The 72,089-nt window shown below is 43.1% G+C and overlaps 1 protein-coding gene across 1 annotated transcript; it reads left to right on the top strand.

The window, feature by feature from the left end:
* The first annotated feature begins 20,178 nt into the window (after positions 1-20,178).
* On the top strand, positions 20,179-57,929 carry LOC147605755 (chloroplastic import inner membrane translocase subunit HP30-2-like). The gene is made up of 6 exons (XM_086793135.1): positions 20,179-20,596; positions 55,721-55,839; positions 55,931-56,057; positions 56,218-56,363; positions 56,625-56,687; positions 57,527-57,929. Exons 1-6 carry the CDS (start codon positions 20,282-20,284, stop codon positions 57,555-57,557), a joined length of 801 nt encoding a protein of 266 aa, XP_086649261.1. The 5' UTR covers positions 20,179-20,281; the 3' UTR covers positions 57,558-57,929.
* Positions 57,930-72,089: the final 14,160 nt, after the last annotated feature.

The following is a 72,089-nucleotide window of genomic DNA, read 5'->3' as shown; positions in this document are numbered from 1 at the left end:
TGCAATTGAGTCTTGCTCTTGCTAATCTCTCTCCCTAATGTATGCTAGTGAGTGTGTGTGAGTGAAGTGAGGTGAGAGGAGGGACGAGTACCCGTACTGCAACGCGGCGGTGTGACAACGCTTGCAAGAGCCGCGGTGGAATTGCTTCTCAAAGAGTTGTAAAGCTTGGTGACCTCAAGGGTTACCTACTCGGCCATTGGAAATATCCTTATGGACAGTTGCGGTTCACCATGTAATCTCTTTCTGGATGTGTTTCAGGGTTAGGGTGAGCCATAATGATTACCCATTGGTAGCTACATGTAACAACTTCGTAGGCCGGTGTCAATGGTATGTCATCAAACAGGTCGAGTTTATCGACACTGTCATCCAGGATGGCCGCTTGCCTGCAGGACCCAACACTAACTACAAAGGTTGAGCACTATTGGGTGTAATGGCAAGAAGAAAATGTCGGATGGGTTAGTACATACTAGATCCCCTCTAAGGATTCCCATTACTAAGGTGGGATCTACATCTCTTATGTACTCTGATGTATAAGTGTTAGGTCTCCTAAACTAGATCCCTCTCTAAGGATTCCCATTACTAAGGTGAGATATACATCTCTTCCATATTTTGATGTATAAGTGTTAGGTCGTCGATTAGGTTAATTTTTTATTGAAGAAGAGAGAGGGTTAGTGTAGATAAAAACAAAGTGAGAGTCTGAGGAGCGGCTCGAGGAGTCACTGGTGGCAACAATAAACCTATCTTTGAAGCTCGCTCGATGAGTTGTCATAGTTCATCAAGTTGATCATCCTTTGAGGTCGTTGCTATAGTGTGAGCCTTCACTCTAGTTCCTAGATCCTAGAGTTGTTATCGTTAAGGAGTGTTGAGATGGCTACCTCACAGACCTCCCCAGCAACCTCGTTAGCTCCGTATATTGTCTTTCGACTTCATCTTTGGCTATGCTATGGGCTACGATTTGAGCTTGAGCCTCATTGACTTGGTAAGCACTCTTATGCAAAGACTTGGGTGTTGTGGAGTTGTTGGTTCTCATGTTCAAGCACTTGTTGGTGGCTCATCAACATTTGATCCATCTCTTGTGTCTTGGTGCTAATAACTTGGTGCTAATAACTTGGTGCTAATAACTTGTTCAAGCACTTGTTGGTGGCTCATCAACATTTGATCCATCTCTTGTGTCTTGGTGCTAATAACTTGGTGCTGATAACCTCATTGAGGTCTCTGAGCTTCTCTTCATGTGCCTTGTTCATAAGTTCTCTTTCTGCCCGTAGGCTACCCACTTTTGCTATGAGGCAACAAGTGCTTCCTTAAGCTCTTGGATGTGCTGAGTGTACCCTTCTTCTTTAGCCTGGAATGGGGCATGGGCTTCCCTTAACTGTTGTGTGTTGTACCTCTTTTTCCTTGGTGTGCACCACTTTCTTTTGGAATTGTTCCTTTGCTTGATCAACTTGCACTTTCAACTCATTGTTTTCTTTGGTTGTTCTGACTTGGCTTAGTAGCCAATTGTGCCCTTCCAATGTTTGAAGCCTTGCTTCCTATTCTTCGGCTGCCTTCAAACCCTTAATGATTACCTCCTTATGTGTGGCATCAGTGGGATCTTGAAGAGATTTCACCTATTCTGCTTTGTCTCTGAATTGCTTCCACAATTCTTTGTGTTTGTCATGCAGTAGATGAGTTGTGAGAAGGTGACATCACCACACTCTTTGTTCCTGTGACCAAATCGAGGAGCTTGAAGAGGCCATGCCATCTGCTTCATGAAATTGGAGTTGGAGCAAACTATCAAGACCTTCCATGGTTTCTTCGAGAAAGGTATCTGCATCTTTAGGTATATGTAAACGATCTACTAGGAAGGAGCTTGTGATTGAAGTGCGTTCAAAGTCCAATATCCTTTGCTTGTTGTGGCTGGGGCTTTCCTCTGTCCTCTTGTGTTTGTTTGATTCTTGTTCCTCTTGAGAGCAACCTCTGGATGTGTGGATGTGGTCTCTTCATTCTTTGTAGGTTACCCCTCATCTTTTTAGGCTTCCTTGACTTCTTATCTTCTTTGACCCCTTTGGCAATGCCTTGTATAAGCTCCTTTGTCTCTTTAAGGACAACTTGTCCTTGTTGCAACTCTTCTAGTATGTTTGCTGGATCCATTTCTCCTTTGGCTTATGATATTTATGCTTCCTGAGTGTCTTTGGGTATGGGGATATTACCTACATGGCTTAGAACTTTTGTGAGGAAGTAAGAGTTGCATACTTTAGACTAGTGAGACTGGAGATAATTCTCCATTTCCCTGTGGATGTACCATGTCCAATCGTCGGATTTCTCCTCATGTACTGTGGAAATTATGTGGAGAGGAATCCTGTTGTACTTGTCCACTGATTTCACTTACATAAGCATTGACATCGCTCGACATGCTCTTTTCATCTACTTCCTTGTATATGTTCTCATACTCAGACCCATTGGAATTAAAGGAGACCCTCTTGAGCATGTCTTCCATGGGCATCTGATCCAGTGAGTGCACATGTGACTGAATGGGAGGGGGCAACTGTAGTGCATCTCTAATTATGGCTTCACTAATGAGAATTTGATCTTCTTCAGATCCATCTGGCTTTGTGAAGGTCCCTATTCTTGTTGTAGGTCTTAATATATTCTACACGTAATGATGGGTTAATTGTCCAAGGAAGTACCTCTGCCATCTTTCCTAGCCCCACCTTCTCTAGCTTATAATGCACATCAATGCCTTCGAGAATCCTTAGGCACTCTGGGCTGTTGAAGATGATTGTACCTTGATTGGTCTGGATATCTATCTGGAGCATTGTCCCTTGTAAATCATGTGCATATGGCCCTAGATATGTCAACTTTGTGCTTTCTTTCTTTTGACGGTCGTCGATGATCCTATTGTGCGCTAGCTTGGCTGACGGTCGGGTTTCCTTCACACTCCAGGTCAGAGGCCTCGGAGGATGCCATCTGTAGCATTTTGAAAATAGCATGTCTCAGGAGCTTGCAGCACATGTGTGAGCCCCCCTTTCCTCGTGTGTGTGTGTGTGTGTGTGTGTGTGTGTGTGTGTGTGTGTGTGTGTGTGTGTGTGATTTTCTAAGTGATGTAGGATGATGGAAAGTGTGTTAATGCGGTGAGAAATCAACAATAGGGGAAGTCCGTGAATTGTCAGTGCACGAACTTGCTACTTCATGAACTAGTAGGGTGTGAATTGTTATAGCGTGAACTGGTAGTGCGTGAAATGTTAGTTCATGAACTGGCATGTGCATGTGAGTGCACATCTACATTACCTTGCTCCACAACTTGGCTCAACTTGATGTCTTTGGTACATTACAAATACCTTCCCGACCAAGGGATTATTTTTTATTGAGATGTAAACATTCAAAAATCCCGTTGTTTGCATAACAGATAGATGCACACTGCAAGCCTGTGCATTAGCTACCTCTAGGGGGGTAGAGCTAGCCATGTCTCATAGGAAATCAAGTTATGACTTAACCTCGTATCAATCAATGCGATGCATATCGTGTGACTACCCTTTGTAGAGACATTTACACACTGAGTCGTGTAGGTTCAATACTTAGATCATCCTTGTCAACCAAGGTGAGTGAAGCTATGTTCACATCATGTAGCGTTCTCCCTTGGAGTCTCTGTTTTGCTTGGGCTACCCTCGCCTTGGCTTCCTCTTGAGCTTGTCTGATTTTTTCCCTGACAAGCTCTTTCTTTTGTATTAGAAGATGCTCTTGTGCGAGCATTTCCTGGGTCAGAGATCCATAATATTTTTTGAGTTTACTTCCATTGATATATCCCTCCATTTCTACCCCGTCTCGATGGTTTCAATTTAAACTGACCCTTTGTGATTTTGGACACTCTAAAAGGCCCTAACCCTCTGTATTTCAATTTCCTTTTCTTGGTGCTTCCCACACCATACATGAGGGGTGATTTCAGACACTCTAAAAGGCCCTAACCCTCGGTATTTCAGTTTCTTTTTCTTGGTGTTTCAATTCAAACTGACCCTTGAGGGGTGATTTCGGACACTCTAAAAGGCCCTACCCCTCTGCATTTCAGTTTCTTTTTCTTGGTGCTTGCCACACCATACATGAGGACGAGGTCCCACATTTCCAGTTCTTTGTGTTTCAAGTTATGGTCAAACCAGTGTTTCCTCCGTAGTTTTTCGACCATAAGCCCATGCGATGCAATTAGTCGGGTTTCATCGAGTTTTTCTAAGTCAACCAACTTCTCAGCTCTAACGCATTTTCTGTAAGCCTTTCTTGTATTGCAATATGCTGGCTTGGAACTAGGAATTCTATAAACATTATCACATTAATGTTATAAGCTAGGCGAAAGGGAGCGTATCCCATTACTACCTTATACAATGTACGATAGGGCCATAGTGCTACAGTCAACTTGTGTTTCTTATCTGTGCGTTCTAATCTGTGCAGCTGGCTTCTAAAGTCTTAATCAAGATAGCATATAAAATCTTGTTTATGCTCTCTGCTTAGCCATTTGCCTGTGGTGGTGGGTAATAAGGTGATGATTTTCGATGGACTACAAGGCATCTTGTGAGTAACTGTTCAATCACCTCGTTAATGAAATGTGAACTCTGGTCACTTACTAATTCCAATGGGTAGCCAAATCTAGAAATGATCTGTTCATATATAAGAACTTGGCCATAGTTTGAGCATCAACTCTTTTAGAGGCTCTCGCCTCCGCCCACTTGGCCACGATCACATAACAGGCTTGGACAGATGCGTTGTTGGACTAATAGGTCCAACAATATCAATATCCCATTTCTCAAAGGGTTGTCTCACAATTACAGGGGTGAGTGGCATCATGTCATTCTGTTGTGAAATAGCAAACCACTGACATTACTCACATCTATCTATGGTGTCTCCGAATAACGTAGGCCATCATAACCCTTCTAGAAGTACTTTGCGAGCTATAACTTCTCTAGCAAAATGTCCTTCGGCTCGGCTATCGGTGCTTCTTCTAAAATTGTGAGACGAAGTTGTCTTCTCGCACACATCTCCTGAGGATATCGTCTTTGCCCAGCTTATATAGTTCTCTCGCAATCAATTGATATGGTGTGACCAGCTTAATAGCTGACGCATCTTATCTTTGATCAAAGGTTGATCTTGTGGGAAACTTTGAGCTAGGTATTCTGATATTTCCTTGCTCCACTTAGGTACCATATCACTTTTGAAAAGCCATGCACGCGGGAGGTCATCGTTAATGCCAATTGTAGGTTCTCCGTTTGGAATTATAGACATATGGTCTACCAAAACATGTTACGTTCCTTTTCTCACCCCATGACCGTAAAGTCGAATTCCAAGAGTAAAAGCAACCAGCATGTGATTCTCCCCATGGTGCAAGGCTTATTCACTATATATAATAAGGCCTAGTGATCAAAAAGAATAAAAACTTGACGCTCAATTGTGGTGTAGTTTATCTCTACATCATTAAGTTGAGGACTAGCAAAGCAAACCGGGTAATCCAATTTGAACTTCCCAGTTGGGTGGTCTCATAATTGGTGCACTAGCCAGTGCCTTCTTCAGCTTATCTTATGCATTTTGAGTCCTTTCAAAGATGATGAGTAGTCTATATAATAGCCTGGTAATTTCAACATAGAATATGATAAATCGTCCGTAGTGCCCAACACATCCAATAAATCGTTGTACACCCTTGTAGTTTGTTGGTGGGGATAATTCCAAGATCAACTTCACTTTACTCTCATCTGTGGAAATACCATTCTTAGACACAATGTGCCCTAAGATTACATCATGCTTGACCCAGAATTGACACTTTAAGGATTTAAGGATATATAATATAATTGATATCTCTCAAACACCTTCCTTAAGCAAGCCAAGTGGTCAGTCCAGCGCGAGTGTGCACATAGATCGTCAATGAATACCTCCAGCCACTTTTGCAAGTAGTCCTTGAAGGCCATGCACATTAGTCGTTGAAGGCCATGCACATTAGTCGTTGGAAGGTTGCTGGGGCGTTAGTGAGGCCAAAAGGCATAAACTTATAAGCATAGGTCCCCCACGGCCGTCTTGTGTTGGTCTTCTAGTGCTATGGACACCTGGTTGTAGCAGCCTGAAAACCCAGCTGCTGCAGGCTTCCTCACTTGCTACCCATTCTAATAGATGTTCCGTATATGGCAGTGGGTAATGGTCTTTCCTCGTGGCTGCATTGACCTTTTTGAGATCAACACAGACTCTTAACTTTCCATTATTCTTTGGCACAATCACAATTGGTGAAATCCAATCTGTGTGCTCAATCTCATAGATGAAATCCACAATGTGATGAGTTTATCGATTTCCTCCTTTACAATCACTGCATATTTAGGATTCACTCTAATACGGTTTTTGCCTGGATGGTCTCATTCCTTCCATGATCGGGATAGTGTGTTGAACCACCTCGGGTGGTACAACCTTCATTTCCATGTATTTCCAAGCAAAACAATCCTTGAACTCTTTGAGGAGAGCAATAAGTTCTTCCTCCTCACCAGCAGTTAAGTCTTTTTAGCAATGTACATGTTTGGTATCCTCCCCTGGCTCTGCGATGTCTACCTCCTTAACTTTTGCTAGACCATTGTAGGATGTGGATTGTCCATTTTCAACATCTTTTGTCCTAGCCATCACCTTCTTTGCCTAGAAGACTAGGGCCATTATTATCCTTCCTCCACCAATTTTTGTAACTTGGAAGGGAATAGGGTGGTGGAGGTTAAGCACAAAGGGGCATGAACACTAATGGGATGGGTGACCTCCCAAGAGTAGCCCCCAATTCCCAATAAGGAAAGGCAATAAGCATTTGTACGAGGGCTACTGTCACCTGGATCAAATTGGTTCCACCCATAAATATTAAAAAACCAAAGCATGTGACAAGATTGCAAGAGGAGCTTGGATTGGGAGCCCTCAACATAAGGGGGTAAAGCTTTCGAGGAGCTTTTGAGGATTAGTAAGCACCCCATAACATTAGTTTCTTTACTTAGCTTAGGGTTGACTTGGGGTTTAAGAGCACCAATAACTTAGCTTCTCTCATTTTTCTTATGAAAATTTTACATGCTTCAAGCTTACATTAAGATCCGAAATAAGCTAAAGATTTATGAGAAAGCTACATTCCTCACTTGGATTGAACCACCAACATTTGGAAATTGTAGTCTGTGACAAGCTCGTAAAGAGAAGCCTAGATCGAGAGCTCTCAACAAAACAGAGTTAAGCTTTTGAGATCAGTAATAAGAACCCTATAAAGTTGGTTTATTTTCCTTCTCTTTGCTTGGCTTGAAGTTCGAGAATGCAAATACTACATTCTTCTCAATTTTTACATGCTTAAGCTTAAATTGAGCCTTGTAGATTCATATTTGTCTCTATTGTGGCATGATTTTATTGATTTGCAAGGTTAATGGACTTTAGGAAGTCTTTAGCTCTCATGTTTATGAGAGAGTTATTGCTATGGCTTAGGATTAAAACACTATGTTGAAGCATACAGAGGTTTTCTTAAGTAGTATAGTAAATCCTCTTACTTGAACCATTTATCTTGAATAGAGTAAAGCTTGGGAAATAAAAGGGAACTAAGTTTAAATGTGGGAAACAAAATTCCTTTTCCATATGTAGACGCAAGGTGAGTTTAAAGCAAAGAATGTCTTATGACTTCATTTTAGGTAGCATTGCATGAGGCATAGGCTTCAGCCAAAGCCTTATTTTGTTTTCTTCACCTTGCCTTAGAGAGTTAGGCGTATCAAGCTCTTGAGGCGTGGTTTTCTCCTCTTGTTTTCCTACCAAGGTTATCTTACTCAATTCCTCACCCCAATTCTTAGAGAACTCCTCGTGCACCTTAGTGACTTTGAGATGTCCGTGGGTTATTGCGTAATAGGGCATTTTGTTGAGCAATATATCTCTTTTGTTTGCACCACTTCCTAAGGCATTGGGTGCTATTGTGACCTTGTGGTCCTGACACTTTTGTGTTGAAGGATTCGTCCTCTATTTCCTCTTCTCTTGATTGCACATCTACCATGTGCACTAAGGTGGTGGGAATGATTCCCGATTCGGTTCCTCTAGGGGGCAACACATCTATAGTGGCAAGTACATGCATCCAATTTTCAGTAACGTTCAAAGGTGGAAGCGACGCGTACATTTCGACCTCTTCCCGTGAATTCTCCCTAACTAGTTGGCAAACTTGCAAGGATGTGGTTCATTTTGTGGTGACCAAATCATCTCCAAACAATTGCCCTTCCATGGGGTGTGCCTTCCACATATGGAGATCGATTTTCAGAATTTGTGAATCCCTTTGAATATACACTTGGTCTAATGCCCAATCCCTTTTAATATACACTTGAATATACACTTGGTCTAATGCCCAATCCCTTTTAATATACACTTGGTCTAATGCCCAATCGTGCACCACCTTGGCTTCCCTCATGAAGGGTCTACCTAAGATAATATGGTAAGAATTTAGCTGGCATAGAAAGTCCATTTTTACAACAAATGTATGATGGTAAAGGAACGAAAAGACCTTAAGCCGAACGTTTTTCAATAGCCCCATAGGTCTTGAGGATGTTCCATCTGCCATCTTGACGATTAAATTTCCCAACATCTCTTGGTGATGATGCTCACACCCGCACCTCCATCCAGGATAGCAAGTTCTTGGTACTCGTTATGGCGGATTGGGATTGTGGCATTTGTGTCATCACTCTCATAATATTGGGCCAATTGGTTAATAGATATTTTGATGAATCTGGGTGCTCCCCCTTCCTCAAGCACTAGGTTCTTTTCAGCTAGAGGTGATTGATTTTCTTTTGTAGTGGTCATAGGGTTCAGTCTTCCTTCTACCTACTCCTTTACATCTACCCACAATGCTGTTGTGTTGCATAGCAATGGTCCAAGTAGTATTTTGACAGTTGTGGACAATATTACATTGAGAGACTACCTATGTTTCTAGGTTCTCTGGCAGAGCAAGTGAGGGCTCCTTCCATGTGTTTGTCTCATATTCAATCCAAGGGAATGAATGGATTGACAATTCTTGATCTGCCTCCTCAAACATTCTTGCCATTAGGTTACTATGAGTCCCTTCTTCGGACTCTTCCAGAATTGGAGTAGGCACATCCAACTTCCTTTCTTTAAATAGTTCATTTCGTGGATACACTTTATCCCTAGCCTTATTAGCTCTCAATTTGGCTTCATGGCTGCGTTGACATTCCTCATCAACAAAGGCCTTAGCTTCCTCAAGCTTCCTTATTTCTTCTTCAGCATTTGGATATTCTCCAACACCCTTGGGGGTTGCTGGTCTCTCTTTTGGCTACTCATCTAGTTTCGACACTTGGTCATCTTCTTCCTTTGATTGGGTGGATCCAGTGTCAATGGTATCTTCCTTCAATCCATCCTGAATTATGAACATGGTATCACCCTTGCCCACCTTTTTCACTCTTCTCCTTCTTCCCATCTTAGAGGTTGTATTACCTCCTGGGGTTTTCCCTTTGTCCACTTATTTCTCTCGTACGCATGTCACTACATTCAATGGCGTGATGTTTCCAAGATGCACACTTATAGTCCTGATGGTGGCATGATCAAATGATCAACACCACACTTAACACATGAAAGTGTTGGCATGGCATTGGCCTGCACTGCGATTGGTTAGGTTTGGCTAGCATTAGCCATATTCTTTAGAGAACACTCTGCTACAAAATGAGGTCCATTACAATGCAAACACTGTATAGGTCCCCTTCTCATAGTTGAGTTTCTATATTTTCCTTCATTGTACCATGATTTGAAACACTGGTAGTGGCGTGCTGTTTTATAAGACATAGTACTCTGGTGTGATCTCCGTGGTTCCTCATAGTAGTCGTTATTGACTTCTACCTCGCGCATGACTTCTTCCTCTTCTAAGGGCTCCTCAATCAACACCTAGTTGATCTTGGCCTGTGGAGGCTGTTTTATAAGACATAGTACTCTGGTGTGATCTTCGTGGTTCCTCATAGTAGTCGTTATTGACTTCTACCTCGTGCATGACTTCTTCCTCTTCCAAGGGCTCCTCAATCAACACCTGGTTGATCTTGGCCTGTGGAGGCTGTGGTGGTAGAACACAGGTGGCGGCAATGGCAACATGTCCTGCATTGTAAACATCCCCTTGGTAAGTAGGACGTATTCGACTACCTTGTAGCTGCACTCGTTTGCATTGGAGGTGCTGGGCACTCTGGGTTGTTATGGTAGTTGTGTTAGAGGTTGGATCCTCGGATATCTGCACATGGCAGTGTCATGGTTCCCTGAGCACAATAGAGTAATGGCCTTGGTCTTAGGTGAGGGCATTCAGTGCTCGTGTGATTTTGTCTATGGATAGAGCACCAAATCAACTCTCTTCGGGGGTAGAGATGGGCATTCCGTAATGCTTCTCTCCCATCCCTGACCTTGAACTTCTCCAAGATGGCATTACTAAGTTCCTCGACTGTCATGTTACCAACTTGCTTACTCTTGGATCCTGTGTCCTGATGACTAGATACTCGTGATGCTGCCACCACCGAAGCTGCCTTGGCTTCTTCTGGTTGTTGCGGTAGCTCAAAGTTATCCTCATATTCAATCGCCAACTTACAGCATGTATCTAGATTGGTCGGTCGGGTTAACACGAGATAATCATGCATCTTATGACCTCAGACTCCTCTCCGGAAGCATGGAAATAACTTATCCATTAATAGCCTTTTCCTCACTTTGCATCTTGAGTTCAAAAGTTTGAGCCGAGAAACATAATCTCGCATGGACTCATTGTCTTTTTGTTTAATGTTGTGGAGCTTTGCCACTCCACCTATCACCACTTTGAGCAAAGCTCAATATGAACACATTCTTAAGCCAAGTGAAATCGACTTTATCGTCAGGCTTTAGGGTTCAATACCATTGGTGGGCTTTCCCTTCTAGGGTCAAAGAAAAAGCATGTATCATGGTTACATCACTCACCAGCCCACATGTTTCACAGGTTGACTCAAAGACCTCTATGTGTTGGATAGGGTCCCCATATCCTGAGAAATTTTTCACCAGCTTCGAAATGATGTGTGGCTTCATCTGAGATGGTCTGGATTCAAGGGCAGTGCCTAGTTCCCTAACCATGCCTCTGCCCATTTCTGCAGCCATATTCAACAGATCCACCCTTGTGACCGCATTTAGATTTGTGTTAGGGTCCACAATTGGCCTTTGAGAAGCTACCCCCTACCTAGACCTCGTCCTCTTCTCGCATTGGTTCTTCTATTAAACTTGGGTCTATGGATAGGTCCGGGTAAATCCTCATCACCTGGCTCATTGTTAGTAGTCTCAACCTGCCTTTGTTGGATTAAACGTTCCATGCTCTGCAAGAATGTGGGATCATTGATCATTTCTTGTAAATCCTCTCTTGTGTAGAGTTGATCCTCTCCTCTTGCAGATGCCCTAGGTAGATTGTCCACCTCTTCTTGTGTTTCAAGGCTTTCATCAGCCTTTGGTTCCTCATTGATGGATTCTAGGGCTAGTATCCCTCCTTCTGTCATCCCCATCCAAGCATGTTATTAGTGGCATTTCTAGGTGTTTCTATATCCTTGCCACGTGGTTGAAATAGATTTAAATTATCCATTTCTGTAAGATCCCTGTTCCCACCGAGCAACGGATTCAGGATACTGGCAGCGGAAGTAGCACTTCTCGCGCGGGACAGGGGTCCCACATTTGGGGCCTCACCCACGGATATCCGGATAAGAGACTAATCCATCGATTGTTCCAAAATCGAACCTGGAAAAACTCCCTTTACCGGAAAGCACGGGCGATTCCACTAGGATAACTTTTTACTCTAACGTAGTCAAGATCATTTCTGATCGAGCTGATCCAATTGCATCTATAAGATACTTGGTCAGATCAAGGAAGAAACTTGCACTTGGATCATTGGGATCAACGCTTTTTTCCCCATTCAAGAGGCACAGCCGTTGATTCCTATCCATAGAACAGTTTACTGTCCGGGATTTATTTTATCTATCGTAAAAACAAAAGTTTGAGTCTCGATTAACGGATCCATCAGTCCAGCCTAACCCCATCCAGTCCCATGGGTTAGCCAACCGCCCAACCACTGTAGTGATGGGATCCAATTAAGAATTTGGTTAGGTTTTGTCCTGGGTACCAAGGAAAAGAGTTCCAAGGCCCCCTAGCCGGATGTTCATGCAAAATAAAACTAGTCACACCACTCACACACCCAATATGAAATTGCCTTTTCACAGATTCAACCAGTTTAAAACAATCCTTTAATAAAACCATAGTATTACTGATCACCATCTTCCAATTTATCCAGTTGATTCTTAATTTTCCCATCATTCCTTCATCAGAGTATCTATGGCATCATTGGTAACTAGGATGCTCACCACCTGTCCACTCAGGGGCCGTTTCCTAATCCCTAGCCCATAATACTCGGCAATATAATCACTTATCAAGATGGACTCTCGTTGAAGATCAGCAAGATCAACCAACAGATCCATATAAAGAGCCATGGACTCATCCATTGAAGACCAGCAAGGTCAATCAACCAGATCCATGCCCGATTTTAGAAAACAACTCCAACTCTTGTTCCAATATCTTCCTCGACGCACGCGTGGGTATCCTAGGCGACCTAGAGCCCGAGCACCGTATGGTCAGCACCCTCTAGGATCCTTCGTAGGTGACCTAGCGCTTCACTCATAGGCCGCTTCCTTGGCCCCCTCATCCACCGTACCGGAAGCTCACCATTTTAATCGCACCGAGGCTGGTCAAGACCTCGGCCGACCTTGCTACGCGAGACGTCCTTCATTGACTCTCCGTCATCAGCAGTTGCAACTTTATCATCACGACCTTAATCACAAGACGGTCAAAATGCTCCCCCAGCATTCTTGACATAAAACAGTCATTTACAAACAGCATTTACAAACAGTTTACAATACAATTTCTATTTTAACTTTCATTTTTCCACATTACCCCTCATCAATCTACATTACTTATTCCATATTCCATGTATATGTATACTCATCCCATCACATCATTTTCCACATTTACCCCTCATCAATCTACATTACTTATTCCATATTCCATGTATATGTATACTCATCCCATCACATCATTTTCCATCTCATCACTTCAGATTTCTTTACATCACATATCATATATTCACATCCATACATCCATATCTACATCCATACATCTATTTTCACATCCACATCTACATGCACATTCATGCATCCACATCCATACATCCGCATCTACATGTACATTCACATCCATACATCCACATCTATATGCGTACATTCACATCCATACATCCGCATCTACATGTACATTCACATCTACATGCATACATCCACATCTCTATGTATACATCTACATGTACATTCACATCTACATGCATACATCCACATCTCTATGTATACATCTACATCCACATTCACATTCACCTCCATACATCTACAGCTACATGCATACATCCACATCCACATTCACATTCACCTCCATACATCTACATCTACATGCATACATCCACCTCCACATTCACATCCACATCTATACATCTACATCTACATGCATACATCCACCTCCACATCTACATCCACATCTACATCTACATCTACATGCATACATCCACCTCCACATCCACATCTACATCTATACATCTACATCTACATGCATATATCCACATCTCCATTCACATCTACATCTATACATCTACATCTACATGCATCCACCACCTCCACACCCACATCTACATCTATACATCTATATCTATATGCATACATCCACATCTCCATTCATATCTACATCTATACATCTACATCTACATGCATCCATCCACATCTCCATTTACATCCTCATCTATACATCTACTTCTACATGCATACATCCACATCTCCATGTATACATCCACCTCCACATTCACATCCACATCTATACATCTACATCTACATGCATACATCCACCTCCACATCTACATCCACATCTACATCTACATGCATACATCCACCTCCACATCCACATCTACATCTACATGCATACATCCACATCTCCATTCACATCTACATCTATACATCTATATGCATACATCCACATCTCTATTCACATCCCCATCTATGCATCTACATCTCCATGCATACATCTACATCTACATGCATACATCCACATCTCCATTCACATCTATATCTATACATCTACATCTCCCCACATCTACATCTACATGCATACATCTACATCTCCATTCACATCTATATCTATACATCTACATCTACATGCATCCATCCACATCTCCATGCATACATCCACATCTCCATGCATACATCCACCTCCACATTCACACTCACATCCATACATCTACATCTACATGCAAACATCCACATCTCCATGCATAATAAAATTCTTTTAATTAATCTAGGATGATAGTTCCTAGAATATGGTAGGAAGTCCTCTTTTTATGCTTTGAATGAAATTATTTTATGCGTAATTTCTATAAAAATTTTGCCATAGCTCCGCTACTATGATGACTGATAAATCTCAATTTTTTCTAAGGGATAAGGATTATCATTAAGGACATAATTAGAATGGTCTCTAATTAGATCATCAATCCATAAATGATTGAATCATCGATATACATAAACTAAAAGCATAGAAAAAAGCCATTAATTTGGCCTCAAGCATAGCTTAATCTTGGATTAAGGAAAAGCCTTATGAAAAGCTACATTTGGATTGAAAAGGGTCATGAGTATGACCATTTCTTAAGTGAGAGAGAGAAAAGCCATTAGAATTAAATATAAATAGAATTTTATGTAATTCTTTACTATCATTAATTACTTAACTTCAATAGCATTTCAAAAAAACCATACCAAATAAGCTTCTCAAGCTTGAGAGGGGTTGAGAAGAGAGAATCATTGAGAAATTATAGAAAAGATCAAAATTCACCATACTTACCTTACAATTTGCTTGATTCTTTATTCAAGGTAGAGGCCCCCAACCAATCAATTGGTTTAGTATGTTGATGGAGCCACCAATGAGGATTGAAGAAAGGGAGAAGTATCAAAAACTAGTGAATTATTAAAGAATTCATAGTTCTTGGCTTTAGGTGGAGTAGAGTAACAATGCACAAGACACTATATCTTTTTCAACAAGGGAAGGCTTCTATTTATAGGAAAAATTGAGCTCCTAACCAAATAAACTGATTCTAGAATTTTCCAAGTCAGTTTGGTTGAATTTGGACTAGATTTGGACCTAGTTTGGTTACTTTTTGATTTGGTTTGGTTCCATTTTGATTTGGTTTGGTTCAAGAGAGATGAGAGATAAAAATATCACATTATTTTTGAGTTTAAAACTCATTCAAGCATGTGAAATATGCACCTCTTTTAAAGAATTCCCCTTTCTTACATATGTGTCAAAATTTTATTGCTCATAGTTTTTTACTAATAAACCTTGTACATTTTCAACTCTTCATCTTATGTGAAATATGCACCTCCTTTAAAGAACTCCTCTTCCTTACATATGTGTCATAGTTTTTTTACTAATAAACCTTGTACATTTTCAACTCTTCATCTTATGTGAAATATGCACCTCCTTTAAAGAACTCCCCTTCCTTACATATGTGTTTATTTACTAATAAACCTTGTACATTTTCAACTCTTCATCTTATGTGAAATATGCACCTCCTTTAAAGAACTCCTCTTCCTTACATATGTGTCATAGTTTTTTTACTAATAGACCTTGTACATTTTCAACTCTTCATCTTATGTGAAATATGCACCTCCTTTAAAGAACTCCCCGGATACCCAAAATATCTCATATTTTTAATATTGTTCATAGTTTTTTACTAATAAACCTTGTACATTTTCAACTCTTCATCTTATGTGAGCATTTACTCATTTTTGGGTATCTTCTTTTACAAATTGGATTTATCTCCTCCCTACACATGGATTGATGCTATTGGCCCATAGGAACCTTAATTGGACCATAATCCAAAATTTTTTGAAAATCTAGACCCTTAGACTAAGGTTCTTTATACCTATTTCCAATTAATTCCAATTGCACATTGGGAAATTTCTTTTTGAATTTCTGTTTCAGGGGAACTTATTTTAATAAGATGAGTTATTTTTCTATCCAAAAATATTCATAATCTGAATATTCTCTCTCTAGAATAATTTTCTCTCTCTAGCAAAAAACAGTTAGAAACAAGGTCTTTATATTTCTGAAGAGGGATTGATTATACAGGGGAAGATACTAGACATCAAAAAAGGGGGTGGGGGAGGAATCTTACAATTTCCCTCTGTTCCGCCATCGTTCTTCGCGTATTGAGCTCTTGTCTTTTTAAGCTCAGTAGTCGCAATTGTCACTCTACTTCAGCCACCTTCAAGTCCATTTCCACTTCCTCAGATGTGGGAAGAAGATTTGACCTATCTTGGCAGCATTTTCCTTATCCTTCCTAACCCTAGGGGTCATCCCACTAATCCTCATTGTGTTAGCATTCCTGGGGCCAAAAGGTTGGGTTGGTAATTCCGGTCTTAGACCGTGTCCTGCGCTTGTTAAATAACGGACCCGTGCTCGTAGATTGCGCTTTATCTTCTGTGCCATGCTGGAGACCAAAAAATCCCCTAGCCATATCAAAGATTCTGCTAGACTTTGCAGGCGAAGCTGGTTTTTCTTCCTCTCCAAGCCAGAGAATCTTAGCCCTTCTTCCATGGATTCTTTGCTACTTGTTTCTACGGTGGTTAGATTTCTCCAAGCTACAACACTCGCCGAGCAACCTGAACCAACACTTATTTGGTAGGAAGAACCTGGATGATTTGATGCACTGTCATCAGGATTAAGGTTGTCTCCAATGAGTTTCCAAAACCTCAAATGCATGAGAATGTGCTTCGGGGAGCTAAATCACTACTCTAACCACTACGATTGGTTTATGTGAAGTTGACTCTTCTTATTCGTGAAACAACAAACTATAGTTTACGTCGTGAAGTAGCAAACTGCAGTTCACGCCATGAACTGTGTTTCACAATTCGAAATTTCATCTTAGAACTACAGTAATTTGAGTTAGGGCAACTCCTATGGTGTACTTATGAACTTATCTTACTATTGGTCTGACAACTTTTACTCCGTGAACAAGACTTTCCTTGTCCTCCTCGTGAAGTAGTAGATCTCCGTGAACTAGCAAAGTGTGGTTCACGTCGTGAACCAGATGGTGTTCACATCAATGTGTTTCACGTCGTGAACTACTTTGCTGCACTTTCACAAGATAAGGTTTTTGGCATTTCTTTGTGTCAGACATGTCAGGATAAGGCGCCCTAACTTTAGTAATGCAATCCCAAAATTTATGGCACTGATTGCGAAAAGTCTTTCGTGTTGTGAAGTAGCAGACTACGGTTCATGTCGTGAACTGTTTCCTACACGTTCACGTGTTAACAGCCGCATCAATAGAATAATGTTTAGTGCGATTTTCCTATCCAAAAGATCCAGAAAGGTTGTGCCAAAAGCAATTGGAATGCAATGCAAGTCACCAACAACCAATGGCTCTTTGTTTTTGTAATTTTTGTGATTATTAAAAAAAAAGCATGTCACCAATTGCTAGCTCATGCTTTAGAAATTGGTGACGAAAACAACAAAATTGAAAGTAAAACCAAGTGTAGCTTTCCTATAGGCAATACCAAGTACTCACCCACACTTCCAAACACACGATTTTCCACAACTACTCTAATTTCTTTTCTTCCATACAAACCTTATCTACATAGTTTTTTACAATGCACCTTTAAATGCAAAGGCAATAGTGAATCTTGCATAATGGGAGCTGGAGCTCTAAGAGGATGGAAGAAACAATGGTGTTTCCCCGGTAGTGGTGCCAAAAATGTTATGGGCTACCGCACCTCCCAAGAGAGAACTCTACCCATTCACAACCCATTCACAATCGGAAGAACCAATAGACAATAACTATTGTTGGGTACTTACCAATGCTTTGAGCTCACGTCCCTTGAGGCTCTCCAAGCTCACTTTTGGAAGCTCCACTCCTCCAATCTCCACCTCCACGCTGTCCTCACCACCACAAAGTCACTCACACCATAATGCAAGGCAATCTTCCTCTCACTCTCCAATACACATGCATAGAAGAGGAATATGCACTAGAGTACACACACACACTCTCTCTCTCTCACACACACAAGACAGAGCAAGAGCTCTCATAGCACAAAGGGGGAATGTGTTTCTTCATTATGAGAAATTGCATTTTATACAATTGGCCCTTATTCACACTTGGGCGCCCAAAACTTACTAACTTTTATAGTGCCTTTACATAACACAACTTTTATAGTGCCTTTACTAAGGCCTTGGGGGTGGCTAGTATCTCAAAATGCACAACTTTTATAGTGCCTTTACATAACACTTATTAATGTCCTTAATTGGAGGAGCATCTTTGTTAATCCAAAATGGGATTAACACACATTAAGTCACTCTTGTTCTAATCCTGATCATGGTAAATGGTGGATGCATAGGGGTGTACGAGGCAAATTCTAGAATCTAGGATCCAGTCTTTGGCTACGTGTAGGCCATTACCAATGCTAATAGTGGGCTTGGTGCAAAAAGCAGCTTCAATGGTCCAGCTTGCACTAAAAAATGCTAATTATGGGCTCTAATCATAAGTTGTTTATGGGCTTGAAATAATCTCTTATAGAGGTTCAAAATCTAGCTCACGACATTAACAAAGTAAGGTTTAGGGAGCTTAATGAAGCTTAATTAAACGAATTAATTCAATAATGCATGAGGCTTTAACAAATCTTTTTTAAAGGGTTAAATTCAAGCTACAATGGCCCTCATTAATTAATCAAGCATCACTTCTTGTGATCTAAAATCACTAATTGCCCTAGTGAAACCTTGCTTAAAGCCAATCTAGTCAAGCTTATTTAACGATAACCAAAATCACTAATTAATTAAGCATCACTTCTTGTGATCTAAAATCACTAATTGCCCTAGTGAAACCTTGCCTAAATCCAATCTAGTCAAGCTTATTTACAATAATGAAAACATACCTTTCTATCTTGCTCAAAATTAGCCATTACACCACATAAGTGCATGTTCATCTCTTAATACTCACTTACCAATAGATATTGGAATTATGAATGAATGTAAACACATGGGCATGCACTAATTATGAACGAATGCTTGGTATAGGTGTGCATGGCTAAGGTTCCATCAAAAGAGTTAAAAGAGAAAAATCTAGGTGAATTGAAAGATTGCATCAACTTGAGATGAGTACTTAATGCCAAGGTGTTTGCATTGAAAGCACCGCACAAATGAGAGAGAAACATAAAAAAGGAGAAATGTTGCATTGCATTGCCATTGATTGCTTGCTTACATTGCATGCCAGTGTTGTTAGGTGATTTTCATCTTTAACATCAATTGTATGTTATAGGATACTAGGTGAGATGGGTGGTTTGCTAATGTCAATTGTATATATTGGTGTAAGTGGTGAGATGGCAAATAAGTCGATGGCTTGTTGCTTCCCTTTCTACACATGGCTGCCAACTATTGCAAACACTAATGTCCAGAAGTCTTTGACACCTTAAAAACTTTCACAACTAGGCGTTTTCTTGCATTAGTTTCTATCATCCAAAGGCACACACTTGTTTGGTGAACTAGAGCCAATACTTTTCCTAATTTAAGTCTATTAATGTTTGGCTTGTCCCAAGAAGTATTGTAAGTGAGCTTCAAGTGTAGGATTTTGCAAGAGCTTCAAAAGATGTATGAAACTCAAACTAGTTGTAGGCATCTTGAGGGCAATGGCGTAATCAAGAGAGAGTGCAAGCTATAGAATAGTCATGGTTGATGGTGTATAGGTGTGTAAGGGAAGTGGGTATGGGGAGCATTGCAAGTGAATATGGAATTGTAGAAGTGTAAGGGGGGGTTTGTGGGAGGGGGGACACACACACACATATATAGAGAGAGAAGGGAGGATAAATGAGGGTTGAATTTATGCAGCTATGTATGCATGCATGCATATATATGTTTATGTATGCACATATACGTATCACATTTATCATTTAAAGGCATACGTTTTTTCCCCCTAAAACTACATGCTTCCTACCATTTAAAAAATTGCATGATTCAAACTTGTTTGCATGCCGTATAAAGGCCGAACGGTGAAGATGCCCAGCTTCACTTGTCCGCGGACAGTGTGAAGGCATCCCTTAGCAAGTTTCCGCCCGCCCGCCCGCCCGCCCGCCCAATCTCGTACCAACGCAGAAGAGACCCATAACCCAGGTCAGCTGAGCGAATGTTGTGAAGCGATAGACCAGAGGACCTTTAGGGTTACGCAGCATCACAAGCCAGGATGCAGAGGGAAAAAGAGGGAGCTGCATCTGCAGCAGGATCTGAGCGAAGATTTTCTTCACCGCCATCGCTGCAACAACGCTACAAGGAGCTGCAAGGGAACTTTAAGTCGCTTCTGCAGGGGGACGCCCTTAACGCCTGGCTGCGCCAACAGTCTGCCCCTGTGGAGGTCGCCATTACCACCGCCATCAGTGCCGTGCAGGGTGCCGCCCTTGGTGGTCTCATGGGCGTCCTCGCAGGCGACGTGCGCAACGCCTTGCCCACCCAGCCCCCCGGCATGAACCCCCAAGCTCTTTCCTCTTTCCAGCAGGCCCAGGTGAGTCCTTTCCTGTATAATAATATTAGTATACAGTGGCTACCATAGCTTCTTACATTCTCTTACTTTGACTTAGGCACTTAGGCCCGGCTCAAAGCAGCTCGGACAGGATGCCGAGTATGTGATTCGACAGAATAATGTCAGCAGGCTCACAGGCTTCCCATTACTGACAACTATGGTATCTGGTGGGGTTTGAATCTCATTGACTGAGCAGAGAACCTCACACCTTACCAGTTGGATGGCTGCTCATTGCAACAGTTCGACCAGCTGTGTGTGCCAGCCATTTGCACTCTCATGCTTAACCCTTGGACCTGCCTTCTAGCCGGTAAACAAAAATTCAGGTTATAGCTACGTCTTACCTACAGGTCTCATGTGTCGAGGGAGCGAATCCTACATGTAAATGTTCATGCCATGAAAACAGACACTCACACAGAATGATTAGACCACATGAAGAGAACTGCTAAAACTTAATACAGATCTTACTTATAAATCATTCTCTTGCTGTCATGAGGGAGGCAAGCCTATCCACTCAATAGAGATGCAAGGCTTTGTGTTGCTCTCAATAACAGACGCAAACATGGAACGTCTTGTCAGTGTGAGAACAAGCTCCTACTCTACTCATTAGAGGCTAGATCACAAATGTGAGGAGCCCTGTCGCTTGCTTGCGTTCCCTTCCATTTATGTAAGAGGTTTTTATTTTTATTCAAAGGAACATTAGGTCATGCTTCAACTTTAACAATACGGATAAGAATAGGGTGTACTGTTGTAGGTGACAAAGGAAACAGGGCTGCATGACGATTGGGAAATGTAAACATTCTAGATTTTTAAAGAGGTTTGAAAGTTTCAATCCATGAGGGGGAGGTTCAGCAAGAATGTATTGGTATACATCATATTTTTTTACCAGCTGAGGGCAAGGATCAACAAGGCATTTGTGCCAAAACTAGCTCTATCGAGAGCCTTGTTAATATGTGATTCTTTAGGAAAGAGTGTAAAAATTTCAAATCGGAGTTTAGAAACTTCAATCAAAGGAGGAGCATATTTGTCACACATTAGTTCTCCATGTGCCTAGACAATTGAGAACATGTACCAAGGTTTGTAGCTCTTGGCATCAGTAGTTTCCTTGTTAGCAGCCACCACCCTAGATTGCAAGTTGCTGCCCCGCACTGCGCGGGTAGATCAAGGACTTGTTGCAGGCAGCCCATCCAATTCTTGGGCCACGGCTATGCCCGGATTGAGTTCAATTTGGCAGCCCTCACGACACACCTTGGAGTGAAGCCCGATTGTAGTTTGAGAGGCTCGGGTCTTTTTTTGCTCGTTGGGGCCACGGTTTCTCTTCGGAGTCCGATCCTTTAGTTGGAGTAGAAGTTTTTTCTGTCACCATTTACTTTCTTGGACCAATGGACTCCCCAAGGAGTATTTAGAGCTACTCTCGACAATCAGGTCACCAGAAGTTCGAGGCAAAGACTTAGACAGGATGAAGGCAGAGTAGCCGGATTTGGAAGAGTCCCGTTCGGGACTCAATATCAGTTGGCCCTCAGTTCAGAACCAGGCCACTATAGTGTATGGGATGGTTGGTTGTTTTTTAAGAACCGTCTTTGTGTACTCAAAGAAAAGCGCCAAGTCCTTCTCTACGATGTGTCACGTGCATCCCGCACTTGGATGCCACGTAGACATATTTGTACAGAAGGTGCAGGACCTGGGGTGGAAAACTGGTCCCATGGAGCCTAGTTTGGGACGAGTCAGCCAGGGTCCCACTCCAGTTGTCCGAGGTCAGGTGTGCATTGTCCTGCACATGCGTCCAAGGTCAGGTGTGCATTGTCCTGCACATGAAATAGTGCCAGTCCGCGCTGTGAGTCTCTCTCTGGAATGATGTCAGTGGTTATGTGTATCTGGTATGATACTGGATGTCATGTGCATGATCAATGCCATGTACCTTCTTAGGGCTAGTCGAGAGGAAGGCATCCAGTAAAAGACAGATAAGAACCAGAAGCTGGAGCAAGGAGAGCAGATAAGGTAAATGATTGGACTTGGAGCCAGGAAAAGGAAGGATGCGTTGTCGGCTGCTTACAGAAGGTGGCCAACCAGAGGCAGCTGGACCAACCAGAGGGCAGCGTTGGAATTTATGGATTAAAGGGGGGCAAGACTGCTGGTCGACCAGCAGTCGGCCAGTTCCCCCAAGCATGCCAAAGACCTATAAATAGGCCAGAATGCTCCTTGTTAGAACCATTCAATCCTCTAGGGATTGGGTCTCTAGGAGTCCCATAGGGGGACAGTTTTGGGTGTTGTTCACCTTTTAGAGGAAGGCAGCCTAGGGCTGTGTAAGAGTACCTTTTTGTACTATATGAATATACTTGAATTTCGAGCATATCTCTCTCTCTCTCTCTACTCTCTCTCCTCTCTCTCTATATCTGTGTTTTGCATCAGCATGTTGCTAGGAGTGTTTAGGGTTGAAAGAAGACTCCCAGAGCTTCCGCGCGTTACATTGGTATCAGAGCAAGGAGAGCAGATAAGGTAAATGATTGGACTTGGAGCCAGGAAAAGGAAGGATGCGGTGTCGGCTGAAGCTGAACCAAGAAAAGGGGACTGTCGGCTGCTTACAGAAGGTGCGTTAATTTCGTTGCGACAAGTGTGCTGTTTTTTTGAGCATTGAAGTTACCGATCTCCCCCAAAGCTTCCGCATGTATCACGATGCCCATGATTCTCTTGTTGGGGATCATAGGGGTATCAACTGTACCTTGGAGAAGTTAGAGAGGTCATTCTATTGGCCTAAGATGCGATGAGATGTCAATCAACATGTCAAATCATGCTAGATATGTCAAAAAGTGAAAGTTTCTCATACCAAACAAGGAGGATCACTATCATTCCGAAGTTTCGGCCCATTTTCAATCATTAAAAAGTTAAGTGATGTCTCTTTAAAGTTAATTTACCAAAAAGGTGGACTATGCACAATGTCTTTCATGTTTCTTGGTTGAAGCTATATGTAGGTGTAGAATTGCAGGATATATGAGAAGAGAAACAACCACATATGATTGACGAAGCTGAAGTTATAAAGCAATAGATTCTCTATTGGAATTAGGGTTTCAGAGAAACAGAGACTACACAGAGATATACACAGTAGTAAGCTCTCAAGAGAGTGATGGTGATTGATAGATGCTCAAAGAAGATAGGATACAAAGATGTGGAGCAAGTGAGTTGACTCCACAATATCAAAATACACATAATAAGTGTGGTGTCCTTTCACACCTAATATCCAAGGGGAATAACCCAAAGGGAGAAAAGTGCCCTTGGTTAGCCCATGTTCACATGTGGCGCTACTCATATCATAAGTGGCATAAGTCATAGCATATATGCCAATAGATCTCCCCTGTAGTGGCAATGTGATCTTGTACAAGGTCTGGGGAGATCACTCTTTGTAGTAGAGTAAGCCCAAAGCTTTGCGGAAAGCTTCAAACTTCTCTTGAGGCAATGCCTTCGTGAACAGATCTGCAACATTGTCCTGTGTAGAGCAGTAAGATAATGAGATCTCCCCTGCATGAATCCTTTGTTAGAAGTCATCTCCTGTCTATTTTTATACACCAGGGCCTTTGTTGTGGGTGTGCCCACCCTTATGAGGTGTTTTCTCATTTTTTCTCTCTCTCCGTATTTTTCTCCCATTTTTTCTATTTTTTCTATGGCTTGGGTGGCTTCCTTGTGTTGGGCAGGAGGACCTTTGTGCTGGCCGACTGTACCTTCAAGAACCCGACCTCATATCTGTTCAGGCCGACTCAGGAGAGCTGGCCGACTGAGTGTGTTTGCTGGTCGTGGAGGTTCAGGGCCAGTCGGCTGCCTTTAGCACAGGCCGACTGGGTATTTGGGGCCATATAAATGTCAGAATATGCAGCGAAAATGATAACCAAACTTGGGTAGACAAGAGCAAGTAGACTGCAGAAAATAAATAGCCCAAGAAACACAGAGAGATAGGTGTGTAAACTCTTCTCTATACACAAGATCCCGAGAAAACTGAATGAATAAGTGGTGGGGGCAAGGGGCCTATATATATGCCCCTAGGAGAGCAGTCGGCCAGCATAAAAAGTACCCACGACTGCATAAATGCAGTCGGCCAGCAGAAAAATGCCCACGACTCATCTATATGCAGTCGGCCAGCAGCCCTGAAGCCCACGCATCACCTGTGCAGTCGGCCAGCCACATAGGACTGCTGTTGGGACAGTCGGCCAGCTCTGGAGTGCTCCTGCCACCCTCTAGCAACCTTCCCACCACTAGAAAAAATGGGAAAAAATAGAGAAAAATACGGGGAGTGAGGAAAAATGATAAAACACCTTATACAGGGCGGGCACACCCACAACAGAGGCCCTGGTGTATAAATATAGACAGGAGATGACTTCTAACACCCTCTCTCAGCTCTTGGCTGTGAAACCAACCCAAGGGAGTTGGAGTGCCGCCTGAGCGTAGCCTGAGGTAGAGACTTCGTGAAGAGGTCCGTCGCATTGTCCTCCGTCGAACAATAAAGTAGCAAGATGTCACCAGCCAAGATCTTCTCACGTACAAAGTGATACTGTATCTCTATATGCTTGGTCCGGGCATGGAAAACCGGGTTCCGAGCAATAGCTATACAACTCTGGTTATCGCACTGGATGACTGTGGGCTCCCTCTGTGGAAACCCAATCTCGCCTAGCAGCCTCCGCAGCCATACAACCTCACAAGCAATACCACAAGCAGCCCAATACTTTGCCTCTGTCGAAGAAAGGGCAATAGTTGGCTGCCTCTTGCTGCTCCAAGAAACTGCTCCTGAGCCGAGGGTAAAACTGTATCCTGAAGTAGATCTCCTCGTGTCTGGATCTCCTCCCCAATCCGAGTCACTCCAACCTTGGAGCCTGACTCCATTCCCTCCTGTGTAAAAGAGCCCCAGATCCTTTGTACTCTGCAGATACCGCAAGATCCGCAATCCTGCGTCCCAATGAGACTTCAATGGCGTCTGCATAAAAGAGCTCAACAGCCCCACGGAGAAGCTCAAGTCCAATCTGGTGTTTAGCAACCAGATCAATGAACCAACCAACTTCCGGTACTGCGAGGCATCAACTGGCTCACTAGGATCTGTAACGGTTAACTTTGTGTTCGGGTCCATCGGCGAGGTAATAGGCTTGCAGTTCTCCATCCCAAAGGCCTCAAGCAACTCATGAACATACCGCTGCTAAGAGACGAAAAACCCCCTCTGGGTCTGCCAGATCTCCAATCCTAAGAAGAAGTGGAGTAAGCCTAAATCGGTCATCTCAAACTCCTGTGACAAGGAAGCCTTCGTCACTCCAATGTGCTCCACATGACCGCCGGTGAGAATGAGATCATCCACAGAAAGGATGATAAGCGTGACCATGCCGCGTTCCCGAAAGAGATACAGGTTCGGATCTGCAACCGATCTTTGAAATCCAGTCCGAATAAAGAAGGAATCAATCTTCTGATTCCAAGCCTTGGGAGCCTGCTTAAGACCATACAAGGCCTTATGTAACCTGTAAACCATCCCTTCCGATCCTGGAACAATAAAGCCTGGAGGCTGCTCAACGTACACCTCCTCCTGCAGGTCACCATTAAGGAACGCAGATTTTACATCCATTTGATACACGGGCCACCTCTGAGAAGAAGCAAGGGCAAGAACGGTCCGAATCGTGGACATCCGCGCTGTCGGTGCAAAGGTATCCTCGTGGTCGATGCCTGGCCGCTGAGCATAACCTTTAGTCACAAGCCTGGCTTTGTGTTTATCCACCGACCCATCAGACGCGTATTTGGTCTTAAAGACCCATTTGACACCAATGACTGGCCGCTTCGACGGCCTCGGTACCAACTCCCAAGTGTTGTTCTTCTCGATGGCATCAAGTTCCACCTGCATGGCTTTCCTCCAAGTATCTTGTGAAAGGGCTTCCTTTACGGAAGTGGGCTCTTTATCCCGCATGATACGAGACATCAAAGCATAGTTCACCTGAAGAAGCTCTGCTGTGTTGCTTTTATCTCGGACTCTATGTGATCTTCGAGGGCCGTCCTCTGTGGTCCACTCGGAGGGTAGCTCCGTGACACCTGACTCCCGACGAAGGGTGTCTAACAACCACCTAGGTACTCGAACAGATCGTGGAGCCTCTTGTGGTCGTGGGGGCTCTACTCCAGCTGCGGGCTCAACCTCCTGTGATGACTGAGGTGGATCAACTGGAATGATAGACTGGGAATCATCATCAGACTCCTCTGGATCTCCAAGAAGTGGCGGCTCCTCGACAGTGGATGCTGGAACATGCTCGTCAAAGACCACATCCTGGCTGACAACAATCTCGTTCCTATCTGGATCATACAACCTGTATCCCTTGGAAAGAGAGTTATACCCCACAAATACCAGCTTGCGAGACTTGGAGTCAAGCTTCCCCCTCTGCTTCTTCGGAATATGTACATACGCGTCACTCCCAAAAACACGGAAGTGCGAGACATCGGGTTTCCTGCCAAAATATGCCTCAAATGGAGTCATATGGGGTACTGAAGTCGTCGGAAATCGGTTAATGGTATGGACAGCTGTTGCCACAGCCTCACCCCAAAGTGGACGAGGAAGATCACGATGCTCCAGCATGGTCCTCGCCATCTCCACCACAGCCCTGTTCTTGCGTTCAACAACTCCATTCTCCGAAGGCGATCCGGTATTGGCCAGTTCCCTTTTGATGCCATGATCTGCACAAAATCTGAGAAATACAGTCGAGGAGAATTCACCTCCTTTGTTAGCCCTGAGAGTCTTGACCTGAAATCCAGACTCTTTCTCCACCATCACGTGCCAATCCTTGAACCGAGCAAAAGCCTGGTCCTTCTGGGAAAGAAAGTAGACCCACGTGAATCTGGTACAATCATCAACAAGCAGCATAAAGTAGAGAGATCCTCCCAAAGATGGTATCTGCTGAGGTCCACACAGGTCAGTGTGAATCAACTCCGATGGTTTCGAAGCCCGCTTGGAAGCCTGCTTCGGAAAGGATTCCTTGTGCTGCTTACCACGTATGCAAGAGCTGCAACGCCCTTGCCTACTACCAACATCTGGCAAGCCAACCACCATCTGGTCCTGGAAGGCGCGCCTCAAAGCATCCACATTTAAGTGGCCAAAACGAAAGTGCCACAAATCTCCGACCTGAGAACCTGTCAATGAGGAGAGTGCAGAGAGCTTGTAGATACCATTCTCCACACCGCCTTCCCAAACAACTTGGCCAGTCTCACGGTCCCTTAGAGCAACTGAATGCTCCTCAAATTCCACCCGAAAGCCAGTCTTGCATACCTCATGCACTGACAGAAGATGAAAACCCAGAGCAGGGACATAAAGAACACGGGAAGCATGCTTGCCTCCCTTGCCGTCGAGAATAATCTCCATCCGGCCCTCACTATGTATCGGAATAGTGGAGTTATCGCCAATAAAGATACGACCTGACTGCCGTTTCAGATCCAGAAAGAAGTCGCGGGATGGAGTCATGTGCCTGGAAGCACCACTGTCGAGAATCCATTCCCGGATATCCTTCGCGGTGAAGCCAACTGCCTCCTCGCTCGAAGATGATGAAGCATCGGAGTCCACCATCTCCAAGTGCACAAATGCTGGAGTCTTTGCAGTTGAGGCTGAGGAATCAGCACTCTTCCCTGTCCGCTTAGGGCACTTCCTCCAGTAGTGGCCTTTCTCGCCACAATCATTACAAGATCTTTCGGCCTTCAGCTTCTCTCGTTCTGAATCAGGCTTCTTCTCAGAAGACTTCTCCGGTGAAGCCTTCCCTTTGCCCTTGTTGTTATTCCGGCCTTTCGACCGTTGGCCAGTTGAGGCCTCCGAACCTCCGCTGTGAGGAGGGTTCGTGAAGCGTTCCTCTTGGTCCAAGACCATTGGCACAAGCTCCTCCCAGGTAATGGTGCTGAGCCTGCCACTCGTAATCAACGAGGAATAGAAAGCAGAATACTGAGCAGGCAAGTGGGAAAGCAAAGTGATGGCCATGTCTTCAGATGATATCTCTTTCCCATCTTGTAGGACTTCCTGCTGAAGGGCCTGCAGCTTGTTAATGTGTTCCCGCATCGTCGAAGACTTTGCAGGGTTCATAACCCGCATCTGCACTTCCAAGGAGATCCGTTTCATGGGTGATACCCTGTTATACAAAGAAGCCAAGTGCTCCCATATGCCTCTCGCCAGCGTCGTGTGCTTCACATGATTGATCACTTGTGGTGTGCAATTGAGGAAAATAAACGACCGGACCCTGGCGTTGACACGATCCCACATGTGTGCCTGTGCCTCTCGGTCCTTCCTCGTCGATAGTAACTCCCCTTTCTCAGCTTCCGGCCGTGGAACCCCGATGATGATAAAATCAGCAAGGTCATATGACTCCAGCACCGACTCCATCATGACCTTCCAGATGCCGTAATTGGACCCGTCCAACTGACGATCCACTGGGAACGTGGGGAGAGTCGGAATCTTCACGTGCTTCTCAGCCATCTCTAGTAAATCTGCCATGGCGGAGAGTAACTTGAAAGGGTGGGTGGGTGGGAAAAAAAAATCTGTAAACCTGCAAGTGGCTGTCCAGCACCTTAGCCCGTCTTCCTCTTGCACCTTCTCTTCCCGTACAGGCCAAAACAGTCCACCAATCAGCAGCCTAACGCTCCCCCTCTTGCTCAGAAAAACTCCCAAGATCTATCTCGAGCCTAGGGCTCTGATACCATGTCAGAATATGCAGCGGAAATGATAACCAAACTTGGGTACACAAGAGCAAGTAGACTGCAGAAAATAAATAGCACAAGAAACACAGAGAGATAGGTGTGTAAACTCTTCTCTATACACAAGATCCCGAGAAAACTGAATAAATAAGGGGTGGGGGCAAGGGGCCTATATATATGCCCCTGGGAGAGCAGTCGGCCAGCATAAAAAGTGCCCACGATTGCATAAATGCAGTCGGCCAGCAGAAAAATGCCCACGACTCATCTGTATGCAGTCGGCCAGCAGCCCTGAAGCCCACACATCACCTGTGTGCAGTCGGCCAGCCACAGGACTGCTGTTGGGACAGTCGGCCAGCTCTGGAGTGCTCCTGCCACCCTCTGGCAACCTTCCCACCACTAGAAAAAATGGGAAAAAATAGGAAAAAATACGGGGAGTGAGAAAAAATGATAAAACACCTTATACAGGGCGGGCACACCCACAACAGAGGCCCTGGTGTATAAATATAGACAGGAGATGACTTCTAACAATAAAATGGGCCCATGGCCCCCATTCCATTTTGTATCATTCCTGGGATCTTCTTGTGTATATAGAGCAGAGTTACACGCCTCTATCTCTCTCTCTCTTGTGTGATTTGCACTGCATTTTGCTCGTGTTTCTAGATCTGGTCAACGTCTCCGCTGCTATACATGGTATCAAAGCCTAGGCTCTAGATAGTTCTTGGGATTTGTGTGAGCAAGAGGGGGACTGTTGTGTTGCTGATTGGTAGACTGTTCGGGACTGTTCGGGAAGAGGAGAAGCAAGAGGACGGCGGGCTGATTTGCTGGACAGTCACTTGCAAGTGTCAGTTCTTCTTTGTTCCCACCCACCCACCCTTTTTAGAGTATATCCCCGCAATGGCAGATCTGTTTGAGATGGCTGAGAGGCATGTGAAGATCCCGACACTCCCCACGTTCCCGGTGGACCGTCAGTTGGACGGGAACAACTACGGCATATGGAAGGTTATGATGGAATCTGTTCTGGAGTCTTACGATCTCGCTGATTTCGTCGTCGTTGGGGTTCCACGGCCGGAAGCAGAGGAAGGGGAGTTACCGTCGATCCGAAAGGACCGGGAGGCTCAGACATAGACGTGGGATCGCGTCAACGCCAGGGTCCGTTCGTTTATCTTTCTCAACTGCACACCGCAAGTAATCAATCATGTAAAGCATATGACGCTGGCCAGAGGTATATTGCAGCATTTGGCTTCTCTTTACAACAGGGTATCGTCCATGAGGAAGTACAGATGCGGGTTATGAGCCCTGCAAAGTCGTTGACCATGCGGGAGCATATTAACAAGTTGCAGGCTCTTCAGCCTGAAGTTCTTCAGGCTGGGAAGGAGATATCTTCAGAGGACATGGCCATAACGTTGCTGTCACACTTGCCCTCTCAATACTCAGCATTTTACTCGTCTTTGATTACCAGTGGTAGGCTCAGCACCATCACGTAGGAGGAGCTTGTGCCCATGGTCTTGGACCAGGAGGAACGATTCACGAACCCTCCTCAAGGTGGAGGTTTGGAGGCCTTAACTGGCCAACGATCGAAAGGCCGTAACACGGGCAAAGGGAGAGGCACTTTGTTCGTGAACAGATCGTTGCTGATGACATCTTGCTAGAGTTATGTTCGACGGAGGACAGTACGGTGGACCTCTTCACGAAGTCGCTATCTCAGGATTTGCTCAGGCGGCACCCCAGCTCCGTGTGGTTGGTTTCATAGCCAGGAGCTGAGAGGGGGTGTTAGAAGTCATCTCCTGTTTATTTTTATACACTAGGGCCTTTGTCGTAGGTGTGCCCGCCCTTATGAGGTGTTTTCTCATTTTTTCCCACTCTCCGTATTTTCCCCCCATTTTTCCTATTTTTTCTATGGCTTGGGTGGCTTCCCTGTGTTGGCAGGAGGGCCTTTGTGCTGGCCGACTGTACCTTCAAGAACCCGACCTCATATCTGTTTAGGCGTGGAGGTTGAGGGCTAGTCGGCTGCCTTTAGCACAGGCCGACTGGGTATTTGGGGCCATATAAAATGGCCCCATGGCCCCCATTCCATTTTGTATCATTCCCGGGATCTTCTTGTGTATATAGAGCAGAGTTACACGCCTCTATCTCTCTCTCTCTTGTGCTGTGATTTTCTGCATTGCGTTTTGCTCTTGTGTTCCCAGATCTGGTCAACATCTCCGTTGCGTATTCTGACATCCTCTTCTTGACATAGTGATAATGAATCTCTATGTGCTTAGTACGTGCATGAAACACTAGGTTTCTTGCCACGGCTATAGCACTTTGACTGTCAGTGAGTATGGTGGTGGGTGTCTGCTGACACTCACGAAGATCAATCATCAATCTCCTCAGCCATACACAATCTATTGTGGCTGTAAAGGGTGCCCTGTACTCAGCCTCTCAAGTAGATGTGGCAACAGTGGGCTGCTTTTTACTCAGCCATGATATGCATGAATGCCCCAAAAAGAAACAATTCCCGTTGGTGGATTGTCGTGTATCATAGTCACCAGCCTAGTCGGAATCACTGTAAGCATGTAACTGCAAACTGTCCCCCCTTGGGATATACCAACGCAAGATCTAGGGAGCCCTGAAGATAGTGGAAGATCCGCTTCACTGCTTGCCAATGTTTTGTACCTGGGCTATGCATAAATTTGCTACATTGGGAAACCATAAACTGAATATCTGGGCATGTGTTGCATAAATATATGAGGCAGCCCACTGCTTGGCTGTAAACACTCGTATCTAAAGGCTCTCCAACATCATACATGCTAACTTTCAGCCCTGGCTCCATCGGAGTAGAGATGGGCTTACGATCTTGAAAGCGAAATTTGTGCAATAGCTTTTAAATGTACTTTGATTGGTGTACGTAAATCCCCACATCTGTTTGCACAAATTGTATGCCTAAATAATAATGCAACAATCCCAAATCTGTCATCTCAAATGACGATTGCAATTCAGCTTTGAATGCTGAAATTTTATCCATATCATTCTCAGTTAGCAACATGTCATCCACATAAAGAATGAGCATAATCAAGGTGCCATGATCCTCCTTGACATAGAGGTTGTTCTCCGTTGGACTATTGCAAAATCCCTGCGTGGTTAAATAAGTATATATCTTCTCATACCAAGCTCGAGTAGCTTGTTTGAGACCATAAAGTGCTTTTCGAAGCTTGCATACTTTGTTTTCATGACCATGCATCACAAAACCAATGGGCTGATTTACATACACTTCTTCTTGCAAATCCCCATTGAGAAAAGCTGATTTTATGTCCAACTGATGCACTTTCCATCCATGATGGGCAGCCAATGCAACAACACATCTAACTGTGGCCATACGAGAAGTAGGTGCGAAAGTCTCATCATAATCAATGCCTTTTTGTTGGGCATATCCTTTGGCCACTAGCCTGGCCTTGCACCTGTCAATGGTACCATCAGACTTTCTTTTTAACTTGTAAACCCACTTTGTGCCAATGGGCTTCTTGCCAGCAGGCAAGTCTACCAAATCCCAAGTGCTGTTTTTATGGATAGAATCTCTCTCATTTTGCATGGCTTGCATCCTATGCTCCTTCTCATGAGCCTCTTCAAATGAATCTTGCTCATCTGCATCACAAAGTGTACTCATGCAAGCAACATCTGCGTGTTCTCTTGCATTACGTGAACCAGTCCGTGTCCTGCTACCAAGTGGAGCTGAAAGTTTGCTCTCGTGTAAAGTACGGAGCAGCCAACAAGGCACAACTCTAGTCTCTTCCGTTGCTGTCCACTCTTGCTCCACTGCTTCCTCCACATTTTGAGGTGTAATGAGCTCATTCATGGGCTGATTTTGAGCACCCAAATGTGTCCATTGGGCAAAGTTGATGGCTGATTTGTTGAGCCATCAATTCCCAATGGGAGAAATCCTTCAAACATGTTATGTGGGCCTGAAGGTGGCTGTCCAAAAAATTCAGCCAACGGCTGGTCTGAATTTTCAGCAAATACATCATCCTTGCTGTCCAAAATCCTTTGTGGAAGGATTAAAGAGACGGTAGCCTTTACTGCCACTGCTATAACCCTTAAATATGCACTTAACTGCTTTGTGATCAAGCTTACCTCTCAACTGCCGAGGTACATGTGCATATGCTATACATCCAAAAACTCTAAAGTGATCTCAACTTTAGGTTTTCTTTCGTGCCAAGCCTCATATGACGTTATGGTTTTCAATGCTTTGGCAGGGCATCTGTTTAGCACGTGTAGCACACATTATTACCTCCATCTAGAATTTGTGAGGCAATCCTTTGCCTTTAACCAAGCCATTTCCATCAAAGACCCTTTCTTTCCCTCAGCAACACCATTTTGTTGAGGAGAATATGGCATCGTGCATTGATGCTTTATGCCTTTTTGTGCCATAAATGCTTTGAAAGCAATGGACACGTATTCCCCCCCTCGATCTGTACGGAGGGTTTGCACTTTGCAACTTGTTTGATTTTCAGCTTGTGCCACAAAATGCTGAAAACATGCAAATACATCAGATTTGGCCTTCAAGGGATACGCCCAAGCAAATTTGGAGTAGTCATCGATAAAGGTTACAAAGTATAGATGCTTTCCAAAAGATTGTGTCCGCATAGGACCACACACATCACTGTGCACAAGCTGTAATTTCTAGACAGTCCTTGTTGTTCCATCTTTTGGGAATGCATTTCTGACCCAATATGCACCTTTCACATACATGTTTTGGTGGCAGCTCTACATGAGGCATATCCTGAACCATATTATGCCTTTGCAATAGCATCAAGCTGCCATAATTCACATGCCCAAACCTGGCATGCCACAATTTTGCCTCGTGCATGATGGCAGGTGTAACAGTGGTAACCACATGAGCGTCATGCTCTCTCCTATCAAACTTGTCAAGCTGATATAACCCATGGTACAATGTGCCAGAAGTGACTAATGCATAGCCACCTTCACGGTCTTTCATTGTGCATCTGTCGTCCTCAAAGTTGACTGCATATCCTGTTTTAGCAAAAGAGGAGACGGACAACAAGTTCTTCTTAATCCTTGGCACATACAATACATTTGGAAGACAAAAGTCTGCACTATCTGCTGTTGTGAGGATCACCTCACCAACACCCTGAACTGGATAAGAAGAATTGTTTGCACATGTTACCCGCTTGCCTTCAAGGGCAGCCATAAGCTTCTTAAACAAATCCCTTCATGAGGTAATGTGTTTAGAAGCACCACTATCAAAATACCACGTGTCGTGTGTTTCATTGACACTGAGAGACATATGCTCCAAAGATGCATCAAACTGCAAGTAATGAAAGTACACTCATCCTACACAAGATTTACTGATGCATCATCTTTCCTTGCAAGTGATGAAGAAGAATCTACAGCCATGTCTTTTTCCTTTTTCTTCTCCTTTGCATTCATTCAAGTAATGACCTGGCTTCTTGCAGTAGTGACATTTGCTCTCTTTTTGGGCTTGCCTGCATCATTTTTAGCCTTTTGTGAAGGCTGTACCAAATCAGCCTTTGGCTGAAAATTATGTTTGGCTTTTCCCTTGCCCTTGTCTTGGGTAGCAAAAGCCCCATCACCACGCATGTTGGAAGATTTGTTCTTCCGATTCTGCTCCTCGTGTAGCAACAAACCAACCAACTCTTCAAACAAGATTGGTTTAGGGTTTCCCCGCATAGATAGAGTGAGCGATGTGTGGAAGTTCAAGTAGGTTTCTGGCAAAGATGATAGTGTTTTGGAAACCAACTCCTTTTCAGAAATGACCTCATCAATGTCGGGCAGCTACTCCCGAAGATCGTGGATCTTCGTAAGATGATCGACCATACTGTCACCTTCATTCATGCCCAAGTTCTCAAGCTCTTTCTTGAGAAATGCAACCCTGGCCTCATTCTTTGCCTGATACATGGTTTCAAGTACATCCCAAGCTCGCCGTGAGGTCCTACAAGACCGAATATGCGGTATGATTGATCGCTTTTCTGACAAAGCAATCAAAGCCATTGCTTGGGCATCCCATCTCTTCTGCTCCTGTGAGGGAGGAGTGGGTACTGCGGCTTGTTGAACACCACGGCCAGGCGTGTTAGGTGCTATGTCAACAGGGCGCACATCTTCACCTGACACATAACCCCATAATCCTTTGGCCATGAGTAGATTTCGGACCATGAAACTCCATAGGGAGTAATTACTGCCATCCAATTTGTCCTCTTGGGACAAAACCGCGAATATATCGGTCGTATTTCCAGCCATGTGCTGAAATCTGTTTCAAGAGAGATGCACATGCAACCAAATATCCTGTAAAAAAGCACTTGCAGGCAAAATCCCAAACGCACTGGAGTGCAGTGCCAGGCAACCACAAAGTCCTATGCAAATGTTTTTCCCAAATACAAGGTTGTAGATAAGCAATGCTGAAAATCCCCAAATTTTTGAGCACTAATGGGCTGATTTATGTGTCAATTGCACACAATTGACAAAAGCCCCAAAAATCTGTGTACCAATGAGCCAAATTTTCTCAAAATTCCCAAAATTTGACAAATCCCCAAATTTTCTCTGTGTCCTGCACCCTAATGTTGCCTTGCACTACTGCGTGCACCTTCTCTTTGCAATAAAGCAAGGTATGCACAAAAGCCCCTTGAAGGGAACCCAAAAATAATAAAATCAGTTACCTGATTAGACAGAACCCTGACTTTGCTTATGTTGGTGCCCTTTGAGATGGAAACTATAGGAAATTCTGTTGTTGCTGGTGGAGTAGACAGAATAAATGGACGGGTTGTTGCAGGCGTGAGCTGTGGATTGCAGTTGGCGGGAGCTTTTGTGTGTAGACGGGCGAACTAGCTCAGGCGGCCAGGAGACGGTGGGAGCTCAGGCGGCCAGGAGGAGCTGACTAGGCTAGAGCAGGCAGGGTGGTGACGTGCAGGTGATGGCGGTGGGCCACAGGTGGCTGAGTCATACATTGCGATGGCGAGGACTGGTCGACGAGACGGCAAACACTGCCGGGCGGAGTGCACACGCGGTGACAGAACTTCAACCCAGATTTTTGCCAATTTGTGGCTTATGCCACGTAAGCCGCAAGCACGGCCTCTTCTGGTGCGAGCGCCGTTGTTGGGTGGGGCGGTGGTGGAGTCCTCCCACTAGTGCTGCCTGAAATGGTGGTTGGAAGGGGCAGCAAAGCGCCAAGGTAGGCGGCGAGATCAGGGTGATGGACATAAGCTGAGACCGCCGGACAGACTGTGCAAGAGTCGGCGGACAGAGCAGCGCCAAAAATTCGCAGGAAGATGGGCGTCGAGAACTCCATTGGCAGGGATTTGCAGCCAAGCTTTGATCCAACTATTGGGGTTAGGGTTTTAGAGAAACATAGACTACACAGAGATGTACACAGCAGCAAGCTCTCAAGAGAGTGATGGTGATTGATAGATGCTCAAAGAAGATAGGATTCAAAGATGTGGAGCAAGTGAGTTGACTCCACAATATCAAAATACACATAATAAGTGTGGTGTCCTTTCACACCTAATGTCCAAGGGGAAAAACCCAAAGGGAGAAAAGTGCCCTTGGTTAGCCCATGCTCACATGTGGCACTACTCATATCATAAGTGGCATAAGTCATAGCATATATGCCAATAAATCCCCCCTTCTTGGAAGCATGGATCCGGTCGAAGAATACGACAGTTGCAGAACCCATGAAGCAGTTTGGTTGGATAAAGAGTTCTTCCAGGAGTACCCCTAGTTGTTGGCGGACTATTTGAAAGCCTTGAACCTACCGTCAAGTTAAGCAGGAGGGAATGTCACGTGCACCCTGCATTGGGGTACAGAGTGACACACTGGCATGATCATCAGTGCAGCATTTGTACAGAAGTAGAACCTTTTCTAGGAATATTTGTCGTATGCCGTGACCCCATTGTGAGCCCTCAGTCCAGGGACAATCAGGCATGAGCTATGTAGGTCAGTCTCTGAGCTTTAGAGGTTAGGCAGATGTCAGTCCTCTTAACCCACTTGGAAAAAGCATCATTCAGAAGCATATAGTTGTCAGCCATAGTAGTAGTTGCATGTAGGAATTTTAGGTCTCATTGCACATAGAAGGGGGGCAGCCCCAAGGCAGCCCAACATGGGCTAGCCTTGCAAGGGGCATCCAAGGCCTTTTTCCATTCAGTCGGCCAGACCATGTGGCTCTGGCCATGCAGTTGGCCAGCCCATGAGGCTTGGTGTCTAGTCGGCTAGTACCTGACCAGCCCCACAGCAGCCGACTGGGCAATGATTGCCAGTCGTGGGTTTTACACAGCAGCCGGTAGGTAGTTACTGCACCCGACCAGGCATTACAGTAGCCAACTGATCATTAAAGTCAGTCGTGGGGCTTTTTCATCAGCCAACAGCCCTCTACAGGCAGCTGACTGCAGCCTGGAGGTGGTATAAAATCGTGAACTCAGTTCCACATCCCATATTCAGTTATTCAGCAAAGTACATATAGTTTGCAGCATCTAGTTGACTCCAGGCTAAGGAAGGAAGATCCTCCTCACACTCAGCCAACATATGTGCAGTCCTACAGCTATCTGGAATTGCATCAGTGGCCAAGGAGAGTATTCAGCAGAGCCTCGGAATAGGTGGATACTCAGCCGATGTGCTGTCTTCCTTGTCCTTGCGTTGGGCATTCATATCACTTGTACTCAGCATTGTACAACATTTCTCCAAAGAACAATATAAGCAAATACTCTTGCTTGCAGGGGGGCCCCTCCAGTGGGTATTGGGACCTGTCGTCTTCTACATTCTCATTCTCTTGTCTCCCTCTACTCTCTAAAGTTGATGCTAAAGATTCTCACCACATAAAGGTATAAAGAAGGCCTTGTTGTGCGTTATCACAATCAAGCTCAGTGCATGTAACACGGGCCGACCTATTGTCGGCGGCGAGATCCTGGACAAATATTCCACACATGCTGCAGCCGACAAAGGTCTCCTCCTCCATACACTGGTTGATAGTGTCTTGTGCCCCTTGATAAGGTACTCCTGCCGTAGTATATGCTCAAAAATCTGGTTCTAATCTAGTTCTTTATCTTGTTGCCCCTTCAGGATTAGACCTGGGAATAACTTGCACATGTCTTGCACATGACATCCCCCTCTGCTAAACTTGATGACGGGATTCCAACTTCTGTTCTTGGATGACTGTCATCATTCCAGTGTCTATTCACGGTGTCCCAACCTGTCATCCTTCCCTTCTTGGCAATCTTTTTCACTGAAAACTTGGCCCGGTCTCCAAAACCATTCCAACTCTGATGAAGATTTGTGCATCTGTTCCATCATGTCCCCTTTCCATTCATTCCTTGTCTTGAACACTTTCTTTGGTCTTCTTTTCGTGAGTATTGAGTCTGGCACTCTCACTCCACCCCTTGGAGGATCATCCTCCCTTGGAATCGTTGCTTGAAAGCCTTTCTTGGTGTGCCCCACCCGACTCACAAGACTACCATTCCCCTTGGGTCTTTGGAACACCACCAACCAACCTCTTGGGAACTTCTGACATGTTTTGTGTTACTTTCCTTGGGTATCGCACCTGTGCACTTTCTTGCACCTTGGACTTGCGTACCTTCATTCAATGTATCTGTTCCATCATGTCCCCTTTCCATTCATGCCTTGTACTTCCTATGGTCTTCTTTTCATGAGTATTGAGTCTGGTACTCTTACTCCATCCCTTGGAGGATCATCCTCCCTTGGAATCGTTGCTTGAAAGCCTTTCCTAATGTGTCCCAAGTGGCACCCGACCATAGCAACACGAAACGTTTCGTCTGTTTCGTCGTTTCGTCATTTCAAAGGTTTCGTTTTGTTCTGTCTGATTTGGACGAAACGCAAATGTTTCAAAATGACATTTCTTATATACACATACCAAATTTATAACATAGTCGATAGAAAGTTGGAGATGCATTTTTTGGGACTAGTGGGTATGAAATTCATGATTTTGGGAGTAGGTTTTCTGGTATTTTCAAAATTTGGGCAAGAAAAGGAGAGAAAGAGAGGAGGAAAGAAACAAGTTGGAAGGAAATAGGGAGGTGAGAAGAAAAGGAGAGAAAGTTGGAAGACAAGAAAAGGAGAGAAAGAGGAGGTGTGGACCGTGGAGGAGAAGAGAGCGAGAGAGAGAGGAAAAGGGAAGAGGAAGAGGAGGCGTGGAGGAGAAGAAGTGAAGGAGCGAAAAGGAGGAGTGGATGAGGAGAAGAGGCGGAGCAACGGGTTGTGGCCGAGAAGAAGCGTTGGATGCGTGAAGTGGCAAATGGGCAGCAAACGAGGACAGAAACGACGACAGAAATTGCAAAAAAAAAACCTTCCGCCCATTTTTTTTTGGTTTTTATGTTACTATGCACCCGACTCACAAGACTACCGTTGCCCTTGGGTCTTGTGGAACACCACCAACCAACCTCTTGGGAACTTCTGCCATGTTTTGTGTTTCTTTCCTTGGGCATCGTACTTGTGCACTTTCTTGTACCTTGGACTTGCGCACCTTCATTCAATGTTTAGCCTTGTTGAGCTTGATGCTCTGATACCAATGTCACATGCGGAAGCTCTGGGAGTCGCAAGGATCACTATCATGAGTTGTATGGCCAGCTTTGATGCGTAATTTTGTAAAAATTTCTCTCCTTCGAGGAGGTCCCAATCTTCTAACAAGAAGAAGAAGAAGATATATTAACTTCTTGCAGAAGACCCAACAGGTCTATGAGAGAAAAGGTGTACAATGTGTCCATGGAATTTTATCATGGAAAAAAGACAACATAACAAAAAGAACTAACATGGAGGTAAATGTAGATATGTATGGATCATAATCGTCATCCTCATCATGGAGGATCACCATCCTCATCATCATGGATACAAAGTGGGTGTAGAGGATACGGGGGTGTGAGTGTGGACCTATCCATCCATGTGTGGTAGGGGTCCATAAAGGATGTCCAGCATCGGCGAGGGGTGAGGACCCCTAGTTCTGCAAGGCCGAGGAGAAGCTGGGGTGATGTAGCAGCTACAATTGCTCGGTGGCAGGCGAGGATCTCATCAATCTAGGGCTAGTGAACCTAGGGTGCTCGAGGTCTAGGTGGGTGAGGCCGAATGTTGCATGCGCGGAATCCTTGTTGTACTGATTCATAGCCATAAGCTTGATTAAGAACAAGATACTGATTAAACATGAATAAGACAGAGGAGAGAGAAGAACAGAGATTGGTATCAGGGTTTTTCTTGTATTTTATATGGTACAAAAAGGTTGTTGAAAAGCTTGTACTTGGCTTAGGCCCTTGGTCAGCCCCTTAGGGGTGATGTTTGGCCTTACATGACTTCTATTGAATGCTATGATGAATGATTGACTTGGGAATGCTGAATTAATTATGAGAAATGCTTTTATATATATATATATATATATATATATATATATGCTGAGAGGAACTGGTTGGCCAGCACCAGCAGCTGTTGGCTAGGTCTTGGACAAGATACAGGCATTAAATGCCATAAATGCTGCGCTTTACTTCTTTTGCTTGCCCCACCTTGCTGTCAGAATATGCAGCGGAGATGATGACCAGATCTGAGACACAAGAGCAAAAAACGCATGCAGAAAAACAGCACAAGAGAGAGAGAGAAGTAGGCGTGTAACTCTGCTCTGATATACACAAGAAGATCCCGATATGATACAATGAGTGGTATGGGGGTGGGGGCCTATTTATATGCCCCCACATGTGCAGTCGGCCTGCTGAAAAAGGCTCCACGACTGCATCTACAGTCGGCTAGCAGCATACAGCCAGTCGGCCAGCTCTGAGGGTCCACGACTGCATCAAGTACAGTCGGCCAGCTCCAGTATACACATCTGATGTAGTCGGCCAGCAAATGGATCCTCCTGCCAACTCAGGGCTGCCTCCCAAGCCACAAAAAAATGGGAAAAAATAGGGGAAAAATGCGGGGAGTGAGGAAAAATGATAAAAAACCTGATAGGGCGGGCACACCCACAACAAAGGCCCTGGTGTATAAATCTAGACAGGAGATGACTTCTAACACCCCCTCTCAGCTCCTGTGGCTGTGTAACCAACAACAGGGAGCTGGGGTGCCGCCTGAGCAAATCCTGAGAGAGCGACTTCGTGAAGAGGTCCACCGTACTGTCCTCCGTCGAACAGAACTCTAGCAACATGTCATCAGCCACGATCTGTTCACGAACAAAGTGCCTCTGGATGACCATGGGTTCCCCCAGTGGAAGCCCAAACCTGCAATGCAACCTCTGCATCCTCACCACCTCACAAGCAGCATCACAAGCAGCCCGATACTTTGCCTCTGTCGACAAGGCAAAAGATGACTGCCTCTTACTGCTCCGAAAAACTGCTCCTGGGCTTGAAGTAGATCTCCTCGTGTGCGGATCTTCTCCCCAAACCGAGTCACTCCAATCGTGGAGTCGGACTCCATCAATCAATCCCCCTCCTGTGTACAAGAGTCCATGATCCTTCGCATGCCGCAGAAACCACAGGAAACGCAATCGTGCCTCCCAAAGAGACATCTGCAACCATGAGCTCAACTGCCTCATCAGGAAGCTCCCATCCAATCTGGTGTCCATCAACCAGATCAATGAACCATTCTGCTTCTGAATCAAAAAGGCATCACACTGCTCACAAGGATCAACACCTGTTATGGTGCACAAACAAGTCCTGGAAACCTGATGAAGACCATGCAAGGCCTTCTGAAACCTGTCAACCACCCCCTCTGAATCCGGAACCACAAAGCCTGGAGAAACCACCTCCTTCTGCAAGTAATCACCTGCCACCTGCCTGGCTTTCCGAAAGGTCCCCGTGGAAAGAACATCCTCATCTACTGGAGGTTCTTTGTCTCGAATACGACGAGACATCAGAGCATAAGTTACCTGTTCACTTTCCTCTGAATCACGAACACAAGAACTACCAACATCAGTACTGGAAAGTTCCTGCCAACTGCTGCCATCTACTGGCAAGCTATCTACCATCTGGTCCTGGAAAGCCTGTACCTGCAGCGTATCCACACTTGAGTGGCCATTACCAGACTGCCACTCATCACAAATCTGAGGACTTGGGAGAGAGAGTGCTGAAAGCTTGTAAACTCCATTCTCCACTCCGCCTTCCCAAACCACCTGGCCTGTTGCTTTGTCTCGGAGAGCATCAAAATGCTCATCAAACTCCACCCGTACGCCAGTCTTGCAAACTTGACGCACTGACAACAGATGAAAACCAAGTGACGGAACATACAACACCTGGGAGGAATGCTTTCCCCCTCTGCCATCGGGAACTATCTCCATCCTACCCTCACTGTGAACTGGGATAGTGGATGTATCCCCAGTAAGAATATGACCAGAAAGCGTGCAGAGATCCTGTAAACCGGAACGGGAAGGAGTCATGTGCCTGGAAGCACCACTATCGAGAATCCAGTCCCGAGTATCCGTTGCGGAGAGTCCTCCAATCTCCTCCCTGCCTGAAGAAAATGAAACATCGGTGTCCATCACCTCAAGGTGCACAAAAGCCGGAGTCTTCATGATTGCTGCCGAGGAATCTTCACCCTTCTCGGTCTTCCGCTTGGGACACTGCCTCCAATAGTGGCCTTTCTCGCCACAATCATTACAGGTCCTCTCTGCCTTCAGTTTCTCGCGGTCAGCGTCGGACTTCTTCTCAGAAGACTTCTCCGATGAAGCCTTTCCTTTGCCCGAGTTACGGCCTTTCGACCGTTGGCCAGTTAAGGCCTTCGAACCTCCACACTGAGGAGGGCTCGTGAATCGTTCCTCTTGGTCCAGGACCATGGGCACAAGCTCCTCCCACGTGATTGTGCTGAGCCTGCCACCACTGGTAATCAAAGGCGAGTAAAATGCTGAGTACGAAGAGGGCAAATGTGACAGCAACGTGATGGCCATGTCCTCTAACGATATCTCCTTCCCAGCCTGAAGAACTTCCTGCTGAAGAGCCTGCAGCTTGTTAATATGCTCCCGCATCGTCGACGACTTTGCAGGGCTCATAACCCGCATCTGTACTTCCAAGGAAATCCTCTTCATGGGCGATACCCTGTTGTAAAGTGAGGCCAAATGCTGCCATATACCTCTGGCCAACGTCATATGCTTTACATGATTGATTACCTGTGGTGTGCAGTTGACGAAAATAAACGAACGGACCCTGGCGTTGACACGATCCCACATCTGTGTCTGAGCCTCTCGGTCCTTTCGGATTGACGGTAATTCCCCTTCCTCTACTTCCGGCCGTGGAACACCACTATCGAGAATCCACTCCCGAGTATCCGTTGCGGAGAGTCCTCCAATCTCCTCCCTGTCTGAAGAAAATGAAACATCGGTGTCCATCACCTCCAGGTGCACAAAAGCCGGAGTCTTCATGATTGCTGCTTAGGAATCTTCACCCTTCTCGGTCTTCTGTGAAGACTAAACAGGGTTAGGGTTAGGGTTTACAGAAAGAAAACAGGCATGGAAAACAAGCAGGGAGTGAACACGACTGCTGTGGATATCTCAATGAATGAAAAATGTGAAGTACAAGCCACATGATAGTGACCCCTAAAGGATAAGTGTTCACATGACCGGCCATAAATGTGCCGGGTGGACCAAAACACTTATAAACTGCATATAAGTGAAAATGAACTAAACTGGGGGAAAAAACCTCCACTAACTGAAGTAAAAAGTGCCCCAGTAACCTACTGATGATCACTAGCACTCCTCTGGGTGCATACATAGCATAAAACCCAACAAACCCCCCTGGAGTGATATGTGATCACTGTACATCATCCACCAAAAGGAAACAAATTCAAAGCATTGCGGAATGCTTCAAATTTCGGACATGGTAATGCCTTGGTGAAGATGTCTGCCACATTTTGATCTGTAGGATAGTAGATCAGACTGATATCTCCTGCCTGGAGTCTCTCCCGAACAAAATGATAGTGAATCTCAATGTGTTTCGTGCGAGCATGAAACACAGGATTTCTGGCCACAGCAATGGCACTCTGACTATCAGTATAGATAGGTGTAGGCTCCTCCACTGAAATATCCATATCAGTGATAAGACGACGCAGCCAAACACACTCAACAGTAGTAGTGTAGGCTGCTCTGTACTCTGCCTCACAAGATGAAGTGGCCACCGTGGTCTGTTTCTTGCTTAGCCAAGAAATGCATGAAGCGCCAAGGAAGAAACAATTCCCACTAGTGGAATGTCTGGTATCAAAATCACCAGCCCAATCTGAATCACTGTAAGCATGTAACTGCATGTCACCCCCCTCAGGATAAAGCAACCCAAGAGACAAGGTACCCTGCAAATAACGGAATACACGCTTCACAGCTTGCCAATGTGACAACCGTGGGCTGTGCATGAATCTGCTCAACTGAGAGACTGCATACTGAATATCTGGCCTTGTATTACACAAGTATATGAGGCACCCAACAGCCTGAGCATATGTAGTGGCATCAAAGGAAACACTGTCATCTTGTAGTGACAGTTTCATCCCAGGCTCCATAGGAGTACTAATAGGCTTGCAATCCTGAAATTTAAACTTCTCCAGAAGTTTAGCAACATAACGTGATTGCAACAACCCAATGCCTCTGTTATCCTGCACAAACTGTATGCCCAAATAGTAATGTACAAGGCCCAAGTCAGACATGTCAAATGTCTGTTGCAGTATCTCTTTAAATGCTGCAATTTTGTCATCATTTGATCCCATGAGCAAGAGATCATCCACATAAAGACTGATGACCAGCAGATCTGTCTCTTCTTTCTTCACATACAAAGTGGTCTCTGATGGACTGTTCACAAATCCCTGAGTGAGTAGGAAAGCATCAATTTTTGCATACCAAGCTCGTGGAGCTTGTTTCAAACCATACAAGGCCTTTTTCAGCCTGCATACTTTCCCCTCATGACCATGTTCTGCAAATCCCATGGGCTGAAAAACATAAACTTCCTCCTCGAGGTCCCCATGTAGGAATGCAGTCTTTATGTCCAACTGGTGAACAACCCAACCACGATGTGCAGCCAATGCAATGACACACCTAAGTGTCGACATACGGGATGTAGGAGCAAATGTCTCCTCATAATCAATGCCCTTCTTCTGTGCATAGCCCTTTGCAACTAGACGGGCTTTGTACCTGTCAATGGATCCATCTGCATGTCTTTTCAACTTGTAGACCCATTTAGTACCAATGGCTTTCTTGCCTTTGGGCAGATCAACCAAATCCCATGTTTGATTCTTTTTAATAGAATCAATCTCATCCTGCATGGCTTTGTTCCAATGCACATTATCTCGTGCATCCACAAATGAATCAGGCTCATCATCATCCTGTAAACTGGCTGCCATAACCAGATTCAAATCTATGATGTGTGCATGCTCATTGGTCCTTGTCTCCCTACGAGTACGACCAGCAAGAGGACCCTCTAAATGGCTGTCCTGTAGTGTCCTCAAATACCATCTAGGTATATGTCTGACCTGTGGTGCCTGCTGTCCCATATTTGGTTCAGCTTCTGGCTCATTTGGTTGCTGAATTTCTGCACCACCTACATCATTTGCTGGCTGTCCATTACCCTCATGAGTTGGATCACCAACTGTGGAATGAAACTCCATGGGTAGAAGACCTTCAAATACATCATTTTCAGCCTGATTTGCTTCATAACCAGCCATGGATAATTCTGATTTTTCATCAAAAATCACATCCCGGCTGATAAATATCTTCCTGGATAGTGGGTCATATAACCTGTAGCTCTTGCTCTCACGGCTATACCCAACAAAAATGCATTTTGTGGCTTTATCATCAAGCTTCCTCCTCAACTCTTTGGGTATGTGTGCATATGCAAGGCACCCAAAGATACGAAAATGCGATACAGAAGGCTTGCGGCCATGCCAAGCCTCAAAAGGAGTAATAGAAACCAATGCCTTTGTGGGACATCGATTCAAAATATGACAAGCACACATTACTGCTTCCACCCAAAAGATATGTGGTAGTCTTTTTGCCTTTAGCATACATCTGGCCATCTCCATGAGTGACCGATTTTTCCTTTCTGCAACCCCATTCTGCTGTGGAGTGTAAGGAGTAGTATACTGATGTTTTATACCTCTACTCCCAAGAAAAGAATTCAGCACATGTGACATATATTCCCCCCCTCGGTCAGAACGGAGAGTCTTCACCTTGCATCCAGACTCTGTCTCAGCAAGTGCTACAAAGGCCAAAAATGCATCATATACCTGTGATTTCTGTGTCAAAGGATAGACCCAGCATATACGAGAGAAGTCATCAATAAATGTTGCAAAATAAAAGCAACCACCTAATGACTTCGTCTGCATGGGACCACAAAGATCACTGTGTATAAGTTGCAACTTTGCAGTTGCTCTTAGAGCCTGATCACGTGGGAAGGAAAACCTGTGCATTTTTCCCAAAATACATCCTTCACAAATGTGATCTGGAGGCTTCTCCATGAGAGGTAGATCTGTAAACATATTATGTCGCTGCATAAGCATAAGACTACCAAAATTTACATGCCCCATGCGAGCATGCCATAACTCCGCATCAACCATAGCTGGAGTAAGAGTGAATGCATGATAAGCAGACTGATCCACTGGCTGAAATGCATCCAACTCATAAAGTCCATGACATAATGTACCAGTAAGCATCAAGGTCAAGGCATTTGCTTTGTCTCTGACCATGCATTTATCATCATCAAAGTGGACTTGCATTCCACAATGTGCTAAAGAAGAAATGGACAACAAATTCTTCTTTATCCCTGGTACATATAAGGCATCTGTAAGGCGGAGAATGGAGCCATCAATGGCTGTAAGCTGAATCTCCCCAATGCCACACACTGGATATGAAGCATTGTTGGCACACTGAACAGTTTTGCCAACAGGGGCAGGGCCAACATGACTAAACAAATCCCTGCGAGATGTGATATGCTTTGAGGCACCACTATCAAAATACCAAGTACATGCATGCTCTGTCATACTGAGTGCCTGTGAAGACCAAGAGGCATCATAGCTGCATGTATAGAAACAGTAATCCCTGTCCTCAACAAAAGAAGCAGTCTCTGGAGGAGCTTTAGGAGCATCATTAACAGACATCCCAGCTTCCTTTGCCTTCTCTTTGGCAATCCTCTTCCTACATTCCGTGATGTAGTGACCTGGCTTCTTACAGTAATGACATTTGCCCTTCTTCTTGGGCTGTCCATCACTTTTTTTGGTATCCTGTGAAGAACCACCATCACCTGAATTTTGATTTGCACTCTTTGGCTGAGATTTCCCTTTCCCCTTTTGAATGCTTGTTCAGCATTCGTGTTCATATTCATATTCTTCCTCATTTGCTCCTCTTGTAGTAAGAGAGCAACAAGTTCCTGATACTTGAGGGGTTCAACAGCATTCCTCATGCTGAGGTTCAAAGAGGTATGGAAAGCCAAGTAAGATCTTGGCAAAGAGTGCAAGATGGTGGACACAAGCTGTGTCTCAGGAATTATCTCATCCACATTGATGAGTTGCTCTCTCAAATCCTGCAGCTTGTTCAAGTGGCTAGACATATCATCTCCTTCATTCATTTTCTGATTTTCCAGCTCTCTTTTCAAAAATGAGATCCTAGCCTCATTACGAGCAGCATACATTTGCTCCAAAGTCACCCATGCATTCTGTGAAGTGCCAGCTGAACGAATATGAGGTATAATGGACCTCTGAACTGACAATGCAATGAGTGACAATGCTTGTGCATCCCTGGCATCCCATGTCTTTTGAGCATTTGTTCTCTGAACAGGCAATAGCTGTCCTGGAGCCTGTACCTGTTGTCCTCGTCCACGAGCACCCCCTTGGGGAGGAGTCTCTGGAGCCAATGGACCTGGACGTGGTTCATCACCACTAACAAAATCCCAAAGACCTTTTGCCACAAGCACATTTTTCAGCATAAAACTCCACAAGGAGTAGTTCGTGCCATCCAATTTGTCTTCCTTAGACAAATATGTGAATACATCACTTTGCTGTTGATTTGCCATTATGCTTTACGCACAATGTTGTACCTGTTTACCAAAAAACCCAATAGCAAAAACCCTGATAACAACTGTACTCCACTGAATACAGTTTACCCAAATCTGCCTGCACTCTCAATCCTCTGAATGTGCAGCTTAATGCACCAATGACTGAGTAGAGCAGCAGATAGCGTACACAATGCCAAAATGCCCCAAAAATGCCGAAATTTGCTGCACCCAAACTGTGCAAAAAACTGTATATTTTCTTGCTAGAAAATCTGCCTGTTGTGCCTGTATATTTTTCACAGAGAAAAATAAGAATGCCCAAAACTCAAAGCCTGTAATGCTTACCAGCTGAGATATGAGTTGATTGTTGTACTCATGCAGGTACAGTCCACCAAAGAGCAGGTACTGTTGACTGGTACAGAACAAGTACGGAACACCAGGTTCTGCTGGTCGCTTGTACTGACAGTTGTACGGCTGTCTGCGCAGGTGTGTACAGAAGACTGTACGGAGCAGCAGGTACACGTCAGCTGCAGTCGAGCTGTATGCAGGTACAAGCGTACGTAGCAGGTACAACAGCGCTGATGACAGGGATGCGCTTGACTGGCTGCAGGTGTCGACTTGCATACGAATACCAGGAGGCGGCGACTAGTAGTGTCGACTTGCACAATAGGTGGCGCACAGGTGTCGACTTGCAGGCGAATACCAGCAGGCGGCGACTTGGTGGCGGCGCTTACTGTTGAAGCTGGTACACGTACGCATACAGTACAGGGCTGGTACACGTACGTAACTGCAGGCGACTTGGTGTAGTACCTGATTGAAGGCGACTGGATGTACGGGCATAAGGCGCACAGCTGAAGCTGAAGGCGGCGCACTATGGGTGTACGGGCAGCAGGCGCACGTGTGACTGAAGGCGGCGCTGATGTACGGATGCTGTACGTTTGATGTACTGTTAGTGCTGAGTGCAGGCAGTGTACAGCAATGGGCAAGGGCCAAACTTCAATTGCTCTGATACCAATTGAAGACTAAACAGGGTTAGGGTTAGGGTTTACAGAAAGAAAACAGGCATGGAAAACAAGCAGGGAGTGAACACGACTGCTGTGGATATCTCAATGAATGAAAAATGTGAAGTACAAGCCACATGATAGTGACCCCTAAAGGATAAGTGTTCACATGACCGGCCATAAATGTGCCGGGTGGACCAAAACACTTATAAACTGCATATAAGTGAAAATGAACTAAACTGGGGGAAAAAACCTCCACTAACTGAAGTAAAAAGTGCCCCAGTAACCTACTGATGATCACTAGCACTCCTCTGGGTGCATACACAGCATAAAACCCAACATTCTGCTCTGATACCATGTCAGAATGCGCAGCGGAAGACTAACGCACGTAGGAGATGCATCACCATCGAGCACAACGAACACCCCCAACGGGCACTGCAGCATCCCTTCACCGGGCTCCCATCTCCCGGTGAGCTGCCTCCCAAAACACCGGCCGGAGGAGATGATTATGGCAAGGTGCCACTCTAGCCTATATATGGCTCTTCAACTTCCCATGCTTCCACTTATGGGATAATCCAAGGCACCTTCTAGCCATAGATCACACGCTCGAAATCGCCAACATTCTAACACCCTCCCTCGATTCGAGCTCCGCAAGCCACCGAGGCGCGAGGGGGTCACCCAGGACCACACACGCATGAGCCGCCCAGGACCACACATGCCCGGGCTCTGATACCATGTCAGAATATGCAGTGGAGATGATGACCAGATCTGGGACACGAGCAAAAAACGCATGCAGAAAAACAGCACAAGAGAGAGAGAGAAGTAGGCGTGTAACTCTGCTCTGATATACACAAGAAGATCCCGATATGATACAATGAGTGGTATGGGGGTGGGGGCCTATTTATATGCCCCCACATGTGCAGTCGGCCTGCTGAAAAAGGCTCCACGACTGCATCTACAGTCGGCCAGCAGCATGCAGCCAGTCGGCTAGCTCTGAGGGTCCACGACTGCATCAAGTACAGTCGGCCAGCTCCAGTACACATATGTGATGTAGTCGGCCAGCAAATGGATCCTCCTGCCAACTCAGGGCTGCCTCCCAAGCCACAGAAAAATGGGAAAAAATAGGGGAAAAATGCGGGGAGTGAGGAAAAATGATAAAACACCTGATAAGGGCGGGCACACCCACAACAAAGGCCCTAGTGTATAAATCTAGACAGGAGATGACTTCTAACACTTGCTGGCCTTCATCTGGATGCTGTCCCACTTGCTGCTAGGGCTTCTGCTGGCTGTTGATAAGTTGTCTACAGGCAGCTGACAGAGGTTCCATGCCTCCATGCTGTAAAATGTTGATGATGCTGATGCTAATGGTTCTGCTGCTGCTGCTGATGAGGCTGGCGATGGTGGTGATGATGATGATGAGGCTAATACTGATGGTAATTATGCTACTGTTGACCTGAATGCTGACTTAATTAAGGGATTCTAGTGTTCATGCTGAGGATTAGCCATGGCACGGGTGTGCATGTGACATCTCTCCTCCTAAACTTGATGACGGGGTGGACACTGTGTCATCCTTCCTCCGTGGACTACTGACTTTGACTTGACTTTGACCTTCTACTCTAACTTTGATTCTTTTTGTACGAACACCTTCCACTTCTGATATCCTCTTCCATGTCTTGCTAAAGAATTGAGCATTTGTTCCACTGCAGTCCCCATGCTTGCTATCCCTTTCCCTTAACACAACGGTTGGTCACCTGTCGGAACTGATCATGCCCGTTGCTAGGCCTTTGGAATCGATCTGAAAGTTTAATGATGTATTGGTTGTGCATACATACCCTCAGGGAATGCTTCGAGTGTCGCCTGTTTTGCAGACCACTCCATATGCTATTGTGTTGCATTCTTCTGTTGGATCTGTGCACCTCCTCGGGACTATGCTGTAACACGCGGAAGCTCTGGGGGTCTTCTTTCAGCCCTAAACACTATTGGAAACCATCTGATGCAAGATGCAGATATGGAGAGAGAGTAGAGAGAGAGAAATGTGCTGGAAATCCAGTATATTACTATAGTACAAAAAGGGTACTTTGCTACAGCCCTAGGCTGTCTTCATAAAAAAACGTGATTAGCACCAAATTCTTGTCCTACTCTAGGACCCTAAGGACCCAATCCCTAGTGGATTGAATGCCTAGAATGAGGAACCTTTGTGCCTATTTATAGGCCTTCCACAAGACTTGGGAAATTAGTCGGCCAGTCAACAATTCATTAAATGCCCAACCCAATTGGGCTTCTTCTTGTGCCATCATGCGCCTGCAGTTGACAGCCAGAGCAAGTACAGCCGCATTCTGAAGTGCATCCGCTGCTACAGCCGACAACAAACGGCAGCCGACTGTCCTGCCTTGAATCCAACGCAACTGACAGGGCATCCTTCCACCTATCTCCAAGCTTATCTGGTTCATACTCTTTATCTGGCTGCCTCTTCCGGACCAGCATCTGAGAATGTCCATGGCATCTTTTATGCACATGACATATGCTTAGTGGGCTAAGCTTGAATGCTCCGATACCAATGTTGCATGCACGGAATCCTTGCTGTACTGATCCATAGCCCTAAGCTTGATTAAGAACAAGATGCTGATTAAACATGATTAAGACGGAGGAGAGAGAAGAAGAGAGAGATTGGTGTTAAGGTTTTTCTTGTATTTTATTTGGTACGAAAAGGTTGTTGGAAAGCTTGTGCATGGCTTAGGCCCTTGGTCAGCCCCTTAGGAGTGACCTTTGGCCCTACATGACTTCTACTGAATGCTACACTGATTTGGGAAGCTGAATTATGAGAAGTGCTTATATATATGCTGAGAGGAATTGGTTGGCTATCACCTGTAGGTGTTGGGGAGACAAGATGCAAGCATTAAATGCCATAAATGTTGCGCTTTACTTCTTGTGCTTGCTCCACCTCACTGTCCTTCATCGTTTGCGTGCACGTGACACCATCTGGCTCTCCGAAGTGTGGTGGCACGAGGCAGGGTAACTCTAGTTGAGAGACGAGATGGTGGGCTCCTTGTCGGTACTGTGGTATGAGTATCCTCCTTGTGTGGGCGGAAAAAACTGATAATGGTAGATTGAGATGGGTGCCGGGGTTGAGGATCTTTGTGAAGACAATATACACATATTTAGAACACTTAACTTAACTGAAGTTAACAATGGAAACAACATCAGCAACATAAATACTGGAAATACCAAAATACACATGACACCAGCACCGGGGCTAGAAAAGGCCTCCCCCCCCCCCTCTCAATACATTTTGTATTTCTTGGAGTATTTATAAGTACAAGTGTCACGGGCCTGATAGGCCTGATTTCTCCACCAAGGAGTGAAAACAACTCAAACAAACTGGTTTAAGTCGATGAAGATGTGTTGGTCGGAGTAGCCTCAAATCACAGGCTCATTCCCACCTTCACTGGGTGCACACCTGCCTTTCACTGGTCCTTTGGGACCGTGCACTAACAGGCACGTCGTGTGCTTTTTTTCTATAATAGCTCCATGCAAGAGTTTATCCAAAGGTTTTTAAAAAGGGTACATCATATTAAAAGGGTATTTAAAATGCTCATGGACACCCTAATATAATAATGTCGAGTCCCTAATTTAAATGTGTGAATACATAGGCTTATAAATATTAAAGTTGGCCATAACTTATAAATTTAACATTTTAAAAAGGAAAAAATGGTAATACTTACCACCTGTTCACACGCCACACCAACGAGTCAGCAAACAACATTCCACGGTACACTGGGGGCGTCCCCGTCTAGTGTACTGGCACGGCATAACAAGCAAACACACGCAAACAAGTCATGCAAAAATAAATTTATGCATGCAAGCATAAATGCATGTGCACATGTAATGGACGAAATCTCTCTTTTATGAAACTTGTACAAGAAGTTCCTGTCGGGCACAAAACTGGCGTGACAGAAATATAAAAATATGTCGTGGTCTTCCTATGGAGTGACAGTCCCATAGATAAGACATCATCTTGGCCATACACGGGTGGCACCAACAGGCTCCTGTCCATACACTTATCTTACTTGACGAGAGGGAGGGAAAGAGGGTGAGATAGAGGGATGCATATTCTTTTATTTTTCATTTTCCCAATTTGAGATGAAAAGAGAAAAAGAAAGATATATTAAGCATCTACTAAAGACCCAATGGGCCAAAGTGCTACAATAATGTCCATGGCATATCTCATCATGGAATAGAATGGAAAAGGCCGAAACGGATGATGTCTCTGCAACAGAAATAGCTTGAACCTAGGAAATGAAAACAACTCAAAAACGGCATGTCTTTAACATTATATAGTAGATGTAAATAGAAATGATGGAAAAAATTGAGAGAAATAGAGAAGAAACTTGGGATATATCATAATCTAATAGAGATGATAAGGAAAATTGGACTTGGAAAATCTCTCTCTTTTAAGCAAGAGAATAAGAATATTTAAAAATTTTGAAGAAAAGAAATACATTTTTAAAGCCAAAAAAGTGGAAAAACGTTGATTGCATGGCAAGTGGGTGCCACGCCAAATTGTCAACCATAGACAATTTCATGTAGCACCCAACTTACCACATCATCATTTTTTGAGCCAAACTTTTAATTTTTTAAGATAAAAATATTTTTTAAATTGAAAAAAGTATATTAATCTCTCTCTCTCTCTCTCTATCTCTATATATATATATATATATATATATATATATATATATATATATAGATATCATAGTTTTTTCATATAGCAACCATACGGCAAACGGATACGGGTATGGAAGTACGAAAAAAGTATGGTTCACATCCCCAAGAAATTCCATACGTTGGATACCATATGGCACCCTAAATTTAAGGAAAACCATGGTACATATGACACAAAAAACCAAAGAAACTTGAAACTGCAAAGTTTTTGGGATTAGAAAAAACATAAATGATGTAGAGCCAGAATCCAAACTCTGGACTTTATATTACTGTAACTTGTTTACATGATACATGTATGATCAATGATGTATCATGTAACATGTTACATAAGTAGGGACTAGGGAGTGTGGAGTGGGCAAATGCCAAAACGTGTCACCTGTAGGCATAGTATTTTCATACAGCAACCATACGACATATGTGTATGAGTGTGGAACTATGAAATAAGTATGGTTCAAACCTTGGAGAAATTCCATATGTGGGATTGCATACTTGATTCTTGAATTAAAGGGTAGACATGCCATTTCAAAGAAGTGAACCATGAGAGACTTAAAATATGTGAAAGCCATGATAGATGGTCTATCATGGTTTTTTCACAAATCGACCATGTTTCATCCGTCATGACTTTCACACATTGACAACTAATCTCTATGTCTAGAAAAGATGCAAAACATTTTCTTTTTTGGCTGGAGTATGAAAAGTTTTTCCATACGTGACCATACGCATACGGGTATGGAAGTATGGAATATTTTCCATACGAGTATGAAGAAAACTATGATATATATATATATATATATATATATATATATATATATATATATATATATATATATATATATATATATATATATATATATATATATATGCTGCTCTCATGTTTCATGTTTCATGTTTCATGTTCCTTGTATTCCATGATGAGATTTCCATGGAAATTTTGTATCTCTTGAGCGAGGGTTTTGTTTTGTTCTATTTTATTTTAAAAACTCAATGCCCATGTTATAAATTGTCCGGCCTTTTATTCAAAATGTCCGCTGTTTTTTAAATAATGTGAAATGGTCTCCATAAAACACCCTCCTTTTAATCTTGTTCAGATGGCCCTTATCCAAGCACCTCTTGGTGGCTTGCAAAGGTAGATTCCGATAGGTTCATGTCATCCTACCAAGCACAATCATGTCATCCTACCGAGCACAATCAAACCCAGTGTGCCCCGCGCTTTATTCCAAGATAATCTCCCATTTCCAAAGCTTGTATATCATAACGTAACTTGTCTGGCATCTTGGTGTCCTCCAAAGCCTGTCCACATAGTTGGGAAATGACGAAATAGTGACAGCATGTACTGTTTTGTCGTATGTACCCGCTGAAGTAGTTGGCCGACCAGCTGGAAGGTGTTGGGGATTTGAAGACTTGAGCTTGGTGTCATGCACATCCTCGAGCTGCATGTACGGGTAGAGAATGAGCAAGAAGGGCGATCATAGGCAAGTTTAGTCATCGAATTGTATGGGGATTGTTTGCATGATAAGGATTTTGTGCATAGGTATAAGTCATATGCTGCGAGGAATTCTTCCTACTCTTAGCAATGCATAAGTCTAGCTAGAGGGGAAAATATAGCCCTTGGTTAGATCACATGTCCAAGTGGTGTTGTGTATACGTGCATATGTGAACCTTGAGTCACATGTTTATTTTTCCAAGGGCTGTCCGCCTTAAGAAAAAAAAAGATGTTTGGAGATTGTAGTGTTTTGGTCTACTTTTCAGCTACTCATCAATTCTCTTGCCAGGCATTGACAGGAGGCCCGTTGGTTCAAGCACGCAATTTTGCTGTAATGACTGGTGTGAATACGGGGATCTCATGTGCAATGAAAAGAGCAAGAGGAGGTGTTGAAGATGTCCAAACTAGGTATGCACTTGCTTAATAGTTAAAATAGGGAACACTTTAACTATTTTAAATTCACCTTGTTTACAAAGTTTTTAAATTATGTTTTTCACAGTATGGTGTCTGCCTTTGGATCGGGTGCCATGTTCTCTTTAGTTAGTGGAGTTGGGGGTCAGAATGTGGCTTCCAATGCCGTCATGACAGGTGTCTTCTTTGCTATTATCCAAGGTGGCATGTTCAAGGTTGGTCTCTTCTTTTTCATGTGTTTGCGTTCCGTAAACTTGTATCAGCATCACCATGGGCACACCTGCTGTATGGCTTTAGGATAGCAGGGAAGGAAGTTTTATCAACTCTTTGCTTAGCCCTATGGGTTCTCTTGGTAACTTTGTGGTGTGAGTACAGCTAGGTAGGCTTGCCCAACCGCCTCCAGATGACATGTATTATGCGAATACAAAGAGCATGTTACGATACCTGGGTCTTGAACGTTACGAGAAAAACTTCAAGAAGGGACTTCTCACAGACAGCACAGTATCACTTCTGAATGATAGGTATGTGTGAGGGAGTTCAATTCCCTACACAAGCTTTTGTCTAAAATGTTTCCATGCTGGAGATGATGGTGAACACCATGTTTGTTTGTTGTACATTTTTGAATCAGCTTCCCTCTTATTTTGCATGTATTCTATGCTCATGTGTAACAATTTGAAAGCAGGAGATTGCTTAGTGAAGTCTGTAAAGATCTTGACCATTGTCTGTGGCATGAAAATGCCGGCTCGAGTATAACTTTGATGTTTACATTGAGCTTGTTGCAGTGCATTACGAGATGTTAAAGTCCCTCCTGGACCAAGGCTCCTTATTCTGGACTTCGTCAAAAGGTGAGTCAATGATCAACAAGAGAAGGAATTCCCTATGAAGGCCTGCCTTTGCATGGATGGATGTATGTGTGTGTCTGAGAGAGAGAGAGAGAGAGAGAGAGAGAGAGAAAGTTATATCGAACGTCTTCAAAAGACCCAGTGAGTCTATGAGGCCAAAAGTGATACGATAATGTCCATGTAATCTCATCATGGTACAAAAGAAAACAAAGACTAGAGCTATGAGCAAGGAATGTCAAATCCGAGAGAGAGAGAGAGAGACTTCAAGGATCTATGAGACCAAGAATGAGTACATATGATGATCAGAAACATGAAAAAAAGAAACATCTACCGAAGAGAATGGGCCCATGTATTACGTGGACCTGTGTATACAGTGAAGAGAGTCAAAGCTGTCATCCTCCTGAATCGTGAATGCCCTGGATCTGCACCTGACGGATGGAAGGTCGGGATCGCTGGGTGTGGGGGCGTCTGGCTTTCAGAACGGATCGTGAACTCTCTGGTGACTTCTCGGGTTTGTGAAGGAGGGAGGAGGAGAAGGAAAATAGGAGGAACTAAAAAGACAATGACGAAAGATTGGGGGGGGGGTGTTGTGGACATGTTCATGATCACTCCCTTGGAATTTTCTTTACTATCAGCTGCCCATTGTTGGAATGGACCTTGCTGATTAGGAGGCAAATTAATCATGTGGATCACATCTCATTTAATAAACGTGTAAACCTATGGGCATGGGCATGTACATGTGTATGTCTATGTGCATGTGTGCTAGTTGAAGAATTAAAGCTTGCCTAGGGAAATTTCACAATTATGTTGATTGAGCTGGCATTTTTTTGACATTTTTGCAGGAATCCACATTTTGGTGATCAAAGTCAGTAAATTTGAGGTCTACTCAAAAGAGCTATGCTCTTAAAAATTGTGACAATTTATTGGCAAATTAGCGCCTTCCTAGTCGCTTTCTACAGGCATGCTTTTTAGAAGATTTTTTAATGTCTGATTAGAGATGTCAGTTTGATGACTGTTCAGCAGCTTGCATGTAAGTTGTGATTGGTACATTGAATTGATTTTTTTGAAAATAAAGTATGAGAGAGAGAGAGAGAGTGTACTGCCTTTGGGTGAATGGTAGCCCATTAAACTACATTTGCCAAGCACAAAAGCATGGAACAAGAATACCAAGGATGTTAATAATATATTTCCTAATGTACATTGAAGGTGAAGACACTATCAAACATTTGTTGAGGAAAGGCACATATGTAAATAAAGTGTGTGTGGGTAATGGGTATCTCATAGATACCACGGTTCTCTCGGATTGAGGGTAAGTTGTGCGATTGAAGCATGTTGGCTCAGGACTAGGGTTACCTATCTTTGCTTGGAATTCTTTTGTAGAGAGCGGTAGTGGTTTATTTAAGATTCTAGTGTGAGCAACATCATCTATCCTAGTTCAAGTAGGAAAGTTTCACAGGTGCCCGTGCAAGTTATGCAGGGTTCTCTTTTCCTTAGTAAATACCTTTCGTAGCTTGCTTTTTTGTTATTGTTTACATATTAGAAAGCGGTTGTGAGTATGTTTGTCTTATGAGTGAGCTTTCAAGAACTCATCCTTATTTGATCTCTTCCGTCACATGCAACTTGCACATGGTGGAAAGATTGTGGTTGTGATCACTCTAGACCATGATCTCATTTTCAAATTGCGTGAGGAGACCCATTATCTTCCAAATGACAGTATTCATGGAGTGACATGCCTCTAAAGATGACTAGGGCTTGAGTGAGACTGTCTGGAGAAATATGTACAAAATCACATTCATTGGAGTCGGGAAAATGTCCATCCTCAATTTTGGCTCGTTAAAAGCTCTATATACTACAACTATTTTAATGATAATGATACAGACAATCGCGTCTTGACGTAGCTACAGTAACATCATTCTAATGATATGATAAGAGACAATCGTGTCTTGACAATAGTTAAAATGAAATCATTCTAATGTTATGTTTAAATCTCATGCAAATTGCCTAGGTGGATAGTGCAAGGGGGAGGGGATGAACTCATTACATGGAGTTTCATATGCGCAATCTCGTATGAGGGACACCATGGAAGCTTGCATGAAGTGAGGACGACTAATCCTTGATTAGTTACATCATAGTTGTCTTTTAAGTTGAGCTCCGTTACACACTATATTATTGATGTCCACCTTTGTGGCCTTGGCTCTTAGTTCTATGTCTACACCCATTGTTTATATCCCATGGCCTTTGGTCCATACATGTATATATAAGATGAGAGTAACCATGTTGCAAACCATCCTTGTCCATTGGTTTTGTCCTTGAAACCATGAATATTCAGCTTACAAGATTAAATGCAACTCCAATAACCATGTAAACCGTATGTCATGTAGTCGCTTCGATGTACATGGCTCTGAATCTATCTGTGAGCATAATGTCTTCCACATACCAAAATCTGCATAATATGCTCTCAAAGCAGCTTCCAAATGATTCCCCATATAGTAATTTCCAGCAAGCAAATAGCTTCCATTTGGTATCAATCGTCCATAATATTTACTCAAAAGCCCTTCAAATCCTTTCAACATAGAGTCGAGTCGCCACACGAAGCTTCTTCAAGAGGTAATCCACACCATTTAATCGAATACTCTTGCATTTGGATTAACACCCTCTTGCTTGATGACCATCATTGGTACATTGATCTTGTATCCATATAATGCTTTAAATGATGACATGTCAATCCTCACATGATGAGTATTATTGTAAGTAAACTTGACAAGGCCAACCAATCATCTCGTGCATGCATGGCAATAGTCTCTTTTGCTTGTATTTCGAGACATAGGCACAAGATAAACTCTTTCCTTATAGTACAAGAGATCATTTTGAAGCTTAAAATGGGAAAATTCTTCATGAGAACCATGTTGTAATTTTTCGAGCATTTGTGATACTTCTTTATCTAAGAGATACTCCTCTTTAATATCCATGATCCAATCCTTATACACTTTGGTCATGGTGAACAAAGAGCATGTCCACATTCTAGATACAGCATAGGCAACCACATTGTCTTTGCCTTTTGTATACGTGATCTCAAAATCAAAATTTTGTAATGTGGTGAATCATTGCCTTTGCTTAGGAGATAATTTTGGTTAAGCAAGAAAATACTGCAACACCCTAGATCACTTCACATAAAAGTAATGACACTACTTGATGGCATGTAAGATAGTAACCATTCTTGATCGTACACATGCATTTGAATTTCCTTCTCATCAACTTCTAGCTCTTATAAGCATTCACACCATGATCTTGGTTTAAAATTGCTCCCATACCTTTTTCATATGTATCGATCCTCACGGCGGTGAATGGCTTAGAGAAGTTTGAAAAACCAAAATAGGGGCTTAAGTGAGCATTCTTTTGAGCTCTTTAAAGCTCTTGCTTTTTATTACATCCCAAAAGAAGGCTTCCTTAAGCTTGTTAATAAGAGGGGCCACAATTCTCTGCATTCCTCTCAATGAATCTTTTATAGAAAGAAGATAAGCCCAAAAATTTCCTTAGTCGAGTCACATTAATGGGTGTAGGCCATTTCTTCACATATTCAACTTTCTTGGGATCCACTTTGATGCCCTCATTACTCACAATGTGACTAAGATACTCCACTTCTTGAGCCATGAAAGAATATTTGCTCTCCGTTGTATACAAGTGGTTGTTTCTCATCTCAAGCACTTCTATAACATGCAGTAAATGCTCATCCTCATTCTTGGATCATCAAAGAACACCAATTCAAATTTAAAGAGAAATGGTTGTAATACTTTGTTCATGTCAATGCTTGGAAAGTAGTGGGTAGATTGCACAACCCAAATGGCATCAGCATGAAATGAAAGAGCCATCTTTCCATTCTAAAAGCTGGTTTGAACTCATCACCTTCCTTCATTGTAATTTGATGGCATCCCAATATCAAATCAATCTTAGAGAAGTAACTTGGCATCCTTAAGTTCATCAAGAAGATCATCCACATGAGGTATTGGAAATCTATTCTTGATGGTGATCTTATTGATATCACGATAGTCAATGCATGTGTGGAATGTCTCATGTTTCTTCTTCACCAAGAGTACAAATAAAGAAAATGGTGATTAACTTGATTCAGTCCATCTGGCATCCAAAAGTTCTTTGATTTGCCTTGCAACTTCATCTTTTCACCTTAGAGAGCCTATATGGGGACTTGTGACCGTCTTAGCATTTGGTTCAAGTATAATACCATGATCACAACATCTCTCTTTAGTGGTGGTAAAATCTTGGGCATTTGAAACACATCTTTATACTCATCCAAGAGTTTAGCCATGCCCTTATGTATTACTTCCTTATCACCATCGATAACCTTATCTTTGCAAAGCTATAATGCATAAACACAATCTGTTTTTTATGGCCTCTCTCTTGAGTTTGGTGCCATTAATCAATGCCAACTTAGACAAGCAAGATCGCTTCAATGTAACACACCCTTCTTCATGTATAAAGCTCATGAAACTTTGCTGAAAATTCATGATGAAAGTCCCAAGTGTGGACAACCAATTACAACCCAACATAATTTCTATTGGCCCCATGTCCAACACTAGTAAATTAACTTTGACATCCACATTATTGTTGCAAACCATTATATAATCCTCCTTTGCTCTACTTGCCACTTGAACCATGTACAAAGAGGAGAAAGCCATAGGATACAACTTCAGGTTGTACAATGACTTCCAATTTCACAAAACTGTGCATGCTACCACTATCCACCAATATATGTGCATGCTACCACTATCCACCAATATATGTGCCACTCTTCCATTTACCGAAACTTCTCAAGGTATTTGTACTTTTGCAACTAGCATATCTATCTAAGAGAGTGAACACAAGGTAGCATTATGCCTTGATGAATCTGTAACAAACATGGTAGTGGGTAGTCCATCATCATAGTCTCCATCATGAATTTTGCTGGGATCGAAAGGAAACTCCCCACTAAGCTCATGATCATGATTATGATCACATTATCCTCATGCTCATTGCAATCCAAAATTTTTTCAGCATCATCCTTAAATCCTTCATCATCTTGTTTCATTTGGTGAGAATCATGCTCAACGATATCTTGTTTCGCTTGCATGCTTTATAGTGATTCTTGCTTCATTTCTCCCCACATTTGAAACATAAGCCTTTACTCTTGAGCTCATTAATGCCATCCTCCTTATGCACATTGCTCTTGGTCAAACCACTTGAAGGCTTTCCATCCCCACTCAAAGCCTTTGAGCAATGCTAGGCTTTAAGCCCTTGATGTACTTGATCATTTGGTACTTTTCACTCATGCAAAGAAATCTTTAGAAAATGGTGTGATTACTTCTTAGCACTAGTTTCTCTTTGTTCCAAATCATTCCAAGCACCAATGATTTTATTTTTGTGCAATTTCGATATAAAAGTCTCATTTCTTCTTTGAGGGATGTCTAAGTAGTAACCACATAATCATGAGAATAAATGTGTCTCCACCAAGTGCGAGTATATCCTTAAAGGTAAAGAGTGACAAAATATACTTTGGCCCTTTCACTCCTTGGATTGAGTTGAAAATACATGTCTATTTTGTTGACCCATTCTTCAAACATCTTATTGGAATTGCTCCCTCCTTTGAATTTGGTGAGAACTACTTTGTATTTGACCCCCTTTGAATTCATACTTTGCTTCACTATAGTGTTGTCCAAAGTAGTAACCACATAATCATGCGAATAAATATGTCTCCACCAAGTGCGAGTATATCCTTAAAGGTAAAGAGTGACAAAATATACTTTGGCCCTTTCACTCCTTGGATTGAGTTGAAAATACATGTCTATTTTGTTGACCCATTCTTCAAACATCTTATTGGAATTGCTCCCTCCTTTGAATTTGGTGAGAACTACTTTGTATTTGACCCCTTTGAATTCATACTTTGCTTCACTATAGTGTTGTCCAAAGGCATCCTTGTAGAAGGTCTTCTATCATTCCAAGTGCCATCTATGCATGTGAAATCATAGGTCACATGTTTCCCTTTGTATTGATTCCGTAATGAAGAAGGCATTTGATAATGATTTCTTCCCATGGTTCTTGATGGTGGTGAATGATTCTTCTTATTAGCATGATTAGCCTCATTTACATTACCAATCGAAATGCTCATGGGTTGCCTTGATAAAGATGCCATTTCTTTATACACCCTAGAAGAAGAACCCTCCTTGTGCCATGCATTAGATATACACCATGAGTCGCACCAAAATATGATTTGCTCCACCATGATGCATGTCTTCACCCTTGAGCTCGTTTCTAAGGGAAGATATTTTGGTTAATAATTTTTTCTTATTTCTTGTTGAAACTATCCATTATGCCCTCCATCATAGAATGCACCGTCATTATCATTGACTGCATCTCCATGCTCATTGGAGGATTTCTACTAGTTATTCCCGCATGGGTATCCACATTCTCATCCATGTCATGCATTTGATCCATAGTATTGTGACTACGGTCACCTAAATGCACTTCAACAACATTCTCTTCATGAATTGCTTCCATATTTTCAAGCTTGAACATTGGCGACTTGCAACACTTCCGAAATGTTCTTGGATCTTCCCCTTGCCACCACAACTTAAAATGTATTCTAATTGGTAGAACCCCAAAAAATGTTGGATATAGGATTTTTGAGCTTGATGGAAAGCTTATGATCTCTACTATCCCAATGTGTAGGCCGTTTCACTTTAAAAAAAGGGTAACCATTCCTTAATTTGACTTTTGTGATTCACAATTGAAAATCAAAAAATGGTTGTAGATCTCCATTAAGTGATACAAATAGGATGATTTATAGCTTGATGTGAAGATCTTGAGGAGTACTAAAAACCCTATGATGTATTTGACTTCAGTCAAAGAGCAAGTACGCTCTGTTTTGATTTTTATAAAAAGTCAACTATGCACTTTGATCCCCTAAAACGGTGTCCCATTCTTGCATTCTTTGGATTGTTAAAAATAATTTGAGAAGCTTTTTCCAAACCAAAACCCTTAATCTTGAGAGTTTTAAGTGTATGGAATATTCTTTCAAGCTATGTGATCACTTTCAATTCAGTCCCCACATGGTTTTTGATTGAATTAAATTTTTAGTTTAGTTGTACATAGTGAAACTGTAAAAATTTCACCGTAATTTTTCTCCAAATCGATGCAAAAATCAATCCCTGATATTAACTGATCTATCTGCATTAAATACTCATTCAAGGGTTTATAAACACCAATTTATTTATCATCATACATGGGTCCCATCATTGGTATTCAATTGCATCAATTCCTTTGCCAAGTGAGCAATGTTGCCAAGTAACCAATGAAGAAAAAGTGGATGCTATGTAGCTACTTTCACAACCTCCTCTCTAGCTCACCTAATCCTCCTCCTTACCACTTTTCCAAGGCACTCATGGTGGCAAGTAAGATTCATGAAAACACTCCCCCATGGTTCCCTCTTAGTCCTCTCTAGGCATGGGTACTCCTCTTCCATGATGAAAAACAAGTAGAGGGAGAGGAGACACACACACATGAGCAAACCCTAATGTATTATGCAAACCCTAACCATAGAGAGAAGCCATCTCTCTTCTCACACAATGCATCAAGCCATAATCCATAATCTACAACACAGTACATGTATTGTGTCCACACACTACTAACCCTAGCTAATGTCCACACACTATGACCAGCTGGACGCGGTCATTTATGTCTCCTCACACATGTTATCGAACTTGAATCTCAACAGCCCCTCTCAAGCTCATGATGTATTGCCATAGATGATGTACTACCTAACATGCCAGCACATCGTGCAACTGGCACAAGCTGACATCGAACTTGAATCTCAACAGCCCCTCTCAAGCTCATGATGTACTGCCATAGATGAAGATGTAGATGAGCTTGAGCTATCAAAGCTCTCAACACTCCCCCTCAAGCTCATCCCATGTACTCCCAACACAGTACTACGGAAGTACTCAAACTTCTCCCTGCTAAGTGGCTTTGTAAAGATGTCGGCCACCTACTCTTGAGTCTTCACATACTGCAAATCCACTGTACCATCATCCAACACTTTCTCTCTGACAAAATGATAGTGGACCTCTATGTGTTTGGTCTGCGCATGAAAAACTGGATTCTTGGCCAACTGTATGCTGCTCATGTTGTCACAATGAATGACAACCTTGCCATTAACAATAGGCTCACCCAAATCAGCCAAGAGACTCTTTAACCATTCTCCTTCACATGTAGCAATGGCTGCACCCCTGTATTCAGCCTCTGTAGTACTAGATAAAGCAACAGTAGGTTGCTTCTTGCTACTGCAACTCACCACTGCACTTCCAAATGTAAAGGCATAACCACTAGTAGACCTCCTGTCATATGAGCTACTTGCCCAATAATAGTCTGGCATGCTCTTTTCATTGAGCATCGCCCTGTGGCCACATCACAAATGACTCTATTTTTCCTCTCAGCAACACCATTTTGCTGAGGTGTGTACCTGCAAGTTAACTGCCTTCTTATGCCATACTTTTTCAAGAAATTCTCAAAACTCCATCTGTAACATTTTATCCAAGAGCCATATTGCTTCTCTGCAAAAGCTTTGAAGTCCATAAACTTTTCCAACACTTCACTTTTCTCTCTGAGAAAGTAAATCCAAGTCATTTTGCTGAAATCATATGAATTTCACATAATACAAGCTGCCTTTAATGGATGGGTTTTGTGCAGGACCCCATACATCACTATGAACTATCTCAAGTGGCCTGCTACTCATGTTGCCTTCTTTAGGAAATGGCAACCTTCCTTGCTTTCCAAACTGGCAAGCATCATAGACATGCATATTCCCATCATACTTGAATCTAGGCAGCCCACTAACAATGCCTCTTGCCTGCATGTTCTTTAACCTTTATATGTTCACACGTCTAATCCTTTTATGCCATATGTCAATGTCCTGTACCACATTTCGGCTTTTAGAGAACATGGCTGATTTCAACTCAGGAATCCCAGCATCCAGCTTAAATAACCTGCCTGCTTTCTTGCCTTTGTTGCCAATGACTCTACATCCATTTTTGAAATCCTCAACAAAGCATCCATGCTCGTTGTTGAAACGAACCTGTAAACCCTGTTCATCCATTTGACCAACTAAGGCTAAACTTTTTGTAATAGAAGGCACATACAAGACATTTGCCATAGACTTTGTTTCACCATTGTGCATAACCACCAATGGTACACTTCCAACATGTGTGATAGCATGCTGGGTATCATCTCCTGTCTCCATAGCCTTTCACGTCCATAGGCTTCATATGTTCAAACCATTCGCCATGGCAAGTCATATGGTTTGATGCTCCAGAGTCCATATACCAAGTGTCATCACTGTCACCATTTGTCATCATAGATCCCACGACATGTTTCATGGCACAAACAAGTGATTTGTGGTGCTGCCATCACTACTGCTGCTTGATGCAAAATTTCCACCATTTGTATAATTTTCACCATGTTGTGCATAATGTCCACCATGTTGTGCTCTACTCCCTCTCAAATCATTTTGTTTGTGCGGTAACAATCACGTGCCACATTATGACCAAATTTTCCACAGTAATGGCATTCCACATTTTGCATAGATGTTTGTTGGCCTTGCCAACGTCCTCTTCCATAAGGATTACCTCTGCCTCTCTGAGAGGTGTATATCCACGACCACCTCTAGCACCATATGTAGGTCGAAAATTCTATTGTGGTGACCTATCCTGCCATCCACGATCATTACCCACGACCACGTGATGCAAATATCCCCCTGCCTCTAAATCCCCTTTGTGAATAGAAAGCCTGATTTCTGCCATTATCATCATGGTACATGCATCATGAAAAGAGTCACTGAGTTTGATTTCCTCAATAAGCAAGAGTGAAACTAACTCATCAAAATCTGGTAAACTCGTACTCCGAACAGAAATAGATGTATCAAAAGACTTGTACTTGCCAAGACCATGCAAGGCAATATCTACCAAACCATCATCAGGCATGGGGGCATTGATAGTTGCCAATGCATCTGCATACTTCTTTATCTCTTGTTACATAATCATGGATACTCCTTCCTTTCCACTTCACATTATGAATCTAATGTCTCCAACTGAGACTTACGAGTACTAGTATCTGTATCAAATAGCTTTACCAATGTATCCCATGCATCCTTGGGATTCTCAACATCATGTATATATATGAGTATAGCATCCGAGATACATGTAGACAAGTAATGCAAAACTTTGTATGCTCTCTCTGACCATTGCTTATGAGCTACAACAAGACCATGCAAGGCAATATCTACCAAACCATCATTAGGCATGGGGGGGCATTGATAGTTGCCAATGCATCTGCATACTTCTTTATCTCTTGTACATAATCATGGATACTCCTTCCTTTCCACTTCACATTATGAATCTGTTGTCTCCAACTGAGACTTATAGTATCTGTATCAAATAGCTTTATCCCATGCATCCTTGGGATTCTCAGCATCATGTATATGTATGAGTATAGCATCCGCGATACATGTAGACAAGTAATGCAAAACTTTGTATGCTCTCTCTGACCATTGCTTATGAGCTACAACAACCTGTTGTTGTGTATGTTTTGGAACCTTGTTGTGCACCTGTAATAACAAGGTTCCAAAACCCTTTTCCTTTTCAGAAAGCTTTTAATCCTGTACTTCCATGCCTGGAAGTTCTTTCTATCCAACTTCTCACCCACAATCTGTACTGGGTAGTCTGACATATTTGCTCAATGCAAATGCACCTTCCACACATGTCCAATTCTATAAACGAGCCTTCCTCAGCTCAACCACACTCTAATAAGTGTTCCGGATACTCCAAAGTACCCAATGAACTTCACTCTTGATGTAGAAAATCAAACTGATTGCATTCAAATTGAACTGGCATACATAGTCCACAGTACCCTGTTTTGGCATGCTTTTCGAGGCTTCAAATTGCAATGTAGTGGTTCAATCAAGTGTGGTTAACTTGCATTGACACCTAAACAAGCTTAATGTTGCATATCAACACCAACCAAGGTGCGTACATACCAAAATTATCAAATCCCTTGCTTTGTTTTGAGAAAAACCAGTAAAACCAGTAGTAGTAAAAGTGCTCTAATTCCTTCGATTCTTGTCCAAATTGGGAAACCAGGCATTCATTAGCTTAGCAATGATGTCTACTAACTCCATATAAAAGGAATTAGATAAATTGTTTAAGTTAAGAGAGTAATTAGCCGATTAATGATCCTTTGTTTCACTAATCACTGTAGACAGCCTGTTTAATCAGCTCCATAATGCAAAATTGTTCCAAACAATCACATAGAAACCTTCTCAAGTGTGTGTACCACAAAATTGCTAATCAAATTTTGGGTTTAATCAATCACACAAGTAGAATTTGGCCTCCACCTTGCAAGAGGATGGTTTTCAGCTCTGTTTCTTCCCTATAGTCTGCGCCGCTTACTCCTGAGGAGAATTGGGAGGTTTGTAGTGGCTATTGAAGGTATAAGTAGATGCCCAACAGTCCTAGGCATGTTCCCAATCCATCAATGTAGTGATTTTTGCAAAACATTAGCTTCATCCACAATGGACATCTATTCTCTGTTTTTGTGAGGGCTTCAAACCAGTGAATTTCCACTCACTAATATGCATCAACTTTGCTCCAAATTCAATGTAGGGCTTGCACATGAGTTGCCAATACATTCCCAATTACTAGATACATGTTTTTTTGTCAGATTTGCATCTATTTGCCTCATACGTTCACCACACTCAAGCTTCAATGGAGAGCTTGCAAAATAGAAATTTTTCTTTGCTTTGGGCAACTCAAATATGATGTTGTTTGTGTTTTTGCACCTGCAATCTGCTCAAGGATGTTTAGTAGTCCTTACCAGTAAGCCAAGCTCTGAGATTTGATGAAAATCGGTGTGCTCCAAGCTTCACAGCTCCAATGGCAAGCTTCACAGCTTCTTCTCCCTCTTCTCTCACTCACTCATAAACCCTAATAGAGAGCACCAGGCTCTGATACCATGATGAAAAACAGGTAGAGGGAGAGGAGACACACACACAGGAGAAAACCCTAATGTATTTTGCAAACCCTAACCATAGAGAGAAGCCATCTCCCTTCTCACACAATGCATCAAGCCATAATCCATAATCTACAACACACTACATGTATTGTGTCCACACACTACTTATTAAGAAACTAAGGTTATGTAAAAGGGGAGGAGAAGGGTGTGTGTGTGAATGGACTTATGGTCCACTAGCTCACCTATTTAAAGATGGAGCTAGAAGGCATTGTATGGAGCAAGAAGCCTGGTTGTATTTTGAGCAACTTAATAAGCAAGATATTTTCTTGTATTTTGTGAGTCTCTCTCCTCCACATATCTTGTTCAACCACGTTTTTCTCAACATGGTATCTTGAGCTTGGTTGTGTGCAGAATAGCTATGGAGGTTGATCGAACTAAGGCTGAAGATATTGAAGATGATGAGAGGGCACAAGCCATCATCATGCTTCATCTTGATGAGGCTCTCATTCACCATGTGGACCAGATTCCGACTGCAAAGGAGAAATGGGATGAGCTTGATAAGCTCTATGGAGCTCGTGGTAAGAATTCCAAGATCTCACTTAAAATTGAATTTTTCAGCTTGGAACTCAAAGAGGGAGACGGCATTGGAGCCTTCATCTCTCACTTGAAGGGCCTTATGGCTCAACTTGCATCAGTGAATGCGAGAATCGATGAAGATGATGTAGTGGCTGTTTTGCTAAAAGTAGTTAAGAAGGTGTATCCCACCTTAGTCACCACCCTGAAGAACATACCTAATCCCACCCTTGAGAAGGAGTCATACAATCTTGTCTTGATGAAGAAAAGAGGCCAAAGGGAGGAGCTGAATCTTCAAATGCAACAACTTCATCGAATATCAAACAAGCTTTGTCACATCAAGTGATCAAAGTAAGATGTGTCCATTGCAAAAAGGTGGGTCATTTGGCAAATAATTGTTGGATCAAATATCCCAACAAAATGAAATGTAACAAGTGTAAACAAACGGGACATATCACTTCTAAATGTCCTATAACAAAGAGTCAGAGGCCTCTAACTCCACTGAGAAATTATTTTAAATCTCAATGTAACCACACCTATATTCCTAACCTTGTATGCCTAATGTTATAAAGGCAACCTATGTCCAATACCACCTATTCCAATTTTCTTTCATAGTTGGTATTGAGGGGGGTATTAAGAGACTAAGGTTATGTAAAAGGGGAGGAGAAGGGTGTGTGTGTGAATGGACGTATGGTCCACTAGCTCACCTATTTAAAGATGGAGCTAGAAGGCATTGTATGGAGAAAGAAGCCTAGTTGTATTTTGAGCAGCTTAATAAGCAAGATATTTTCTTGTATTTTGTGAGTCTCTCTCCTCCACATATCTTGTTCAACCACATTTTTCTCAACACTACTAACCCTAGCTAATGTCCACACACTATGACCAGTTGGAGGTGGTCATTTATTTCTCACATGTTACTACCTAACATGCCAGCACATAGTGCAACTGGCACAAGCTGACATCGAGCTTGAATCTCAACATTATTCCACATACTAGATTCTAGTTTAGAATGGAGATTATAATGAAATGTTGCTTTAGAAGATAGAGTCAAGATACTTACATCAAGTGCATGAACTCATGATTATAGTATTCACATTGTACCATCATCTTCCATAACTCCATGTTTCCAATCAAAATTGTTGAAGCCTCTTACCAAAAGGCTCAAGGAAACAAAGGATAACAACAATGTACCCAATCAAAAGTGACATTATGCATTTCCACCCTTTAATTGGCATCCATAAGCATCATTACACATTCATTAGTATTAATACACCAAGAATGCTTGTAAATGCTTCCATGTTTACCAAGAAGGCTTGCTTTAGCTCTTAATCTTGCCAATCACATGAATGCTCATCCTAATGCTTGTTGCAAGAATCATGATAATGCTATGGATTTTTGAAAAGTTTCATGAAATCCATCATACATCATCAAATCAAATGCTAATCAAGCCATTGATCTTATAAGTTTATTACCATTAAACACCATTATAAGCATAATATCCACTAATCTTATAAAAACCCTTTGATTAGGTAACCCTAGGATTAGGGTTTGCTCTCCAAAATACCATTGCCGTAAAGCTTAGCAAGATCTGATGAAGAAATTTAACAAATTCTTCAAGAAAAGAAAGCAATGCGTGCAAAGTCTCCAAGAAGCAAGATAATTTCCAAATGGCTTCAAAAAGATCATCATATGCAAGAAGGAGCTTCTCTTTATGAAAGAAACATGGAAGTCCATAGTTATGGAAGCTAGGGTTTCAAGAAGCACCAAGAAGCATCAAATAACCCAAGATCTAGGTAAAAAAATCAAAGAAATATCATGCACACAAGCTATTTAAGCATTCATACACTTGATAGAGGCATCACAACCATCATTATGCAAGTAATGGCTTTGAAAATGCACCTATAGCCGTTTCTTGTTTCGCCACCTCATTAGGGTTATATCTTGCCAAGATGAGAGTCCAAAAGGTTAAATCAATCCCTCATAAACCTAGGTAGGCTTATGAAAAGCTTGGGAGGCACTCGGATAATTGAAAATGGCAAAAAATATTGTAATAAGTAATTTTCACAAATAAGGGGAAAATAAATAAATAAATTTAGGCTTCTTTAAATCTAGGTCAAGATTATGCTCAATAAAGCTCAAAAGAAGTCTCTACTAAGAATTGGGAAGCTCTTGGAGAGCTAGGGATTTCGAATGGTTCAAGAGAATACTAAAAAATATAGGGAAAATCTAAAAATGCAAAAAGGTTTATGTATAGAATGGATCAAAACATGGATCAACCAAGCTCTAATACCAATGCAAGAGAGAGGGGATGCACTCATTACATAGAGTACCACACATGCAATCTCATATGGGCGAAGGACACCATGAAAGCTTACATAAAGCAAGAATATTATTAATCTTTGATTAATAAAATGATTAGTTATATCATTAGGCTCATAGTTGTATTTATACTAGAGCCCCATTACACACTATATTATTGATGTCCACCCTTGTGGCCTTAGCTCTTAGCCCTATGTCCACACCCATTATTCATGTCCCATGGCCTTTGGTCCATACAAGTATTTACAAGATAAGAGTAACCAAATTACAAAAAGTTGGTACATCCAAATTGTATGAACGGGAGATTATTGGTTCGTGTGGTATACCAAGAATTAACATTTAACCAGTGACAATGCATTTACTTTCAGTAACCACGTTACGGAGGGTTGTTACATCCAAATCATATGAAAGGGTGATTATTGGTTTGTGTGGGATACCAAGAATTAATATTTAATTAATGACAAT

The sequence above is a fragment of the Cibotium barometz genome, chromosome 59 (genome assembly GCF_041138505.1).
Source record: "Cibotium barometz isolate CiBa-2024 chromosome 59, ASM4113850v1, whole genome shotgun sequence".
NCBI classification, from domain to species: domain Eukaryota; kingdom Viridiplantae; phylum Streptophyta; class Polypodiopsida; order Cyatheales; family Cibotiaceae; genus Cibotium; species Cibotium barometz.
Note: the sequence above shows the minus strand (reverse complement) of the source record. Positions and strands in the feature narration are given on the sequence as shown.

Coding starts and splice junctions, on each gene's coding strand:
- LOC147605755 (XM_086793135.1), top strand. CDS start 20,282: ATGCAGAGGGAAAAAGAGGGAGCTGCATCTGCAGCAGGATCTGAGCGA. Junction 55,840..55,930: donor GTTGAAGATGTCCAAACTAG/GTATGCACTTGC, acceptor TGTTTTTCACAG/TATGGTGTCTGCCTTTGGAT. Junction 56,058..56,217: donor TCCAAGGTGGCATGTTCAAG/GTTGGTCTCTTC, acceptor GTGTGAGTACAG/CTAGGTAGGCTTGCCCAACC.